The 53,710-nt window shown below is 42.1% G+C and overlaps 1 protein-coding gene across 3 annotated transcripts; it reads left to right on the forward strand.

The window, feature by feature from the left end:
* Nucleotides 1–293: 293 nt before the first annotated feature.
* LOC143989078 (NACHT, LRR and PYD domains-containing protein 3-like) lies at nucleotides 294–40,750 on the forward strand. Of its 3 annotated transcripts, XM_077489089.1 has the most exons (10): nucleotides 297–522; nucleotides 1,926–1,993; nucleotides 5,757–6,059; nucleotides 9,612–9,650; nucleotides 9,892–11,635; nucleotides 30,954–31,100; nucleotides 32,277–32,447; nucleotides 37,083–37,271; nucleotides 39,970–40,038; nucleotides 40,114–40,750. In XM_077489089.1, exons 2-9 carry the CDS (start codon nucleotides 1,957–1,959, stop codon nucleotides 40,016–40,018), a joined length of 2,679 nt encoding a protein of 892 aa, XP_077345215.1. In that variant the 5' UTR covers nucleotides 297–522; nucleotides 1,926–1,956; the 3' UTR covers nucleotides 40,019–40,038; nucleotides 40,114–40,750. The 3 variants fall into 3 exon arrangements, with proteins under 3 accessions (XP_077345216.1, XP_077345215.1, XP_077345217.1); XM_077489090.1 differs by lacking the exon at nucleotides 30,954–31,100 and having other exon boundaries at nucleotides 294–522; XM_077489091.1 differs by lacking the exons at nucleotides 297–522; nucleotides 1,926–1,993; nucleotides 5,757–6,059 and adding an exon at nucleotides 9,069–9,148.
* Nucleotides 40,751–53,710: the final 12,960 nt, after the last annotated feature.

A 53,710-nucleotide genomic window follows, 5' to 3' on the forward strand; every position in this document is an offset into this window, starting at 1 on the left:
TCTATTTGTGGGAAAAAAATGATAAAAATTTCATTTGGGTACAGTGTTGTATGCCCGCGCAATTGTCATTCAAAGTGCATCAGCGCTGAAAGCTGAAAATTGGTCTGGGACTGAGGGGGGTTTAAGTGCCCAGTAAGCAAGTGGTTAAGGAAGGATTAGACTTGTTCTGCTCTCTATATACAAAGAGGAAGTTGGGCCCTGCCAGTGCAGTGTTGTGTAAGAAGTGAGAAGAGCAGAATCCGATAGAGGAAGTATAAAAAACCCCCTCCTCCCCTCTTCCTCCTTTTGAGTCAGAAACATCATAATTTGCAAAAAAAGTGCAGATTCATTATTTGTTCACTCACAAACATCCCATCTTCTCATGGGAAAAGATGTTGGAGGCACCCAGTCCCATGTGTCTAGTTTTATCTTCCAGAAGTCTCCTGCATTTGGACTCTTCATCTCTAAAAAACTTTTCAGGTCTTTCCGTTGATGGGAAGTGCGAACAACCTGATTGGAGGATGTATGGGCAGATCTAACAAGGTGAGACCCGACCAATCATTCTTCTGATTGCTCTAAACAAAGTGAAGTTTTATATTCTGGCAGGCAATGAGAAATCCACTCAATGCTCACAGCACTGTAATTACAAATTGACCAGAAGTCTGTATATTGTGTAGGCTCCGTATAGATAGTGTATAAATAGATTATGCATACTGTATAGAGAGCAGAGTCTGTACCTTTCTATATATCCCTGTGTCCAACATCCCTCCACTGATGATCTCATGGGGGAATTAGAAGTCCCACCACCTATCCATGGATATCATGGGGAAATTACAAGCCACATCATCCCTCTCCTGATATCCCCTGTGTGTTCAGCTACGAGGGAACTACAAGTCCCAGTATCCCTCCCCTAATGTCACCTGAGTGTCCAACTGCAGGTTCCTGAGTACCCTTGCATATTCTATCCAAACTTTAACACAATTACTGGTGGGACATGATTTAGAATGGAAGGGATGTGTGTGTCCATATGAATATGTGTACTCTATAGAAAATGTTGGGAATAAAATAGAAAAGACAACTTTATACTTAACACCCTTACCATATCTGTTCCTTAACCATTACATCCTTCCCCTAGCAAACTCCCCAACTTGAATTATCACATGACCTATCTGGTAGACATCTTATGCCGTGTACACACAAGTGGACTTTTCGACGGACTAGGTCCGGCGGTCTTCCCAACGGATTTTCGGCAGAGTTCCGATGGACTTTCCGAGTGAACTGACTTTGCCACACACAAGCACACTAAAATCCAACAGATTCGAATGTGATGATGTACCACTGGACTAGAATAAGGAAGTTCATATCCAATAGCTGCCCTAGCATCGGTTTTGTCCATCAGGACTAGCATATAGACGAACAGATTTTTCGACCAGACTCGAGTCTGTCAGAAAGATTTGAAACATGTTTTAAATATAAAGTCCGTCAGATTTTTCGACAGCAAAGGTCCAATGAAGCCCACACACGATTGAATTGTCCGGCAGATTCCTTCGTCGGACCTAGCCCGTCGAAAAGTTCGCTCGTGAGTATGCAGCATTACTTGCTGAGACTTTAGTGCTGGTTAGTGTGAGTCTTGGCTATAAATGGCACAGATTTGTGGAGGTGGCAATAAAAAAGCACATAAATTGTGACCCTAAACAGGGTAAAATGATACACCAATTATATGAATGATGGGATGAAGGTACGGATTTACCTCCATAGTTATGGGTTGTAAATGACAGAAGTTCATCCAGTTTTGATCTCCTTTAAATGTAGAACCAAGAAGCCAATTGTTATTCACTTAAGGGAACACAATCCTCCTTATTGATTTAATTTATCACACTACAAATAAGGTTACCATTGTTTGTTTGTTTTTTTTTTTCATATACCATTGTTTGTGCTCCTTCCAGGTGATGCCATCTTGGGTCATCTCCAGATGACATGGCGACCTCTCTCTCCTCATCCTCTTCCTTACAAGGTATGATTTATGATACTTTCCAATGTTTTCCTCCATCTCACATCTCCAGAGATTGGAATTAGATTACACGAAATGTACAGAATATGGATACGTAAGATGTCCTATAGACATCTGGTCAGTCCACCCATTAGAAGACTTCAGGAGCATTCATAAACTCCACCATCACATTGTGTCTTCATATTTTATTTAGCATGGATGGAAATGATCTACTAAGATGGTCCAGTCATTCATAATGACTGGATTACCCCCAAATTGGATGATTTGTGAGGTGGTTGAGGCAATCCTTTGTCAATAATCCTAAAGAGAACACAGGCCCATGTTACATGACACATACTGCTAGGAAATTTGGGTTTAATCATAGTTGTTAGCTTACAGTGATCAGACTCCTCTGTAATTTTTTTTTTAAGGATTTCAATTTTTTTATGAAATGATCACTAAACATGATATTTGAAAATGGTCATTTCTATATATACATTATATTAGAAGGTATATATATGGAAAATTTGCTTTTGCGTCAGCATTTGCAAAGCTGTCGTGAATAATCGCCATAATATGTCTAATAGGTTCATTTCTTATGATCATCAACTTTATTTATTGGCCACAATACAGCATTTCCTTAAAGAATAAGTTCACCTTTCATAACATGTTACACCCATATTTGGGGATTATCACAGGGAAGCCAATCCCTCCTTAGGATAATGTACATAATACATATTGAGGGATAATTTCCTTGCCCTTCTATATGATCTTTATAGCATTGACAAAAACATCAGCTCAACATGTATAAAATCAGTTTTATTATCAAAATATTCAAATACAACATAAATACTAAATACCAAGATAAACTCATAATTGGGCAATTATAAAAACCAGCAGCTGTAAAAAAAAATTACAGGTTACAGTACACATCATAGGAATATATTATAGATTCTAATTAGGTGTCTAATTAGGTGTATTACTCAAAATGATTCTAATTAGGTGTGACGCCCAAAACAAGCACATAATCTATAATAACATTGCACATGGTTTTAACTTGTGCAATATGTGTGATTCCAAACTGTAGTTAAGCAGGGAACAGACCACTCATAGAAGACCTGTGCATTGGACTCTCATTGAGATAACAAGCCAGTCCCAAATAGAGGCCTCACTCATACCTCTTATTAGTCCCAAAAGCTCTGTGTCATATACAGGTAAATAAGGCTGGAAGACTCCAAAGTAAGAACTCTCTAAATCCTCCTAGCAAGGATATATTTACAAGAATCATGCAAAACTTCAAAACTGTAGAACTTGTAGTTTCCCAGAGAGGGAGACACAAGCTTGCATATGGAAGTCACTTGCACTAATAGTCCCAGCAGAGTAAGAAGATACTTAAACATCCACTTTGATCATGGGAGGTCCAGTCCACCCAATAGTATCTCAGGTCCTTAGTGTCATATGTGTAGAACAGTGGCGGCTGGTAAAGTTTTAGGACGGGGGGGCGCCAGACCCCGCCCTTCCTTTTTGATCCCTCCCACTTGGCGAAAATGGGTGTGGTTTGAGCGAAATAGTGGGCGTGACTCTAAGGTGGTGTGGCTAGCGTCTGAGATGAACGAGGGATGGAGGGAGAGGGACGAGAGGAATGAAGGGACAGCAGGCCCAGATCCTACACAACAATAGAAATGTGTATTGCAGAAAGTTTAACAATCAGCAGATAAAGATACCCCAAACACCTGGTGTTAGCACTTCAATCATCCCGGCACTATGGTTGTTGTGGTGTCAGGATGAGTGAAGCGCATTATTTCTATTATTACATTGTAATCTAAAATTAAATCATTCAACTCACCATAATGCAGAATCAGTGGGAGCCCTGAGCGTGTCACTAGCCATGTCATCTACAACCAGATGCCATCAGGCATCCCCAGCAGAGTCCGTCCTTACATCATGTGCCCCCAGCGGAGTCCCTCCTTACATGCAACCTCTGTCACATCAAATGCAGCCTCTGCCCCCCCCCCAAATACAGCCTCTGCCCCCCAATGCAGCCTCTGCCCCCCCAAATGCAGCCTGCCTGTGTCCCATTAAATGCAGCCTCTGCCCCCCCAAATGCAGCCTATGTCCCCCCCAAATGCAGCCTGTGTTGTCCCCCATAAATGCAGCCTGCCTGTGTCCCATTAAATGCAGCCTGTGCCCCCCCAAATGCAGCCTGTGCCCCCCCAAATTCAGCCTGTGTCCCCCCCAAATGCAGCCTGCCTGTGTCCCATTAAATGCAGCGTGTGCCCCTCCCCAAATGCCGCCTGCCTGTGTCCCATTAAATGCAGCATGTGCCCCCCCAAATGCAGCCTGCCTGTGTCCCATTAAATGCAGCCTGTGCCCCCCCAAATGCAGCCTGCCTGTGTCCCATTAAATGCAGCCTGTGCCCCCCCCCCCAAATGCAGCCTGCTTGTGTCCCATTAAATGCAGCCTGTGCCCTCCCCAATTAAAGCCTGCCTGTGTCCCATTAAATGCAGCCTGTGCCCACCCCCCAAATGCAGCCTGCCTGTGTCCCATTAAATGCAGCCTGTGCCCACCCCCCCCAAATGCAGCCTGCCTGTGTCCCATTAAATGCAGCCTGTGCCTCCCCCCCCCCAATGCAGCCTGCCTGTGTCCCATTGAATGCAGCCTGTACCCCCCCCCCCCAAATGCAGCCTGCCTGTGTCCCATTAAATGCAGCCTGTGTCGTCGTCCCCAATGCAGCTGGCTTTGTCCTATTAAATGCAGCCTGTGCCCCACCAAATGCGACCTGTGCCCCCCCAATGCAGCCTGCCTGTGTCCCATTAAATGCAGCCTGTGCCCCCCCCAAATGCAGCCTGCCTGTGTCGCATTAAATGCAGCCTGTGTCGTCCCGCCCCCCCCAATGCAGTTGGCTTTGTCCCATTAAATGCAGCCTGTGCCCCCCCAAAATGCAGCCTGTGCCCCCCAATGCAGCCGGCCTGTGTCCCATTAAATGCAGCCTGTGCCCCCCAAATGCAGCCTGTGTCCCCCCCAATGCAGCCTGCCTGCGTCCCATTAAATGCAGCCTGTGCCCCCCCAAATGCAGCCTGCCTGTGCCCCACCCCAAGTGCAGCCTGTGTACTTACCTTGCTGTTGTCCTCTCCAGCTGTGTCTCCTTCTACTGGCAGCGCTGATGGAGCAGCATACTTCCTGGTTCCTCTCCCGGGAACAATGGGAGAGAGAGACCAGAAGTGACATCTAACTGAGGTCAGATGTCAATCAAATCTGAAGCACCGAAGTAGTATATGTTACTATGGCTGGGCGGATGCTACTCAGCGCTTCAGAAAACGCCCGCAAATGCAGCGCCACGTCTGCAATCTCGTGATTGCATAGACGTGGCGCTTCCCATAAGGGCACTGTATCCGGCGTCAGACTGTGTCTGGCGTCCGAACACAGTGCACTTAAGGAACTTTTTTTGTATTTTTTTTTAAAGGGCCAGTAATAAAAATATATATATTTTTTATTTATTTTTTTGTGGCTGCCTGGAGGGGGGGGGGGGGATGCGGCGCCCAGGCACCCCCTATGGACGGGCCGCCACTGGTGTAGAATATACTTGGTCTAATCCATGTATCTCTGGGAGAGCCACCCTAAAAGTTGAAAATGAAGGGGAAATAAGGATGGAAACCTGACCAGTTTGGTCTGTCACGCCGGCTGCATCAGAGGAAACCAGCTCACAGTACAGACATATATTCTGTCATGCATTAGAAACTGTCCAATCAGGATTAATGTTTATGGTTACTGAATGTCCTCTCTGCAGGGTTGGATCCAAGTGTTCTGGGAAAGGGCACACAAACCCCAGGAGATCTTATGATATATTCTCTGGAGGATCTCAAAGGATGTGACTTCAAGAAATTTAAGAACAAATTGTCTGATTTTCCCTTTGGAAATAAACTTCCCATTCCCAGAGGAAGATTAGAAAATGCGGACTGGATCACCACCAAGGATGTCCTGATAAGCACATATGGAGAAGAAGGGGCTCTGGATGTCATGATTAAAGTCTTTACACTGACTGATTTGATAGGACCTGCAAAAGACCTCCAGGAGAGAAGAGCACAAAATGGTGAGTTCTTGTTTATAATGACCATTTCCTAACAATTCCTGATAAATATCTGTGTGAGCATATTGCGCAGGACTGCCGACTCTCTGGACGGGCATAATAACATCACCACTAAACTCTGCCCTACATTTGTTTGATGGGATGTCTTCCATGGGACAACAGAGACTTTTGGGGCATGCCATTCATGAGAAAGTGAGGCTTGAGGCTTGCTGAGGTGTGAGAGAGAGAGAGCTGGTGCCATCCATCCATCTATGCAGGATCTGTCATCTTTTAACCACTTCCAGTCTGGGTGTGATTCTGGTATTCCTCTCCTACATGTAAAAAACATATTTATTTTGCCGCGACTGTCACCAAAAATTGCAGAAAAAAATTGTGCTGCGATTTGGATGCCATTGAAAGTAACAAGGATTGCAAGCGTGTGCCATGTTTTGCGGCAATTTGGAATTGTGCTGCGATTTGGGTGCCATTGAAAGTAACAAGGATTGTAAGCGTGTCCCATGTTTTTGCGGCGATTTGGAATCGCTGCTAGAATCGCAGCACCATGTTGGGAATGGAGCCTCAGGCTTAATTCACATCTATGCATGTGGCTTTTGAGCGTTTCTTCAGTGCTTTTTTCTGTGCTTTCCATGTTTTTTTTTACTGCAATTTTGCTGTAATTTGCGTTTTTTTATGCTTTTTTTTTTCTTTTGAAAAATGTGTTGTTGAGAAGTTTTAAAAACACAAGGTGCACAAATTGCAGCAAAATCATTTTAAAAACGCACTACATGCATTTCTGCATCTCCTCCATTAAAGTCTATTGAACCAAAAACAGCAAAAAAGTCTTGTTTTGCATTTAAAAAAGCCCCTGACCCCTTTCAAAAACACAGAGGCACAAAAATACATTAATGAAAATGTGTTCCATAGGAACCCATGTTAAAAAATGTCCTGCGTTTCTGCAAAAAGTATGAAAAAACGCTTTCCTATAAATGGCACCTAAAGTTTTGATAAGAAGTATTATAATCACTTGGTGGTTGGTCCACAGCAGCTGCATGCATAGTTACATACAGTTAAATAGTTGCTAAGGTTGAAAAAAGACACCAGTCCATCCAGTTCAATCTGTGTAGGTGTGTGTGTGCACTTGTGTTTATGTCAAAAGCACAATGTATACCCCTGTATGTTGTGGTTGTTAAGGTGCCCATCTAATAGTTTTTTGAAACTATCGAGGCTCCCTGCTGATACTACTGCTTGTGGAAGAGAAATCCACATCCTCACTGCTCTAACAGTAAAGAACCCTCTAAGCAATTTAAGGTAAAACCGCTTCTCTCCCAATTTCAGTGAATTACCACATGCCTTTTTAAATTCCGTTTCACATTAACAAAAAATTCCCTATGCTAGGGTCACCAGTACGTTATTTGTACATCGCTATCATATCTCTCTCAAGTGTCTCCTCTCCAGAGAGAATAAGTTCAATGCTTGTAGTCTTTTCCCATAGCTGAGATCCTCTAGTCCAGTGATGCTGAACCTTGGCACCCCAGATGTTTTGGAACTACATTTCCCATGATGCTCATGCACTCTGCATTGTAGTTGAGCATCATGGGAAATGTAGTTCCAAAACATCTGGGGTGCCAAGGTTCGCCATCACTGCTCTAGTCTCTTTATTAGCTTTGTTGCCCTTCTCTGGACTCTCTCCAGTTCCAGCACATCCCTCCTGAGGACTGGTGCCCAGAACTGGACAGCATACTCAAGATATGGCCAGATCATAGTCTTGTAGAGTGGGAGAATTATCATTTTATCTCTGGAGTGAATCCTCTCTTTAATGCATGTCAATATTCTGTTGGCTTTGCTTGCAGTAGCTTGGCATTGCATGCCATTGTTGAGCCTATCATCTACTAGGACTTCCAGGTCCTTTTCCATCCTAGATTCCCCCAGAGGTTCTCCCCCTAGCGAGTAACTTGACTTCATATTTTTAGCACCCAAATGCCTTACTTTACATTTTTCACCATTAACCTCCCTGGCGGTATGGTTATTTTGGATATTAGCTGCTAAAAGCGGTACAATAATTTTGCATGAAAATTTGGCGTTTTATATTGTAGTCCTGTAATTCTTAGCAATAACTCACTTAAATCTGTCCAAATCAGAGTCTAGCAGACATCCCGGGTATGATAAAGTTTGAAAAATGAAATCATAAATTATAATATAATAAATAATTATAAATAATTGTACCCAATAATAATATAACAATAATAAAAATTATTCAATAATGTAATCAAATCAAAAACACTGAAATTTGCTCAGTTGCAGAATTGTCACTGTCATTACTTTTCAATATTTGATGACGGATCTCCCCACAAATCATTATCTCTCAATTCTGCGAGTGATTATAATTTATTATCACTGTTTTCTAGCTGGTCTAAAACCATTTTTGATGTAAAGGGACAGTTTTGGTTGCTATGGACAATCTCCAGTTTCCTGGCATAAAGAACAGTTTTTATTATATAAAACTGCATGCAGGACACTGGGCAGACCACTAGGGACAAAGGGGATGTGAAATTATTACATACAGCAATGTAATCTGTAAGATTACATTATACTGTATGTAATGTGTGTGTTTCACCTTTTGAATTTGGCGCCGATCTCCGTCCCCGTGCGTCGCAACGCTCGCAGGGAAAGGAGATCGGCGATGTGATGAATCGAGCGGAGGACGAGCCGCTCGTACAGCAGGGGGACATCGCTGGATCCAGCGATGCGGTCCCGAGTCTGGCTCGGGGTTACCGCTTTTGGCATAAAAATTCCACCCCGAGCCAGACTCGGGAATACTGTCAGAGGGGTTAAACCTCCTTTACCAGGTAGTTGCCCACCCCATTATTTTATTTAGGTCTTGTAAGGTTTCCACATCCTGTGCAGACGTTATTGGTCTGCTTAACTTTGTATCATACACAAATATTGAGGTTGAGCTGTTTATCCCAATCTTTATATCGTTTATGAATATATTAAACAGAATTGGTCCCAGGACAGATCCTTGAGGGACCCCACTTACCACACCAGACCATTTTAAGTACTCCCCATTTATCACCACCCTTTAGACCTGCTACTGTAGCCAGTTTTCAATCCAGGTAATCACCCTTTGGTCCATGCCAAGAGACCTTAGTTTATACAGTAAACATTTGTAGGGAACGATATCAAATGCCTTTGCAATATTCAGATAAACCACATCAACTGGCCTTCCTTTATATAGATGGCAGCTCACTTCTGGTGGACTTTAATATTTTGTTCCTATTTTATTCATAGGACTTTATTATTATTTTTTGATTTGTTTGTTATACACAATATATTGAATTCAAAGTTTTCCTGACAGCCCAACACTGTTTTTTTCAGAAGACAAAGACCCTACCCATCACCTGTAGGGGTAAATAGGATTTTACAACATTTTGTATAAATCTTCAATCTTCATAGGGTTGTTGGGATTATGGTGTCTGGGAGTATCTGCTACACTCATATCTATTTTTGTTATTAATTTACACATTTCAAAGTTTTGTCAGAACTAAACAGTTACCTATTTATTTATTTATTTTTTAGCTAAAATGAAGAATATGACACAGAACAACAAATTATCAGGCGAGTAGGAAATCTATGTTTGATATGAAAACTCTTCTGGATGATCATTTTGTTCTCTTTCAACTTATATGATGTGTATATAGTTTGGATGCTTCTACAATATCCATGTATTTCATGGAATATTTTCTTTCATGGTGACCTTTCAGGGTTCATGGTTAGAATACAATATTTACATCTCTGTCTTGTACATATTATTTTGTGTGTGCATGAAAAATAAAATATTCTTGTTTCTCTCATAAAGAATTATCAAAAGAATACAAAGAGTCTGTGAAGGGGAAACTTCAGAGGAATAAAGAATATAATTCACGTATGGGAGAGGCTATTAATCTACGGAAAAGATACACCAAGTTATTCATGAGAAATGGATCCCCAAATAAAAAAGAAAAAGAACAAGAAATAAGGAGTACAGGCAGAAGACATCTACAGGTCATGGAGAAAAGACCTTCTGATGAATACTCACCAACCACAATCCAGGCCCTTTTTGACCCCGATGAAGATGGTTGTATCCCCAACATTGTGGTGTTACAAGGACCTGCCGGGATTGGAAAAACAATGACCTCCAAGAAGATCATGCTGGACTGGGCCTTTGGAAATCTCTACCAAGACAAGTTTGACTTTGTGTTTTATTTAAGCTGTAGAGAAATCAACACCATCAATAGAAAAATAAGTCTTGTGGAACTTTTATCCAGAACCTGCAGACTACAGTGTTCAGAGGACCTGGTGTCTATTCTGAAGGATCCTGAAAGTCATAGAAAACTTCTCTTCATAGTTGATGGGTTCGATGAACTGAGGTGGACTGTGGGGGAAGAATCGGAGGTTTGTTATGATGTTTTTGAGGAAACCCACAAAGAAATAATTCTTCAAAGACTGCTCAGGAAACAGATTCTCCAACAATCTTCTTTGATCATCACTACAAGGTCACTGGCTATAAATAAACTTGACACATTCATTGATGATTCTCGCAACGTGGAAATCCAGGGATTTACAAGGGAAGATCGAGAGGAATATGTCCATAAATTCTTTGGAAATAAAGAAGATGCAGACAAGGTTCTCAGTATAATAAAAGACAATGAAGTTTTGTACACTATGTGTGCTGTCCCCATCATATGCTGGATTGCATGCACTGTAATGAAACAAGAAATAAAAAAAGATTTGGGTTTAATTCAATTTAAAACAATGACTTCAATTTACCTTCTCTACCTGGAGGTTTTAATAACCCATCACAGCAAGAAGGACAAGTCTGTACACAGGAAGCCTCATACCACACACACCTGTCTGAAGAAGCTGTGTGCTCTTGCCAATGAGGGCATTTTGAACCAACAGATCTTATTTGAGAACAAAGATCTAGAAAGACATGGACTTTCTCTGTCTGAGGTGGAGTCTGTATTTCTGAATGAGAACATCTTTGACTGGGAAGTCCGCACAACGACTTGCTACAGCTTCATCCATCTGAGTGTACAGGAGTTCCTTGCTGCTCTATTTTATGTGCTGGATGATGGTTTTGGATTGACAAAAGGCACTTTTCTTCCAGAGATTTGTAAGGGGAAATCACTAGATGGCTTTAGTTCAGGTTACCCACATTTAGCTTTAGCAGTACAATTCCTGTTTGGTCTCTTAAATGAAAAGCAGGTTATGACATTCTCAGAGAGCACAGGCATCAACATCTCACTGCGAGCAAGATCTGCAATAAAAGAATGGACTGTGAAGGACATTAAGAAGGTTTTCCCTACTTATGTTATCTTCTGTCTTTATGAGACTCAGGATGATGACATCATTAGAAGCGTCATGTCTAAATCAAGTTTATTGCTACATGGCTCACGTACTGGTCACTTGTGGATGAATACTAATTATTCCAAGCAGCTGAGCTATTGTTTGAAGACTTTGAAGAGTGAATGTTTTCAGTCTTTATATTTTGGATCGCTCACTGTGGATAAGGAGTGCCAGAAAAATCTATCTCCATTACTACACCAGTGTCAAGAGGTCAGGTAAGTGAGTATGAGGATATCCTAGCTGAATTCATAGAATAGGCAGTGAAATACATAGGGGAGGTTTGGCTTCCCCCTGCTTAAATTATAAATATGTATTACCTTGCCTGTTCCTATAATTAGTCTATCAAAGCTCTGATAACATTAATTATACTGATATAATACCAATATTGGCTATAAAAATAAACAAATAAAAATAAACACAGTGCTCAAAGAAGCAAAGGTCTTAAGAATAGTAATATAGAGCATATAAAGCAAAACAGCAGAGATGATACATTCAACATTGGCCCTCACATTTTAAAGCACTGAGAGACACGACTAATACAAACAACCCCTACCTGTCCTGTCTAGGCCTCTGCCTGAGCGACCATCCATAAATTATAATGCATCTTCCCAAGCACCAGGAAACCTAGGGACGACGCCTAATGCTTCGTACACACGATCAAACAATCCGGTGGAAAAGTCCGGCCGACTCGTGTGTGGGCTCCGGCGGACTTTTTTTACCCAAAAGTCTGGCGGACTAAGAAAGTAGTTTTGCACCAAAATATGTCCGCCGGACAATAAGACCGTGTGTGCTAGTCCGCCGTACTTTTGAAATGAACAGACTTTTCCCACACGGAGAAAAGTCTGTTCATTTTGAGCGTGGCTCCAGGTAGCCGGGACCAGCGAATGAGGCGTCGCTGGCACCATCACCTGGTATGGACTTAAAGGGGAATGCCTCAGGAGGGGGGCCGCTTGCTTGTCCCCACCCCCTTTCCTGGCCGGCCGGGTAGCGTGCTCAGATAAGGGTCTGATATGGACCTAGGGGGGACCCCCGCGCCGTTTTTTCGGCGTAGGGCTTCCCCTTTAAGTCCATACCAGGTGACGGGGCCAGCGGCGCTTCATTCGCTGGTCCCGGCTACCTGGAGCCGTGCTCAAAATTAACTGACTTTCCTCCGTGTGTCTGGGCAAGTCCGTTCATTTCAAAAGTGTGGCAGATAATCCGGCGGTCCGCCGGAAAAATCACTTGTGTGCGCAGGTCCACTCGTTCGGACAGTCCGCCGAATAGTCTGATCGTGTGTACATGGCATAAGAATGTTTAGGACTTATTAATTTAGATTTGTTTAATTTGTGTTTTTTACTTATAAGAAGACTTTGTTCCAAATCAGGGACAGTCCCTTGAAAGAGTTTGGAGCTATGAATTTGTCATTGAACTCTTCTCCTCTTAGTGGCTCTGTTTGTACTGCAGTAGACAACTACTACCTATCTACCTTTGGTGAGAGAATGGTTCTTGATAGCGTCTGCAAATTATCTATATAGTGATTTGGTAATAGATGTGTGTAAACCTTTAAAAGGTGACTCATAGGAATTATTTTTACAATAGAGAAATTTAGAAGGTGATATACAGTATTCACAAAAGTGACTACACCCCTCACATTTTTGTAAATATTTTATTATATCTTTTCATGTGACAACACTGAAGAAATGCCACTTTGATACAATGTAAAGTAGTGAGTGTACAGCTTGTATAACAGTTTCAATTTTCTGTCCCCTCAGAATAACACAGTGAAAATGTCTAAAAGTGTCAATATTTTGTGTGGCCACCATTGTTTTCCTGCACTGCCTTAACACTCTTGGGAATGGAGTTCACCAGAACTTCACAGGTTGCCACTGGAGTCCTCTTCCACTCCTCCACGATGACATTATGGAGTTGGTGGATGTTAGAGACCTTGCACACCTTCACCTTTCATTTGAGGATGCCCCGCAGATGCTCAATAGGGTTTAGGTCTGGAGACATGCCTGCCCAGTCCATCACCTTTACCCTCTTTAGCAAGAGAGTGGTCATCTTAGAGGTGTGTTTGGGGTCATTGTTGGAATACTGCCCTGCGGCCCAGTCACTGAAGGGAGGGGATTAAGCTCTGCTTCAGTATGTCACAGTACACATTGGCATTCATGGTTCCCTCAATGAACTGTAGCTCCTCAGTGCCGGCAGCACTCATGCAGCCCCAGACCATGACACTCCATCCACCATGTTTGACTAGGCAAGACACACTTGTCTTTGTACTCCTCACCTGGTTGCCGGCACGAACGCCTGACACCATCTGAACCAAATAATTTAATCTTGGTCTCATCAGACCACAGGACAGGGTTCCAGTAATCCATATTCTTAGTCTGCTTGTCTTCAGCAAACTTTTTGCTGAAGACATCTTTAGAAGAGGCTTTCTTCTGGGACAATAGCCATGCAGACCAATTTGATGCAGTGTGTGATGCATGGTCTGAGCACTGACAGGCGGACCTCCCACCCCTTCAACCTATGCCACTATGCTGGCAGAACTCATACGCCTATTTCCCAATGACAACCTCTGAATATGACGCTGAGCACGTGCACTCAACTTCTTTGGTTGACCATGACGAGGTCTGTTCTGCGTGAAACCTGTCCTGTTAAACCACTGTATGGTCTTTGCCACCATGCTGCAGCTCCGTTTCAGAGTCTTGGCAATCTTCAATATGTAGAGCAACAATTTTTGTTTCAGATCTTCAGAGAGTTCTTTCCCATGAGGTGCCATGTTAAACTTCCAGTGACCAGTATGAGAGAGTGAGAGTGATAACAACAAATTTAACACACCTGCAACCCGTTTACATCTGAAACCTTGTAACACTAACAAGTCACATAACAACGGGGGGGTGGCTAATTGGGCCCAATTTGGACATTTTCACTTAGGGGGTGTACTCACTTTTGTTGCCAAAGACATTAGACATTAATGGCTGTGTGTTGAGTTATTATGAGGGGGCAGAAAATGTACACTGTTATACAAGCTGTACACTCACTACTTTACATTGCAGCAAAGTGCAATTTCTTCAGTGTTGTCACGTGAAAAGATATAATAAAATATTTACAAAAATGTGAAGGGTGTACTCACTTTTGTGAGATACTGTAAGTGGTAGAAATATAGAATGAGTAAGATGGTGAGAGTGAGAGATTTCTTTTCCCCATTAATCTGTACTAAAATACATTCTTTTTTAAATCCACTAGATGGCTGTGTTGAGAAGTATGTATAAATAGAAGCTATAGACAAGCAGAATCACCATTTGCCGTGTAGTGGTTATTCCACTTTTCATTTTGTTTCCAGTGTTTTTATTCAAATTTTCAAATAGAAATACAAATTCAGTATTTGTCATTGTTAATGAAAAACGTATTATACATGTACAAAACATTGAAGGTAGTTATTAAAGCACAATATACGAGTGACTGTATTTTGTCTCTTTCACTATTAGGGTCAAAACTACATCAAACTTGCGCCCCATTAACTGACCTTCTACTTAGGCTCCAGGGTCATAATTGGTACAAGGAAAAAACACATAGTGTCAGGAGCAATCGGAAAGAAAGAAAAAAAGAGAAGTAGTGATAGTAAAATCAGTAAGAAGAACAGAAAATACACGGTAGAGGGAGGGATGCACTCCAGCTCCGGAGGAAAGTCCTCTAGTGCCAGGTTAACCCATTATGTAGTTGTGAGGTTCTACATCCATGGCTCCGATACTTTGTTAAACCAAGCAACCTTATAGTTTAAAATTTCCGATAGGTGTTCATTCACCATTATCAAGGAAAGTTTTGTTTTCAATAGGTAAAAAGGGATCGTAGGTGACCTCCATGATTTGGCTAAGGATATCCTTGCTGCCACAAATATAAAAGCTATACCTTTTTGCATTGGTTTTGACGCCTTCTCCACGTGGCGTCCCAGCAGTGCGTGCAGAGATTATTTACGAAGGTTCACTTGGTTAAAAGAGTATATAAAGTTATACGTGCATATCCAGAACCGTCTCACTTTTGGACACGTCCATCAAGTATGATACATGGTGCCGTCTGCGTTACAGCCTCTAAAGCACCACGGGGATGCCCCCGAAACAAAGGTTGGTATTCATGCTGGAACCATATACCACATCATCAGCACCTTATAATTTGCCTCTATCAGAGAGGTGTTGATAAAAGATTTAGATGCGTACTGTATTATTTTGATCCACTCCTCTATTTCTAAGTTGTTGTCTATATCTTGCTCCCATTTATACATATAAAGTAACTTTTGAGAGGCTGAGGATAAAACGCTATAAATCTGAGATATATGGCCAGTGTATTTGTCAAACATCTTACAAAGATTTTCCATTGAGGTGAATGTAGTGAGGTCAGATGTGCGGCTCAGTGTCACCAGGAAATGCGCTATCTGGGTGTAGCGAAAGAATTCTGAACTTGGAAGCTGGTATTTTTCTTGTAGGTTTGATCGTGACAAAGCCCCTTTGTGATTGCAGAGGTCAGCTATTCGCAGCAAACCCTTGTTAGTCCACCATGAGAATTCCTGGGGGTGAAGACCCGGGGCGAACAAGGGATTATTAAACAATGAGGCCAGAGGGGTGTGCTGGGATCTAAATTTATAAGTAGTTGTCAGCCGATCCCATAAGTTTAGAGAAAAGGATAAGGTCGGGCACATTACTATCGGTCTATCCTTTGCTTTCATCCACATTAAGTGGCTAATCTCACTATCTGGGAATTGGGAGGACTCCAACGACATCCAGAGTGGTCTGGGTTGTCGCGTGTGGAATCGAATCAGTTGTCATATTTGTGCCACGTGGTAATATTTAAGCAAATCCGGCATTCCCAGGCCTCCTCTTAATTTTGGCGTATACAGTGTTCGTCTGTTCACCCTGGGCCTTTTGTGTTAATAAGCAATAATGGGGACAGGGGGCAAACCTGGCAGATTCCTTTGCGTATATTTATGCTTGGTGACTGACAGCCCTTAACTACTAGATTAGCTGTGGGAGTGTTGTATATCATTTTAAGCTTTGTCAGGAAGCTTAAACAAAACACGTATTTTTCTAAAATAAAGAACAGGTAGTCCCAGGATAGGGAGTTGAACACTTTATGTAGGTCAAGAGAGACCAGCAATGCACTTCTCCGTCCTACCCCATCCCAGCCTGAATTTAGTGCGGATATAATATCAATGATGCGTCTGGTCTGGTCTGGCGATTGTCTATTGGGAACAAACCCTGTCTGATCTGGATGTATATATTTTTATAAGAATGCGTTCATGCGTGTGGCCAGTATCTTTGTCAATAATTTGAGGTCAACATTTATTAGTGAAATGGAGCGGTAATTCGTGCAGTCTCCGTGGTCTTTGTTTGGCTTGGGTATCACGTGTATGAAAGCTCTATTCTCGTGTGGAGGTATAGAAGAAACTTTTCGCAGTTCATTGTAAAAAGAGCAAAGATGCGGAGCCAGAATTTCACTGTATTTGCGGTAGTAGTGGCCTGAGAAGCCATCCAGGCCCGGAGATTTTGACGGGTTTATAGATTTAATAGCCGCCACTATTTCGCTCGCTGTAAACTCTGCCTCCATCATCTCTGCATGGTCTCTAGATAGTGTGGGGAGCGGTATGTCTTGCAAAAATGTCTCCGTCTCGTGCACACTGAAGTCTTTAGGGGAGTCATAGAGCTTGGAGTAGAATGCGAAGAATTCTTGTAATATAAGGTGGGTATTTTGGGAAGTATGGCCATTCTGTAATCTCAATTTAGGGGGTGTTGGGTTAAAGGGTCTAGGAGTGAGTTTCCTTGCTAGTAGTTTGTTAGGTTTATCTCCCAATGTATAATATCGGTGTCTATTCCATCTAACGTATTTTTCCGCTTTTGTTGTGAGGTTCAAATTCAGGGCCATTCTTACTGCGTCGATCTGGTTACTAAAGCCTATCTGTGTTTTTTTTTTTTTTGTTCCTGTGTGAGATTAAGTAGCTCTTTCTCCTGCTGTTGGATCGCTTGTTCATATTCCCGTTTGACTCTAGAGGCTAGTTGTATTGATTTACCACGTATGGTGGCCTTATGGGCTGCCCAAATCATAGAAGGAGAGGTGGCCGAAGAGGAGTCGTCCTGGAAATTTTGTTGTAACGTTGTTTCTATTTCTTTAGCAATGATAGGGTCGCTTAATAAGGACTCGTTTAGTCACCAAACCGACGAGCGTGGTTTAGTCCATAAGCCTGTTAGAACAACTTGAACCGAGGAATGGTCTGACCATGCCATGGGGATTATTTTAGTCAACGAAACGTACGGGAACAGAGGGGACAATGTGAACAAATGATCAATGAGCGAGTAAGTTTTATTTACCTGAGAATAAAACGTGTAGTCCCTGGTGGTGGGGTGAGCATCTCGCCAGAGATCAATAAGGTCATAGCTATGTAGTAAACGTGCCATTTCACAGCTTTGTTTTGGGGTATGTTTCAGAATCGACTTCCCCGGAGTAGATCTATTCAGGATCCAATCCAGGGAGGTGTTGCTATCTCCCCCAAACACCACATGACCAACTATTTGGGGCATTATTACTTTTAGCATCTCGTGGAATAAGGATAATTTGCCCACATTGGGGACATTGTAGGAAAGAAAGGTGACTACATTATCATTGATCTTCCCGGCTACCATGATATAGCGGCCTTCTTTATCTTTTATTACATTAGTGGGTCTAAAAGGGACCTGTTTGACAATGCATATAGCTACTCCCCGTTTCTTTTCTGGTCCGTTGGACAAGTATACTGTCAGGTATATGGCATTTAAGGATTTAGGGACTGAGGTCCATGAAAAGTGTGTCTCCTGTAAAAGTAATATGTCCTTCCCCATTTTGTAGTATTGTTGAAAAGCCTTTGCTCTTTTGGCCAGAGAATTTAAGCCCTGTATGTTATGCCTTACGATAGAGTAGGTTGGTTGGAGTCTACTGGTCATAACTATTCGGCAGATTGTACTCACATTGTGGCAGCTTGAAGAGGTCCTTTCGGGGGCCTTCAGGGTCCTTTGTTTGGACCTTTACCTGGCGTGGGAGTGCATCCAAAGGGAAAGAAATTTGAGAGGGAGGAAAAGAAATTGAGTTAGAAATGTAGAAACAGAGATAAGACTGTGCATTCTTTGTCACTCCAGGGGTGTCAACTGTAAACAATATCGTCAAACAAAATAAACATGTACACTGTGTCGCAGTGTGACTGCTGTGCCAAGCCCCCATTTTTTGTTGTGAAGTTGTCAACACTCTCATCGTAGTGACAAGTTCACCGCAAGTGGCATGCGATTCCCCTCCAGCCCCACATATTCATCAACTGGGAGGGTCGGGCAGGACCCACCCCACGGACCTTAAGCTTCGTTGGATAGTGGGGGGTATACAAGAAAAATTAAACTCTTAAAAGTTTCGAAAAAAAAATAAAACAAGCAAAAAAAAACCCAAGCAGGTGTGAGGCCTGATCTGTAGTCGGGGACAGATCTTCTTCCTGAGAAACTGCTGTCTCTGAAAATTGAGCCATTAACATTAACCTTTCCAAAATCAAAGTGCTACAGGAACAGTCAAGGAAGAGCATCTGAGTCTTCAAGGCGGACCAAGTCCGTTTGTGGGAGGAACAGTCCCTAGGACTTAATCTGGATATGGTGTCTTCATGAGTGTTCAAGTGACTGATGGAGATTTCCTGGCTCTGGGTCTTCCTCGTTGGGACCACAAGGGGGATATCGGTTGACCTTCGCCAACGGGGTTGTTGGGAGCTTTTGGTTCCATAGAGAGTAGGCCCAGGTCCTGGAGCAGCGCCTCGCCGGACTGGAAGTTGGTGAAAGAATGGGGTTTACCCTTATAGGTAAATGATAGTCTGAATGGAAATAACCATCGATACTTGATGTGATGATTGATAAGTAGCGGTTTCAGCGCTCTTCTCTTCTGAATTGTCCTCTGGGCTATGTCTGCAAAAATCTGGAACGGGTGTCCTGAAATAGATACTTCTCCTTGATGTCTTGTCTACATCATAATTTTTTTCTTAATTCGATAAAAATGTGGTTTGACCATCACATTGCACGGTAGTCCATCTGGTCTTGGGAGCTGTCAGGGCCTGGTGCACCCTGTCCAGCTCCAATTGGTGAGGAGAGATGTCTGGTAGACATGTGCATTCGTTTTCGTCCGAATGCATTTTCGTCCGAATTTCAGCTATTTTCGTTTTCGTTTTGACAAACGATAACGAAAGCACAAAATCCGAAAAACGAAAGATCCGACATAAATAAATGCTTTATTTTCGTTTTCATTGTTACAACAGTTCGATATAGAATAGGAGATTTGACATGACTCTGACAACAATCTGTGGCTATAGAACCTGTGTTCGAATGTGCCTAACCTTACCTCTATTAGTCCAAGATTATATAGAGAAAATATTCGACAGAGAAAAAAGATTTGACAGAGAGAAAAGATTCTGCAAGTACTGTCCTAAAAAGTGTTTGGGGACCTGGGTCCTGCCCCAGGGGACATGTATCAATGCAAAAAAAAGTTTTAAAACGGCCGTTTTTTCGGGAGCAGTGATTTTAATAATGATTAAAGTGAAACAATAAAAGTGTAATATTCCTTTAAATTTCGTAGGGGGGGGGTTGTCTATAGTATGCCTGTGAAGGGGCGCATGTTTCCCGTGCTTAGAATTGTCCCTGCACAAAGTGTCATTTATGCAGGAAAAAAAGTCCTTTAAAATCACTCGCAGCTATAATGAATTGTCGGCTCCGTAATACAGAGAACACTCATTGAAAGTCATTGATAAAAAAATAAATAAATAAATTTAAAAAAAAAAGCGTGGGGTCCCCCAAATTCAATTACCAGGCCCTTCAGGTCTGGTATGGATATTAAGGGGAACCCTGCCTCAAATTTAAGAAAAAATTTAACGTGGGGTTCCCCCTAAATATCCATAACCAGACCCTTCAGGTCTGGTATGGATATTAAGGGGAACCCCGCGTCAAATTTAAAAAAAATTGACGTGGGGTTCCCCCTAAAAATCCATACCAGACCCTTTATCCGAGCACGCAACCTGGCAGGCCGCAGGAAAAGAGGGGGGGACGAGAGAGCGGCCCCCCCTCCCTCCTGAACCGTACCAGGCCACATGCCCTCAACATTGGGAGGATGCTTTGGGGGTCTGTGACCCCTCAAAGCACCTTGTCCCCATGTTGATGAAGACAAGGGCCTCATCCCCACAACCCTGGCCGGTGGTTGTGGAGGTCTGCGGGCGGGGGGCTTATCAGAATCTGGAAGCCCCCTTTAACAAGGGGACCCCCAGATCCCGGCCCCCCCCCTGTTTGAAATGGTAAGGGGGTACAAAAGTACCCCTACCATTTCACAAAGAAAGTGTAAAAAATGTTTAAATAAAACAAACACACTTTTGAAAAATTCCTTTATTAAAAATAAAAAAATAAAAAAAAGATTCCAGCGGCGGTAATCCACTCTTGCTATCCAGCGACGGACGGTCATATCTCCAGCGATGTCTCATGTCATCCAGCGCAGCGCAGCATCCTTCTTCTGTCTCCGTGTAGGAGACACTTCAAGGATTCCGGCGGCTGACGTTTGTTATATACGGAGGGCGGGGCCACCCGTCACCTGACCCCGCCCCCCTCTGACGCAAGGGGAAACCCGGGGTTCCCTGTGACGTAGGGGTGACCCGCACCCCTCTGATGTAACACAGGCAGGTTTCCGTTACATCAGAGGGGGGCGGGGTCACCTATACGTCACGGGGAACCCCGGGTTTCCCCTTGCGTCAGAGGGGGGCGGGGTCAGGTGACGGGTGGCCCCGCCCTCCGTATATAACAAACGTCAGCCGCCGGAATGCCTGCAGTGTCTCCTACACGGAGACAGAAGAAGGATGCTGCGCTGCGCTGGATGACATGAGACATCGCTGGAGATATGACCGTCCGTCGCTGGATAGCAAGAGTGGATTACCGCCGCTGGAATCTTTTTTTTATTTTTTTATTTTTAATAAAGGAATTTTTCAAAAGTGTGTTTGTTTTATTTAAACATTTTTTACACTTTCTTTGTGAAATGGTAGGGGTACTTTTGTACCCCCTTACCATTTCAAACAGGGGGGGGGCCGGGATCTGGGGGTCCCCTTGTTAAAGGGGGCTTCCAGATTCTGATAAGCCCCCCGCCCGCAGACCTCCACAACCACCGGCCAGGGTTGTGGGGATGAGGCCCTTGTCCTCATCAACATGGGGACAAGGTGCTTTGAGGGGTCACAGACCCCCAAAGCATCCTCCCAATGTTGAGGGCATGTGGCCTGGTACGGTTCAGGGGGGAGGGGGGGCCGCTCTCTCGTCCCCCCCTCTTTTCCTGCGGCCTGCCAGGTTGCGTGCTCGGATAAAGGGTCTGGTATGGATTTTTAGGGGGAACCCCACGTCAATTTTTTTTTAAATTTGACGCGGGGTTCCCCTTAATATCCATACCAGACCTGAAGGGTCTGGTTATGGATATTTAGGGGGAACCCCACGTCAAATTTTTTCTTAAATTTGAGGCAGGGTTCCCCTTAATATCCATACCAGACCTGAAGGGCCTGGTAATTGAATTTGGGGGACCCCCACGCTTTTTTATTTATTTATTTATTTATTTTTTTATCAATGACTTTCAATGAGTGTTCTCTGTATTACGGGAGCCGACAATTCATAATAGCTGCGAGTGATTTTAAAGGACTTTTTTTCCTGCATAAATGACACTTTGTGCAGGGACAATTCTAAGCACGGGAAACATGCGCCCCTTCACAGGCATACTATAGACAACCCCCCCCTACGAAATTTAAAGGAATATTACACTTTTATTGTTTCACTTTAATCATTATTAAAATCACTGCTCCCGAAAAAACGGCCGTTTTTAAAACTTTTTTTTGCATTGATCCATGTCCCCTGGGGCAGGACCCCGGTCCCCAAACACTTTTTAGGACAGTAACTTGCAAATTAGCCTTTAAAATGAGCACTTTAGATTTTGAACGTTGGAGTCCCATAGACTTTAATAGGGTTCTAAAGTATGCTATATACTAGCTCCGTCGAATCTTCTTTATACATTCGACAGACACCATAAGCCTTCAAAGACAGATTCGACCGTGATTCATGTGGATTTTCGGACGAATGCAATTTTTGAACGAAAAACTAAATAAATAAAAACGAATTTCGGGAGTAACTAAATAAATTAAGTTTTCAGACGAAAACGAAATTCCGAAACGAAATATTTTACTCTGCACATGTCTAATGTCTGGTATTAATTGCGTCATTAGGGCATGTATGGATTCCTATAGGTTCACTTCTGTCTCTGGGAGGCCCTCAAAAATTATACCTCCTAGACCTGTTTTCTAAATCTTCGATCTTTGCATTCGCTTGGTCTAGTTGGTCCTGGAGAGACGTGATAATTTTGGAGTTTTGGTCTTAAGTCTTTGGACTTAATGATGTCCAGCCTCTCTCCTATGTTTTGGAAGTCATCTCTCATGCCAGTAGTAATGATATTGCAGGCTTTGGACAGTTCTTGTTGTAGGAGGGCAGAGAATCTAGCTAAGAGAACTGTATCTCCTGAGTATGTGATGGCAGGGGCAGGTGGCTGAGAAGATACATTGCTGTTTTGACTCAGAGCAATTTCTGCAAGTTCAGCCATCTGTCTATCTGTAGAGGAGGCTGGAGAGTCTGTGAAGATTAGGGCCCTGTCTGGGGAACCCGATGAGGGAGACAACTGTGGGTGTTCACTCGAGGGGGAGAAGAGCCCTTCCTGGGACTTGGATGAGAAGGGGTCCCTGTGGACTTCTGCATGAGTTATGATACCTGTGCAGGGTGGTGCTGTCCCCTGATCCTGACCTCCTCCTCATGCTGTGTCTCCCCTCTCAGTCAATATGTAGCAGAATACATATTGACCTAAACTGATGAAGAAATTTGATTTTTTACATTTTTTTATTGGATATGTTTTATAGCAGAAAGTATAAAATATTGTGGTTTTTGTTTTCAAAATTGTTGGTCTTTTATAGCGCAAAAAATAAAAACTGCATACATTTTATTTGGGTATATTTTCGCATGTCCACACATCTGTCAGTTAAAATAATGCCGCGCCATATCACAAAAAATGGCCTGGTCCTGAAGAGGGTAAATCTTCCGTAGCTGAAGTGGTTTTTAACCACTTCACCCGGGTAGGCATCAAATGACATACTTCCATTGGTTATATCAGGATGATGCCGCTTCCTATGGGGGCACTCGTGTGTGCTTGTTTCTGAGCCCCCTTGCTCTGTCCATTGACACAGACAGCGGGACCTTGCTCCCTCATCACTGGACCCGGAAGTGAGGGGAGAGAAGAGCTGAAGACTTGCACAACGCTGGATCGAATGAGGGCTCAGGTAAGTGAAAGGGTGCTAAGGGGGTCAAAACGCCTAAACATTTTTTAGTTAGGGATTGAAATACATATTACACACACAATAAATGTATTAATTAGGACATTTGCACAAATGTTGAGACATTCACACAGCATTTTTTTTTTAAATAGACATGTAAAATCATTTTTAGTGCACACAAAAACAATATAATCTTCAAACTCCCCATTAAATATAAAAGATAACACTGTGCTAATAAACAACAAATATGTCTAGCATCCAAAGTGTGAAACGGTGACAAACTATGATGGGTATGGGTGAAGCCAGTTGTCAATTGTATAGATACGTTTATGGCTGCCATTGGGTCAATGTCTTTGTTTACTGCCTCTTACTGCTCCACCATAATAGTTACAGCTGTAGTGTCAATAAAAGGAGATTTTTTTTTTCATAGGCCCTTTTCACACCAGCAGATCGATTGGGTCCGCTTTTCAGGCGGAACCAATCATACCACCTATTGTTCTCTATAGGGAGGCAGATGTCAGCGACATGTGTCTGCTGACACCTGCTGGAATCCGATTCGATAAAATCCACTAAAAACAGACTGATAGGGATACATTTGCTATTCCTCCGGTGGATTGGATGACAATCGGATGGAAACTGACAATATTTGATTCCTGGAAAAATGTTCCCCCAATATTTAAGAGACACAAGCTGGAAGGTCATCTTTTCATTTCTACCATTTCCTATCTTCCAATGTACAGTACAGACCCCCAAAATGAAAGGATTATACTCGGGATCTTGTTCATATCAGTGTACATCTAGAGGAGTCCCCTAAAACTGTATGAGAGTGAGATTAACAGTGTGGTGAAAGGACTGCAATCCCTCACATTTCACTTACTAGGCCCCAAAATATTGTGATAGCATGTACCATCAATAGAAAATATTACTTTACTTATCTAACTTCCCACTGTGTCTGCATCATATAGAGTTTCTCCAGTTTTCAGCAGTGGTGCAACCATCTTGCATATTGCCCTCCTGCATGTTATATTTGGAACCAAAGTGGTTTTCCAGGATTTTCAAGAAATGGAACCCCTGTGTAGGTAGGCTGGAGATCGTATGTGTGTGTGTATATATATATATATATATATATATATATATATATATATATATATATATATATATATATTTATATATATATATATATATATATATATATATATATATATATATATATATATATATATATATATACAGTTGTACTCATAAGTTTACATACCCTGGCAGAATTTATGATTTCCATTGTTCAGAGAATATGGATGATAACACAAAAACATTTCTTTCGCTCATGATTAGTGAATCATTTGATGAAGCCATTGATTTATCACTCAACTGTGTTTACTCTTTTTAAATAATAATAACAGAAACCACCCAAATGACCCTGATCAAAAGCTTACATACCCTGGTGATTTTGGCCTGATCACATGCACACAAGTTGACACAAAGGGGTTTGAATGGCTGTTAAAGGTAACCATCCTCACCTGTGGTCTGTTTTCTTGTAATTAGTGTGTGTGTGTATAAAAGGTCAATGAGTTTCTGGAATCCTGACAGACCCTTGCATCTTTCATTCAGTGCTGCACTGATTGCACTGATGTTTCTGGATTCTGAGTCATGGGGAAAGAAAAAGATCAAAGGATCTGTGGGAAAAGGCAGTTGAACTGTATAAAACAGGAAAGGAATATAAAAAGATATCAAAAGAACTGAGAATGCCAATCAGCAGTGTTCAAACTGTAATTTGTTGAAACCAAACCACGGTCAGGTAGACAAACTAAAATTTCATCCACAACTGCCAGGAAAATTGTTCGGGATGCAATGAAAAACCCACAAATAACTTCAGGTGAAATACAGGACTCTCTAAAAACATGTGGTGTGGCTGTTTCAAGATGCACAATAAGGAGGCACTTGAAGAAAGATGGGCTGCATGGTTGAGTTGCCAGAAGAAAGCCATTACTACACAAATGCCACAAAGTATCCCGCTTACAATACGACAAACAGCACAAAGACAAGCCTCAAATGTTCTGGCACAAAGTGATTTGGAATGCTGAGACCAAAATTTAGCTTTTTGGTCACAACCAGAAATGCTACATTTGGAGAGGAGTCCACAAGGCTTATGATGAAAGGTACACCATTCCTACTGTGAAACACGGAGGTGGATTTCTGATGTTTAAAGGATGTGTGAGCTACAAAGGCACAGGAAATTTGGTTAAAATTGATGGCAAGATGAATGCAGTATGTTTTCAAAAACTACTGGAGGAACATTTGTTTATATCAGCCAGGAAGCTGCGTATGGGATGTACTTGTACATTCCAACATGACACTGATCCAAAACACAAGGCCAAGTCCACCTGTCATTGGCTACAGCAGAATAAAGTGAAGGTCCTGGAGTGGCCATCTTATGCCGCGTACACACGATCAAACAAGCGGGTGGAAAAGTCTGGCAAACTCAAGTCCGCCAAACAATCCCCCCGTGTGTAGCCTCCGGCATACTTTTTTGACCCGAAAGTACGGCGGACTTAGAATGTAGTTTTACACTCCAATCTTCCCGCCGGACTCGCATTTCGGCGGACAATCCGGCCGTGTGTGTGCCAGTCCACCGTACTTTTGAAATGAACGGACTTTTCCCGTCCCGGAGAAAAGTCCGCTCATTTCGAGCCGGTCTCCAGGTAGGCGGGGCCCGCGAAGGAGACGTCGCTGGCCCCGCCGCCTGGTATGGACTTAAAGGGGAACCCCAACGCCCAAAAAAATCGGCGTGGGGGTCCCCCCAAAGTTCACAACAGACCCTTGTCCGAGCACGCTACCCGGCCGGCCAGGAAAGGAGGGGCGAGCGAGCGCCCCCCCTCCTGAGCCATACCAGGACGCGTGCCCTCAATATGGGGGGTGCCTTGGGGAGGGGGGGCGCGCGGCCCCCCCACCCCAAAGCACCTTGTCCCCATGTTGATGAGGATAAGGGCTTCTTCCCGACAACCCTGGCCGTTGGTTGTCGGGGTCTGCGGGCGGGGGGCTTATCGGAATCCGGGAGCCCCCTTTAATAAGGGGGCCCCCGGATACCGGCCCCCCACCCTATGTGAATAAGTATGGGGTACAATGTACCCCTACCCATTCACCTGTAAAATGAAGTACAAAAAAAACACAACACACAAGATAAAATAATTTATTGCACAGCTCCGGGGGTCTTCCGTCTTCGGGGGTCTTCTCGCCCGGACTCCTCCGCTATCTTCTTGTAGCTCTTTTACTAGCGGAGGAGCCCGGCATTCTTCTTCATCGCCGCGGCCTCTTCTTCTGACTTCGGGGGTCTTGTCCCCCTCTTCGGTTCTTCTGCCGGGCCACCGCGCCTTCTTATAGCTCTTTTACAGGCGGTGGCCCGGTCTTCTGTCGCCGCCGCCGCCTTCCGTTCTTTTTCTTCTCCTGGAGATGTTGACTCGACGTTCTCTCCGGCCGCAATGCCAGGGACGCACTGCGCTGCCACTTATATAGGGACAAGGGGCGGTGTCACATGGGTTGATGTCACATGGGTTGGTGTCACATGGTGACCCCGCCCCCTTACGATGTCACAGTCCCGAAGGATGCTGGGACTGTCGCCATGTGACATCAACCCATGTGACCAACCCATGTGACATCAACCCATGTGACACCGCCCCTTGTCCCTATATAAGTGGCAGCGCAGTGCGTCCCTGGCATTGCGGCCGGAGAGAACGTCGAGTCAACATCTCCAGGAGAAGAAGAAGAACGGAAGGCGGCGGTGGCGGTGGCGTCAGAAGACCGGGCCACCGCCTGTAAAAGAGCTATAAGAAGGCGCGGTGGCCCGGCAGAAGAACCGAAGAGGGGGACAAGACCCCCGAAGTCGGAAGAAGAGGCCGCGGTGACGAAGAAGAATGCCGGGCTCCTCCGCTAGCAAAAGAGCTACAAGAAGATAGCGGAGGAGTCCGGCGAGAAGACCCCCGAAGATGGAAGACCCCCGGAGCTGTGCAATAAATTATTTTATCTTGTGTGTTGTGTTTTTTTTTGTACTTTATTTTACAGGTGAATGGGTAGGGGTACATTGTACCCCATACATACTCATTCACATAGGGTGGGGGGCCGGTATCCGTGGGTCCCCTTATTAAAGGGGGCTCCCGGATTCCAATAAGAAGTATCCTTTGCGGGCCCCGCCTACCTGGAGATGCGCTCGAAATGAGCGGACTTTCCTCCGCGTGTGTGGGCGAGTCCGCAGAAAAAGTGCCGCATGTGGGCAAGTAGCCCGTTCGGAAAGTCCAATGGACAGTCTGGCGGGAAGTCCGCCAGACTAAGTACGTCGGACAGACGGCTACGTGTGTACGCGGCTTTAGTCTCCTGACCTCAATATCATTGAGCCACTCTGGGGAGATCTGAAACTTGCAGTTCATGCAAGACAGCCCAAGAATTTACAGGAACTGGAGGCTTTTTGCCAAGAGGAATGGACAGCTTTACCATCTGAGAAGAGAAAAAGCCACATCCACAAATACCACAAAAGACTTCAAGCTGTCATTGATGTCAAAGGGGGCAATACACGTTATTAAGAACTGGGGTATGTAAACTTTTGATTGGGGTCATTTGGGTAGTTTCTGTTGTCATTATGATTTAAAAAAAGTAAACAAAGTTGGCTTCAGCCAAACACTAAGGCCCCTTTCACACTGGGGCAGTGGTATTTGGTCACTAGCGGCTGAAAAAAAGTTAAAACCGCCTGCAAATCACCACTGCAGCGTCGCTTTGCCGGCGGTATAGCCGCGGTGCCCCATTGATTTCACCGCTCCAAAGATGCTGGTAGCAGTAGTTTTTTTTAACGTCCTACAAGCGCACCGCTAAAGTGTGAAAGCCCTCCGGCTTTCACACTGGAGACATAGCAGTGGCTGTTTGCAGGGCGCTTTTACAGGCGCTATTTTTAGCGATGTAACGCCTGCAGAGCGCCCCAGTGTGAAAGGGGCCTAACAATGAGTGAAAAAAGTTTTTGTGTTATCATTCATATTCTCTGAAAAATGGCCACAAAATCTGATTCTGCCAGGATATGTAAACTTATCAGTATATATATATATATATATATATATATATATATATATATATATATATACTGTAGATGTATGTATGTGTGTGTGTGTGTGTGTGTATATGTGTGTATATATATACACCACACTGTGAAAAGTATTGGGACACTTGATAACGAAAAACCAATACTGCGCTAATCTGTAGAAAGAAAAAAGAAAAAGCTGCTACATACGAATTTGACAAGTATTCATGTGAAAACAGATAGTGAAAATGTAGAGCTAGTGTCACAAAACCATATGTTAGTACCATATGGTAAAGTGAACCAAAAACAAAAATGCTAATTAGTGACTAAATAAATAAGTCCAAACAGTGTCCATCAAAGTAATAGAAGAATCCGCCACAAGAAACAACCAGCTTCTAGAGGAATGAGCTCAGCAGATGCATAAACTTCTTTACGTTGATAACATCAGAAGGATAATATACATGGATACTCTTACCAGAGTTGATGGATCTGCGTGTCGTCAACACCAGATCATATATGCATATAAGGCTCTCGGTGATGAGGAAACGATATACTGGATCGTGGATGATCCTCCGACACTACGGGCCAAACAGTGATGTCCTCAGGAGGCCTCTGGATGATGGAATCCAGGAAGGAAAGAAGATACCAGCAGGAGATATTCCACCCAAAGGTGGTCACTGGATGCTTGGAGCAGGTGGTATGTAAAACAAAAAACACAAACTCCCAATGGTATAGATCGAAAAGCAAAAATGGCTATTTATTTCCATAAAAATGATCAGAAGTTATACAAAAATAGAATAAAAGTCATCACAAGATTTTTAAAAAGCAATATGGGGAGCGGAGAAACCGGGCCCTGCGCGTTTTGTCTGAATGGATTTCTACTCTCTATTGGGGCACTTGCCTTTACATGCACATGAACTTTAATGGCATCTCGGTCTTAGTCCATAGGGTTAAATTATCCGTTGGCTCACACTTTGCAGCTATAATAAGAAATGCGCTTCTGGAAGAATGGTCAAACATTCCCATAGACACACTTCTAAACCTTGTGGACAGCCTTCCCAGATGAGTTGAAGCTGTTATAGCTGCAAAGGGTGGCCCAACTCAATATTGAACCCTATGGACTGAGACTGGGATTTCATTAAAGTTCATGTGCGTGTAAAGTCAGGAGTCCCAATACTTTTGAAAATATAGTGTATAGATCGATAGACAGATAGATAGTGTGACAGACCTAGCCGGGACAGAGGCTTTTGGAGGGGACAGAATGCGAGCCTCTTGCCTTGTGATTATGGGCCCTGGCATTTGGGGGAACGGTGCTCTTTGTGAGCTGTATGCCTGGGGACCCCTGAGGTGGTGTTACTTGGATTCAGATCCATGTCCCCCCCCCCCCCCAAAGACACACAGACTCTGGATATGTATTTGCCATATTACCAATAGTGACTGAATCACACTGTTGGGACACAAACTGTTAGATGCTAATGTCATCAACTCCAGCCACCTGTCTGTTGTGTAACAGTTAGTCTGGCTTGTAAGAGTATTCCACACATTGTTGTCTGTGCTAATTAACCCTGTGTTTATGGTAATGTGTATTGAATAGTCAATCAGTGAGCTAGGAGACAAAGTCTTACCCTAAAAAGTCCTATCTCTCAGACAACTAGTCTGGGTCAATGATTAGATAATTAGCTCATGCTAATTAGGTTAGGTTTTAGTCTTCTACTGTATTATAAATACCAGTCATTTTGGTTCTAATAAATCAGTCCATGTTGAGCAGCTAAGCAAGTGTCGTCTTGTTTTGTGCTTGTGAGCGGTTGGAATATCTGATATCTATATTCAGACTTAGGAAGCGGTATACTGACGGAAGCACTCAATCGCAGTGTGGGATCGGTTCCCTCACAGATAGATAGCTAGATAGATAGATATCAGAGGCTTACTTTAAGTGTTGGATGGAGTGTGAATTCAAAAACTGTTCATACCTATCAATGAAAAGTCATCATTAGGTACAGTATGAGATTGCAGACTCAGAGGGAAGGCATCCATGTTGAAATTAAATGTTAATTTTACAATTTACTCTTTGTGTCAGACATAATACAATCTTGGTGGTAATTATTATGTAATTAATGTATTTTAGATTTCAGGATTGTATTATTTCCAGTAAAAATTGTATGGGAGAAGACAAAGCAGAATATGAAGAAGTTTCCTCCTCTTCAGAAGATGAAATTAAGCCTTCTACTATTTCCTGGCTGATTAACCCCGAGAGTAAAATTCGGAAGTTATGGTAGGAGAAATCTAGGATGATCAGGAAATGTGACATCTTGTGAATGCTTTTCTCTTTGTGTGTTTCCTTTTAGCTCTGGGTGTCTTCCATCCTCACTGATATAGAAGTTTCCATCAATCCAGGAAAAAGTCTTTATTGATTGTGCTATAGGTGCTTTTCAGCTACATGTCTGTCTGTGCTATTAGTTCTATCTGCATATGTTTGACTTCACCAAAGCCATCTGAATAATTTCCTAACCAAGTTTTGCCTGAGTTTCACCTATGTAAGGCTTTGTTTGCTCCTGTTCAATATGCACTTATTATTTCTCTTTGTGGAACTCAATAATGATATGGGTCATATTTTATTCATATGGAAAGCGTTCTACAGTCAATTGACTGCTTAAAGTGGAATGCCAGCTTAACCCTACTACTCTAAAAAAATGTCCCCTTCCTAACACCTATGCTTACTTACTTGTGTAAGAAAGATGCATATACTTTCCTATTTTCAGCCAACTCCTGTTTAGTCACATAATCTTACCTGTGGCTAGTAAAGCCTGAAGTGGTGACATCACCTGTAACGAAACATCCCACACTCCGCTTGAGTGCTCCTCATATACCGCTTCCTCCTAGTCTGAATACAGATATCAGATATTCCAACCGCTCACAAGCATAAAACAAAGCGCATCGTTCACCCAAATGCCAGGGCCCAAAATCGGTAGGCTAGAGGTTAGCATTAAGTCCCCTCCAAAAGCCCCTGTCTCAGGTGAGTCTGTCACATCACCCATAGGATTTAATTGCCCATCCGTTGTTGGCTCTCACTCCTCTCCCCTTCATCTAGTGCTGGCTGACACGGGAGCAGGATCATGTCACCAGACTGGAGCAACCTTAAAATATGTTAAGTATGCACATCTTTCTTACACAAGATATGGTAGTAACCATAGATGTTATGAGGGCAGAGTGGACAGTTTTAAGAGTTATTAGGGTTAATCTGGAACTCCACTTTAAGATATTTACATTCACCCTTCCTTGGAATATCATCGGTATGTTTTGATGACTTTTCTGCCCCTTGATGATGAGATACTGTTGCTGTGTTCTTCCTTTTTTTTTTTTTTCTGTATTAGTTTTGTGATGGTACTGCCCTAAGCTTTTTTGGTAATTTCTCTGGTGTACTATCATGTGTCTCTATTTGTCTCTGCAGTTTCAATGGATGTGATTTGGCCCCCTTGCTCTGTGATGATCTCTATTCCATGCTTATCACTAACCGATCCCTCGTCAAACTGGATTTAACACACATTAATCTACAAGACTCTGGAATTAAATGTCTGTGTGAGGGACTTAAACATTCAGGCTGTATCCTACGGGAGCTGAGGTGAGCATTGTACTACAATTTATATACGGCATATATAAACCATCAGATTCAGGTATAAACTTTCTGTGTGAGGGACTCAGAGATCCTATACCCTGCAGGGGTATGGAATTTGGCTCAAGCTGTCTTGCCTACACATGGTCACATCAAATTCCGATCGTTTATAACGTGGTGACATACAACACGTGTATGCTCCATCGGAATTTAGCTGTCCGAATTTCCGCCAGCCAAAAATTGATAGCATGTTCTCAATTTTCCTGACGGAAAAACTTTCTATCGGTAATTCCGATCGTGTGTACATACATACATGTTATAATAATTTCAAGAACTCTGGAACAATCCTTCTGTGTAAGGGACTTCAAGATCTACTGTATGTTGTACCCTGAGGAGATGAGGTGGCACTTATACTAATGATATAATATTATGCTGAATTTTAGAATAAAGCTAGATGTTATGTAGCTGAAAGCTAAACAAAGACAGACTGCAGTTTGGCACATTGCACTGGGAGTTGTCATCATAGTCCTTCAGGTCACTTGCTATTATTGGAAACCCCCTCCACTGACTATCTATGTTGTGTTGGATTGTTGCTTTGATGATCTAAAAAAAAAAAATCAAGTTTTTTTTTTGGCCCAAAGTGATAACATTTATCTTCCAATAAAACAAAATCTAAATCTATCCATCGACCAACCAAATGTTGAAGCAGAAGTTTATTGACTACTAGAGTGGAGTGAATCTGCCTGGGCTCAATTTCCTGCAGTTTTAGAATACCTTGTTTGATTTTTTCCTCATTTTTTTCTTATAGGTAATTTTAAACAATAACACATATTTTTCATCAAGTATTAATCTGCTTTCTTTTATGGTGGAGAGTAATTAGACAGTGTTTTTTTTTTAATGTCCTTGTTCTGCCTTATTGCTATGCTTGTTCTGCCTGATGAAAAATTGCCCTAGCACTGGACCAGTGGCGTAGCGCGGTTTGTCAGCTCCCGGGCGAGACAAGTAATGTGCGCCCCCTTGACCCACAGACTTACCCATTTTCAGCTAGCTCCAGTCTGGTCACATGATCCCCTGTGTGAGACAGTGGTGGCTGTAGGGGAGAGGAGAGCGTGCTTGACAATGACTGGTAAAGCCTGGAGTGGTGACATCATGCACAGATTTCTATGTCTCATGTGTTGTTGGCGCTCCCTCCTTTCTTCTGCATACACCACTGGCTCACACAGGAGATAACATGACTGGACAGCCTGAAAATAGGTGTTTACATCTTTTCTACACATTTTAGCCATCACAGGCATTAGGTGGGGGGATTTTATAATATTTCAGTTAATGGGATCTACATATGTCATGTTCACACTATAATACTTGTTGCAGCACCGTGCTGTTGGGGTCAATACCCCAACAGCATGATGCTCCAACAAGTATTATAGTGTGAATATGACATAATATATGTAAAAAAAAAAATCCTACTGGGTAGTGAGTCCTAATCACCAGTGCTGCAAGAAACCTCAACCTAATTTTACAAATAAAGCACAGAAAATGTCATATAACAATTCATCAAATACATTAATTCTAAGATAACCCTACTAGGTAGTGAATCCAAATCACCAGTGCTAGAAAGAACACACACTATTGTGCAAATATATAAATAAATAAACAAATTTCATATAATAGTCAATAAAAGCATCCAAAAAATATCACTGTGAATGGACTTTATGGCAATGGATGAACTTTTTATTGATTATTATATAAAATGAGTTTGTTTATTCATTTATATATTTGCACAATTGTGTGTTTTTGCAGCACTGGTGATTTGAATTCACTGAGAGAAAGGCAGAGAGAGACATTGGGATCAGAGATGGTGGAGCTGAGGGAAAGGGGGGATGAGAGAGGGAGAGGGGTCTGAGGGGGAGATGAGAGAGACTGCTAGCCCTACCTTCCATGCCAGTCTGTCTCCTTGATCCAGGGGTGCTTTGTTCCTTATAGCAGCTCCCTGGCAACGTGGGCCTCCTTGCAAGTCCTCTGGGTCCTCAGTCAGCCTGTTCTCCAGGCCTCAAGTTAGAGCAGACTGCAGAGAGGAAATTCGATCAATCCATGCCCTGGAGGCACGGGAGATGCTGCATCCGCCGCTTCTCATCTCTTGGGGGGGGGGGGGGGGGCAGGGTCAACAGGGCTAGGTCAAGGAGAAGGTAGCCGTGGTGGAACCATTCTCCCCATTCCCGAGCTCTCAGGCGGCCAGCCTATCTAGGCTCGGCTCTGCCCCCTCGCTGATCACCACCATGATATGGATCCCCCAGCTGCCGCCCGCACCACAAGAATGGCTGCTGTTGCTGAACAACATGGATTCTCCAGCATCATAAGTTTAAAGCGGGAGTCCGCGTTTTTTTTTTTTTTTAAAGCCAGCAGCTACAAATACTGCAGCTGCTGACTTTTAAAATAGTGACACTTACCTGTCCAGCGCGCCCGCGATGTCGGCACCCGAAGCCGATCTCTAGATCGTCTCTCGGGTGCTGCCGCCGCCATCTTGGGTATGGGAATCAGGAAATGGAGCCTTTCGGCTTCATTTCCCGGTTCCCTACTGCGCATGCGCGAGTCGCGCTGCGCAATAAGGACGGTCCCCGCTGCCTCTGGGATCTGTGTGTTTCCCAGCAGGCAGCGGGGCACTTGCGGAAAGGGGCATAATCTACGCCCCTTTCCGCAGAAAGCTATCCCGGAAGTGGGTGCAGATTTAGGGTGGACCTCCGCTTTAACAAGGGGCTTTTATCCCCATGCTAGACTGTTCACACTCGTGACAGCGCCCCTCTAAATTTTGCACCCAGGTGTTGGCCTCCATCACTCCCCCCATGCTACGGCACTTCACTGGACAGGTTCTAATGCTCAGTAAGAATAAGGAGACTGCATATGATAGGGCAGTGAAAAATTGTCCAGCGGCAGTACAGGTTTAATAAACAAGACTAAGCCAAAATGTACCAGAGACAAACGACACAAGCAGATGTTTTACTGAAACCTTTAAAAGACTACAGATGGTAAAGTAATATAACATTTACCAGCACCAGTGCATTTTAAGTAAGCAAGAAGAGTCTGAAATGTACTAGAGACACAAGGCTTAGTCAAGTATTTACAGTAACTGCAGGAATTAGGAGACCAGTAATGATACAGCAGTGTAAGTTGACCAGTGGCAGGACAGTTTTAATAATGGAGAATAGGACTAACTGGTGTATGCCTAACTATTTTTACTATGGGAAAGCTAAGTCATATTATGTGAGGTCTTTTAGGTAAACACTTTTTCCGTGCCTAGTTTTCTTTATTTTTTCTTCCACATAAAATGCATCTTCAGGCACAGATGGCCAGCTCCAACAGAATGCTGTGTGTTGAGCAACCCAAACATAAAAAGTCACATTTAATATAAAACAGATGCCAATATACCTGAAAAAGAGATCACCACATCTTAAAATACCACCATCAAAACAAGCCCTCTGTTTTTTAAAGAAAAGCCTTACAGCAAAGAAGGGATTATGCCCCTTAAACAATCACAAACTAAAATTAAAGACAATAGACAATGCCCAACATTACGGTAAAAAGGTTCTATATGGTTTGCTTCCACAAATTGCAATGAGAGGTAAAATACCGTTTTCTAGATTGCCATAATCTCTCCCTGAGAAGTGAATCATCTTTCCCCATCTTACCCTAAAGAAGCTTCCCCAAAAAAAAACTTTTATGGCTGATTTGTGACCCTTCTTTTATTTATGAGGGGGCTGGTTTATCCAAAAGACCCCTTATTAACCCTTCTAAGCCTACTAGCAATGGTTCAAATGTCACACATTGATTTATGGTTCAAAAAACTGAATTTTGCATGAAAAGTTTACACCACCTGGCTAAAACTGCCAACCCACAACGTTTAATATTAAAGTGGAGCTAAACCCACCAAAAACCCAAGTGTGGTTATCAAATCAGTTTTAAGGTTAAGGAGTTCATTATTGGTTATATGAGGAAATCTACAGTATATGGTCCCATAACATTTATTACCATGTATGCTGCAATGTACTGTACATGTAACAGTGTGAATCCAGACTTTGACTTTTCAGGTGGATGAAAACTCATCTACATTTCAGGGGGAGATTTCATAGTTTCATAGTTAGTAAGGTTGAATAAAGACACCAGTCCATCCAGTTCAACCTGAGTGTCTACAATTGTCCCTATCCCTGTACATTGCACACTCACATTGGTCCCTACCCTCAATGAGCCCACAATCCAAGGTCCCCACTCATATAGTAGGGCCAATTTTGGACAGAAGCCAATCAACCTACCTGCCTGTCTTTGTATTGTGGGAGGAAACCAGAGTACCCGGAGGAAACCCACGCAGGCACAGGGAGAACATGCAAACTCCAGGCAGGTAGTGTCATGGTTGGGATTTGAACCAGCGACCCTTCTTACTGCTAGGTGAGAGTGCTTAACCACTACACCACTGTGCTCATAACCAATTTAACCAATTTAACCAATTTAACCAATTTAACCAATTTAACCAATATTCCATGAAATTATTCATCCAAATGTCCAAACATCTCATTTAATAATAATCCAAATGCTGATTTTTCTTTGTAATCACTGGAAAAACATTTTAGGTCTGTCTCCTGTTTTTCCCACCAGAGTCTGTGACAGTAAAGCAACATTATTGTGCTGTGATGATCTTTGCTCAGCTATCACCACAAACCGAACTCTGACCAGACTGGAGGCAACATTGGATGTTAATGAGAAGATGTCAGACTCAGAAGTAGATCATTGTTGTGAGGTCCTACGACAAGCGGGCTTCACTGTGTATAGAGACATATATTGGGGGTAAAACACAGTTTTACACAGACTAAGTCTTAAGCCTCGTACACACACTTTGATTTTCGGATGACATAACGTCCGATTTTTGTGGCATGCTAGCCTCATGTTGAAAGTGAAGAGGTTACTAACAATACGAGAATTTTCGTTTGACAGAATACAACATCAGAAGAGATGTAATATGTTGAATAGTTTTGTGTGTATTCTTTCATTTCTGAGCATGCATAGTCCTGCTCTTATGATTTTTTTTCATAAGAAAACCATACTAATGAAACAAAAATCAGACATTGAGCTCACATTCGCCAAAAATTTTATAGTCTGCACATCCAGCATTTGTCTGATGAAAAAGTGAAATTGGCTTTCGAAAAGCACTGTGCTAACGGTAAGATTTGTGGACGGTCGGTCGTTGTAACACAATTGACGTCCGAAAATCAAAGCGTGTGTATTCTATTAGTATCTGAATAGAAAAATGTACACAATTTTCAATGTTGATGAGATGTTTTAGGTGGGATATTGTGCGATCTTCTGAAACCTGGGCTTCACTGTAATGAAAAATCAAAGGACTGGGTGAGAAACATTCTATACAATTTCTGCTAGAACTCATTGGAGGTTTATGCAGTTATAAAGATAACAAAAGAGACCATTGAGATTTCCTGTGCCAGTCAAAGATTTCCTAGATGATGGTGAATTTATTGCTGATCCCAATAGTCAGATCTCACAATTTTCCACAAAGTTTTACATTTAATTTCAATGATTTTTTATGAAAGTTTTCATAGAACAATAACAAAGATCTTGACTTTACATATAACACAATAACCGCAGTACTTCATACAGTATATACAACATGTACTAGGAGTCCACTTCTCCTGTTTTCAATACCAATAATCCTGTATTGATATAGACTGTACCTTATTTGTTATAGTGCTTATGGTGTACAGAACCTTTCCTACTGTGGTTATTCCACTGTAGACCTCATGCTATAGCCTTTGGCGATGTGTATGCTCCATATCTTGGAGAGTACAGCCCCTCCCCCAGGAAACACCAGCTCCCCCTCCATCACTTGGGGAAGTCTGGCCTCCCAAGTCTTGGGGCCCCCCTCCAGACCTCATTAGGTTAGTGCCTTGCCGAGAAAAGAAAGGGGGTAAATGTCCTGTATCATTGCTGTTAGCCGTTCGTTTAACATAAGCCATGACATTTTGTGTTTAAGTTGGTCAAATGGTAAGGCCGCAGACCTCCAGTTCCTTGCTACAGTGATTCTAGCTGATATGAATATAAATGTAAGAAGTCTTCTTGGAGGCTTTGATGCTTCCACTATCCTGACACCCAGAAGTGCATGCTTCATAGACTTCGCCGGGTTAATTTTGGTGAGGGTATATATAAAGTTTGTAGACCCTGATCCAAAATCTCCTGACCTTGGGGCATGTCCACCATATATGGTATGCTGTACCCACCTGGCCGCATCCCGAAGGCATTCTGGGGGGGCTCCAGGCACAAAAGTGGCCAGTCTGGCCGGTACCATATACCATCTTAATAAAACCTTATAGTTAGCCTCTATAATGGAGGTATTGGTAAGCGATCGAGCATCTGACATTGTTATCGAGTGCCATTCTTCAAGATCCAAAGTTTCCTGAAGATCTTGTTCCTATAAAGTCATATAGTTCAGTTTAGTCCAGACATATGTTAGTATTGTGTATATAGCGGATATATAACCCCTGAGTTTGTCATATTGTTTACACATATGTTTCATGGGAGCCATGGTTGCTAGATCACTTTTACGAGCTGGGGTTTGCATATAGTGGTGTACTGGAGTGAACCTATAGTGTTCAGTATTTGGCATTTGATATTTTTCTATCAGTGTTCTTTTGGCTAGCATACCTTTGTGATTGCAGAGGTCTGCTATCCATATAAGGCCCTTGTTGTTCCATCATTCAAATCAAATGTAGGGGGGGGGGGGGTGAGGCCTGAATGAAATCTCTATTTCTCAATAGCGGCTCTAGCGGATTGTGTGGTGACTTGAATTTCTGGGTCCTTGAGAATCTATCCCAGATCTCTAGCAAGAAGGAGAGAGTAGGGCATAATATGATCAGTCCTTTCTTTCATTGGTAGCCACATAATGTGTGAAATTGGGTTAGGGTGAAGGTTTTACCTTTGACAAAATATAACTTTACTTCAATTTAACAAAAATCCTCATCCCCAGCTGTCTTTCCAATTTATGATTATAACTGAGAAAATCAGATGTGGGTTCTCTGTCTGTACACATGACAGTCTAGCATACTAGGCATACAATCTGGTATCCCAATGGTTAGACAACCATGAGTGTGTGGGCCCCTGCCATAGTGACAGATCCTTGGTATTAGGTACTATAAATTGGGGACACTTTTCAAACCCCTAAAATGTAAGGACAGAGGGGATGATTTAGTGTATTTGCATACTGGGGTTATGATGAGATGAAATCACACATCCCGCCATCTACATACAAATTACTTCTGATCTACACCCAGCAAAGGAGACCACTGACGTACATTGTACAGCTAAAGATCTGTACATTACACATTGCATACATTTTCAGGAAGACATACAAATAGTTTCCATTAGTGTGTATAAAAATGACCATCATTTCTTACAGACCACAGTACAAGATCCCTCTTTTCCATCCATAACAGGAATATTTCCTGATCTAACACTCTCATTTTATTCTTCTATGAAGGGGTAGACACTGGGTCGATTTTTTTTACAAAAGAAGATGGTCCTTGTGAAGCCGTCTCCTCCTCTGCAGGTAATATGAAGAAAATGTCCAGAATGTATTTATATCAGAATTAATATTCATAATTTTCCTTTTCTTCACATTCAGATGGCGAGTTATTCTACTGAGAGATGTCTACTGAATGTTATTCTGGAAGGATCTGAGCAGTGATCTGTAATTTCTCCAATTCCACCATTTTAAATTGTATTGTTACTTCTTAATGTACTCATTACTACAAAATAAAATGTGATGTTGATGTGGATCTTGACACTACCACTGATGAGACTTCACATTGGGAAATTCCTGTTCATGACGTAAAGCTTCATCATATATGTGTCTCACTCAAGTCAATGGGTGGTCACACTCGATGCATATCACTAATGCACTGATCAAATACTTAGGGAATTAAGCAAATGTACAGTATATTGGTATTATAAAGACCCAAGTAAAAAAATATACCGGTATATATATTTACATTATTGAGATTTTAAACATTTAGGATTGGTTAGACATGGTGAAGAGATACAGTAAAGGAAAAAAAAGCTGCGCTAAAACCTACAAGATATGTGTGAATATTAAATGCCTATTTCATAAATTAGATCCATACTAAAAAATCAAAGTACGCTGGGTTAGAACAATGATCCTAATGTGCAGTTCAATGTCAACCTTAGGCAAATTTATGCTGTATATTATAAAATCAATGTCCAGCACGATTTTTTGAATATAATAAACAGATGGTGAAAAATATATATATATATACATATATAAAATTACTTACCAGCTGGCCAGATCTCTTTTTTAAGGAGATCCAACATGCCTGTGGCTTATCCCCCAGCCAGGATCTCTATGCAAGGATAGCAAGATGTATCCCAATGCTCTACTTAAATCAGCAAGATGCTCCTGACTGCTCAAAGTAACTAGATGGTGCCAAACTTTCCAACCTTTCACCACAGCTGCCCACAGCATAACTGATAAGTACGACCAGCTTGTCCGTGGGATATATATAAGGTTAGTCTGAGTTAAGGAATGTATAAAATTATAAACCCGGATCCAAAACCTCTTAACTTTTGGGCATGTTCAGTGGAATGGCCTTACTAGGGTTGCCACCACATTCCTTTAAACCTAAACAAAACAAAAACAAAAAAGAGATACAGTACATGAAATTCAAGGAGAAATAAATATATTCTATCATGTAAGTAAATAAATAGATAATTAAATAATATCATCAAATGTAGGATACATTTAATGTGATCTATTTATAATTACGTGTACTTGTTGTTTTGGGAAGATCAAACCATGATTGCTGGATATTGGATATTGGAAAATAAATCACATATAATTGATGATTGCCGCATAAAATAAAAATGTATATTTTATGTGATTACTGATATTAAAATAGATTAATATACTATGTAATAAATATGTGTAAAAATATTTATTTTATGTAATAAATATATATATATGTATTTGTATATAAATACTTTATGGTGTTTGTTAGTTATGTTTTATTACTGACTAGATCTGGACTTCTGAAAAGAAACCGATTCTAACTTCTAGTGAATGGTAAGGAGCCACCAGTGCATGTGCCATATTAAGCCAGTGACATGTGCTAGTTGATTCACTTTAATACTGGGCACGCTCAACCCCTTCCTGCCAAGGCCAATTTACAGATTTAAGAGCTGTCACAATTTGGATTACAATCACTTAGTCATGCAACGCTGTACCCAAATTAAAATGTTGTCATTTATTTTGAGACAGATAAAACTTTTGTTTGGTGGTATTTAATCACCGCTGTTTTTTTTTTTTTGGTCAATAAACTAAAATAAAGACCAACAATTTTGAAAATAAACGCTTTTCTTAGGTTCTATTTTACAATTTGCAAATGCAAATAAGTAATTTTTCTTCTTCATTCATGTATGCTAATGAGGTTGCACTGATGGGCACTGATGAGGCAGCACTGATGGGCACTGATATGCTGCACTGATGAAGCTACACTGATAAGGTGGCACTGATGGGCACCAGGGCCAGATTAAGAGTATCATGGAACTGGTGCTGAGGATTTTGATGGGCATTTTTATGGAAATAAATAGAATGAAAACATTTTTTTTTGTTAAAGTAAATTAAATATTTTAAACAAACCACTTATTCACACTGTATGCACAAGAGAACCCATGTGAATGAGCCCTTAATTTTTTTAATTATTTATGACATTTTTGAATTATTGTCTTCATTTATTATTATTTGTTGGAGTTTTTTTTATTTTTTACATTTTTTTTCACAATACTTATTTGGGAGAATGGAGCAGTGGAAGGTGTCAGTACTGCATACACAGGGAGGGGCCCAGAGCAGGTGGAATCTAATGGACAGCCTGGGGTAATCAGTATGGGGGGGGCGCAATTACAAGCACCGATCTCCCTCTAGAGGAGAGTGGCTTTCAGCTGCTTCATGGAGAGCCATAGAGGGAGGCTGTCATGGTGATGGTGCTTGTGATTGCCCACCGCACCGATCACCCCCCACTTTGAGATTCCCCCTGTTGCAGGAGATACGAGTGTCTCATGCAGTGCAGTATACAAATAGTCAGTCCGTCCCTGCCGGGCCTATATTAAGGTAGGGGCCTGGAGCTGCAGCTCCAATAGCCCCTACGTTAATCTGGCCCTGATGGGCACTAATAAGCTACTCTGCTGGGCACTGATTAGCTGCATTGATAATCAGGACACTGATGAGGCTGCACTGATAATCAGGGCACTGATAATATATATGGGCGGTGAGAGCAGCGGTTGGAGCTGATGTGGCCATCTTCCAGCATGGTGGGCTCGGTGAAAGCTTTTGCGATGCGTCTCCTCTCTGATCCTCCCGGCTTGTGTTTACTCTTTTTAAAACATAATGGCAACAGAAACTACCTAAATTACCCTGAACAAAAGTATACATACCCCAGTTCTTAATGCCGCGTATTGCCCCCTTTAACATCAATGACAGCTTGAAGTCTTTTGTGGTATTTGTGGATGAGGCTCTTTATCTTCTCAGATGGTAAAGCTGCCCATTCCTCCTGGCAAAAAGCCTCCAGTTCCTGTAAATTCTTGGGCTGTCTTGCATGAACTGCACCTTTCAGATCTCCCCAGAATGGCTCAATGATATTGAGGTCAGGAGACTGAGATGGCCACTCCACAAACTTCACTTTATTCTGCTGTAGCCAATGATAGGTCGACTTGACCTTGTGTTTTGCATCATTGCCATGCTGGAATGTCCAAGTACGTCCAATGCGCAGCTTCCTGGCTGATAAATGCAAATGTTCCTCCAGTATTTTTTGATAATATACTGCATTCATCTTGCCAACAATTTCATGTGCCTTTGTAGCTCACACATCCCCACAACATCATTGATCCACCTCCTTACCTTTCATCATAGGCTTTGTTGACTCTCTCCAAATGTAGCATTTATGGCTTTGGCCAAAAAGCTTAATTTTGGTCTCATCACTCCAAATGACCTTGTGCCAGAAGGTTTGAGGCTTGTCTCTATGCTGTTTGGTGTATTGTAAGTGGGATATTTTGTGGCATTTGCATAGTAATGGTTTTCTTCTGGCGAAACAACCATGCAACTCATGTTTCTTCAAGTGCCTCCTTATTGTGCATCTTGAAACAGCCACACCACATGTTTTCAGAGAGTCCAAATCACCTGAAGTTATTTGTGTGTTTTTCTTTGCATTCCAAACAATTTTCCTGGCAGTTGTAGCTGAAATTTTAGTTGGTCTACCTGACCCTGGTTTGGTTTCAACAGAACCCCTCATTTTCCACTTTTTGATTAGAGTTTGAACACTGCTGATTGGCATTCTCAATTCCTTGGATATCTTTCCCCATGACTCAGAATCCAGAAAGGCCAGTGCAGCACTGGATGAAAAAATGCAAGGGTCTGTCAGGAGTCCAAAAATGCATTGACCTTTTATACACACATACTAATTACAAGCAAATAGATCACAGGTGAGGATGGTCATCTTTAATATCCATTCAAACTCGTTTGTGTCAACTTGTGTGCATGTTATCAGGCCAAAATCACCAGAGTATGTAAACTTTTGATCAAAGAAACTGGCTTAGTATGTCTGGGGCTTCATTCAAGTAGAAGGTCTAAATCAAATTTTAGGAGCTTTAGAACAAAAGTAGTTTGGCTCAATAATGACAATATTGAGACTCCATTTACACCTGAATGTATCAATTTACTGGCATTTTTGGCAATTTTTTTAAGCATTTTTGTAGCTTTTTACAACTTTTTTTTTTTAAGTATTTTAGAAGCGTATTACAAGCGTTTTACAGCTTCAGTCATATTTGTTTAGGCAATAGAAAGCACTAGTGGAGGAGAGGGAGAGCTTCTAGATTGTAAGCTCTAACAAGCAGGGCCCTCTGATCCCTCCTGATTGATTTGTATTGTAAGTGTACTGTCTGCCCTCATATTGTAAAGCGCTGTGCAAACTGTTGGCGCTATATAAATCCTGAATAATAATAATAATAATATTAGGGAAAGAGAGCTGCTGTTTAAGCAGAAAATGTTTGTAAAATGCTCGTAAAATGCTCAAGTCAGGTGTTTCCATTGAAGTTCAAGGGACCAAAAAATGCTTGTAATCTACCAAAAAGAAATTCATGTACTTTTTTGAGCTTCAGGTGATAGAATGCTCAACAACAGGGGCCATTGAAATGAATGGGATTTGGCTTGTTGAGCATTTTAGAGCTACAAGCTTCAGGCAGAAAATTGCTCAGGTGTGAACGGGGCTTGAATGTTTTGATGGACTATTTTTCAGAATTTCCATAAGAACATTTGAACAGGATTCTACTGGTACATATCCAGTTTTAAAGTTATTCTTTCTTTCTTTCTTCCTCATTGCTCAACCATCTCTCAGTCTTCAATTGCTTTCTTTATGTCTCTCTTGCATGTCCAACCTTCTCTGATTCTCTTAAAAATGTTCTCTTTCCATATCTGTCTCCCTTGATCTAACTCTCACAATATTGGTTTTCTCTGTATATCTAACTAGTCATTTTCCTTCACTTTTTACAATATTTATCTTAACTATATTTCTTTCTGCCTTTCTTTGAGAGATTCTTTGTTTGAAGTTAAGATAAGAAATTGGTGCCCCAAAAGGTAATACCTATTCCCTAAGATGTTTTTCATGTTTCGATTATTGTCTGTTTTTATCAGAAGTGCAATTTTGTGCCTATGATCAGTGCATTGTGTAAAAAAAAAATATATATATATTTATGAACAAAATGGCCATATTTTTTATTTTTGTACGATATGCGCTGATTACTGGCACCAAAAGACATAGAAAAGAAGAGATAAAGAGATAATAATGACAAAACAGCTATTTTATATTTGTTATATTCTATTCACTTATGACTGGCACCAAATGTAACTTCTCATGATATTAATTGTGTTAAAGCATGTTGAGAATGGGACTTTTCCTTTTTGGAGCTCTGATGTACTCTATTAGCTGCAAGCAGTACATTTGTAAGTTAAATGTAGAAAGAGATATAGTTTATTGATGCTATAATTTTTGCGCAAACCAATAAATATGCGCGTATTGAATTTTTTTTACCCAAGACGTGGCTGAATACATTTTGGCCTAAATGTATGACTAAAATTTTGGTTATTGGATTTTTTTATAACAAAAAAATTAAAAATTTGATTTTTTTTATTTCTGTTTTTGATAATATCACAAAAAATAAAAATCCCAGAGGTGATCAAATACCACCAAAAGAAAGCTATATTTGTGGGGGAAAAAAGTACAAGCAATTCATCACCGCACAATTAACAGATAAAGCAGCACAGTGCCAAATTGTAAAAAGTGCTCTGGTCATTAAAGGGGTAATTCCTTACGGGGCCGAAGTGGTTAACACAAGTACATAGTATAAAAGACACATATGAAGAACATGAAATGGCGTAAAGTATTCTTTAAAGCTGAAGGTAAATTTATGGAACATTACAGTTTTACACTTTAAAAGTGATATAAAAAAATAAAAATAAAAAAAAATGTGAGTTTCTTTCTTTTGGCTCAATGAATTCTATTCTAGTCCTTTCTTTGCTTCCTATATATGATTCTCAGGATTGAGGATATCGTTGATGAAGGTGGAAAGATCGAGTTGAACAGTACTCCCTTATAGTAATATAAGTGCTTGTGACCTCCTCTAGTATAGGGACTTCCTATTTAGAAGGTAACGGGACCCCCCTGTGGTGTGGTGAAGGACACAGACGTGTATGTCGTATCATCACCTTTTATAGCAGATATTCATCAATTTGGAGTTGCACAATCACTGTGTAGTGTATGGGACTTGAAGTCATGACCAAAAGTATTGACACCCCTGCATTTCTGTCAGATAATGCACTACTTCGCCCAGAAAATTGTTGCACTTGCAAATGTTTAGGCATTCTCATGTTTATTTATTTTGCTTGTATTGGTATCACACAAAAAACAAAAAGCTAAATCTGACACATTCCACACAAAACTCGAAAAATGGACTGGACAAAATTATCAGCACCCTCATTCTAATATTTGGTAGCACACCCCTTGGGGAAAAAAAATGAAATCAATCGCTTCCTGTAACCATCAATGAGTTTCTTACACCTATCTACTGGAATTTGGGACCATTCATCTTCTATTCTTCTTTCGCCAACTGCACCAAATTGGAAAGGTTCCTTTTCCCAACTGCTGTTTTGAGATCTCTCCACAGGTGCTCTATGAGATTTAGATCTGGGCTCATTACTGGTCAGTTTAGTACTCTCCAGCACTTCGTCTTAAACCATTTCTGGGTGCTTTTTGACATGGGCTTTGGGTCATTGTCCTGCTGTAAGACCCATGACATCTGACTGAGACCTAACTTTCTGACACTGAACCCTACATTGCACCCCAGATTTCTTTGGTAGTCTTCAGATTTCATAATGTCATACACATAGTCAAGACATCCAGTACCTAAAGCAACAAAGCAACCCGTAAACATCAGTGATCCTCCATTATGTTTGACTGTAAGGATTGTAATCTTTCCTTTAAAAGCCTCATTTCATTTTATGAAAACTGTAGTCTGATGGACTTTACCAAAAAGCTGTAATTTTGTTTCATCTGTCCAAAAGCACATTCTCCCAAAAGGATTTTGGCTTCCTCAGGTAAGTTTTGGCAACCTCATTGGTCAAGTTTTCTCTTTTGTCCAGGGAGATTAGCTACAGTGCCACGGGCTGTAAACTTCTTGACAATTTTGTACACAGTGGACACAGGAACATTGAGATTTCTAGAGATGGACTTGTACGCTTGAGATTGTCCATGCTTTTCCACAATTTTTGTTCTCAAATCCTCAGACAATTCTTTGCTGCTCTTTCTCATCTTCTTGCTCTGTGTGGCACACAGAGACACACAACAGAAAGGTTGAGTCAATTTTACACCATTTTAACTGGCTGCCCAGTGTGATTTCTATATTGTCAAAACCTGTTTATTGATACAGGTGAGTTTAATTTTTCTTTCAGTATTTTTTTAATATTGGTAATATATATTTTGCCACTATATTGGCATATGTTTGCCTATTTATGTATTTGCACTATTATACACTTTATAGCATCTTTTTAATATTAGATTCATGGTTCTTTTGAATGTTAGTATTTATGATTAGGTAGTGCTATGTCACTTTAATAGGTTTGAACTATAGATTATGTTGCTACTTTGATCAAATGAGATACTTTCATCACGCTCACGTTTAATTAACATTTGTGTACTAAATATTGGGGATTATGTTTTGCAAAATCACTTTGTAAAAATCATCATCCAGGAATTTTGATAGCATCTTCCTTTAGTGTGCAGCATACTGTAAGTTTTTACAATCAACACTGCAGTGTTAAGAATGGACTGAAAGAGCTTAATGATTTCAGCCCATCAGCATGGGCATATGAGATACCCCTTCCCGGATAGGCAATTTAAAAAAAGGGGCACGGGGTCATGTGACGCTGCAATACCGCGGGTCCATCACACGACCACCAGGAATGTTCTAGAGGGTCACATGATGTATTAGAACATTCCAGAAAGGGGCTCATTATGCAAAGCTGGCCCCGTGGGAATTTCCTCACCATAAGCTTGACCTTCATCAATTTCTATTAGCCCGAATACCTCAATAATTTTTTCTGAAATAGTTCCAAGGCTGTTATGGCTGCAGGATGCCCAGTTTAAAAATTTGGAGAAAATTAGGCGTCGGGTAAATGGATGTATGCAAAAATGTATGCCATCGGAGATCTGCAAGGGGGTTTTACGGGTTTGTATAGGGTCACCTATCTGACATAGGTTTAGACATTTTTAACATTGGCTTACAAAATAGCATTGAATTGGCCGTGGTTGGGGGGTAGGCCAGCTTTGTTAATACAAGCCCGGCATTTGGGGACTTGTGTTTATAAGATATTCTGTATTGCTCGAGTCCTGTAAGCCCTTGTACACATGGTCGGAGAATCCGTCGGAATGTGTCCTATCGGACTGTGTTGTCGGATAATCCGACTGTGTGTGGTATGCATTGGACTGATTCCGTCGGAATATCCGTCGGACCCAATTTTCCAACTTGTTGGAAATATTTTCTGACAAACTGGTCCAATCGGACATACTCCGATCATGTGTAGAGAATTCTGATCGGACAAAGTTGCACGCATGCTCAGATCAAATTCCTATACCAAAGCTATTGGCTACTAGCCTGAACGTAGTCCCGTTGTAACGAAATAACGTCATCACGTTCTGAATGATCAGATTTTCCGACAACTTGGTCCGACCGTGTGTATGCAACAGTTTCGGACACAATCCGTCGGACAAAATCCAACGGATTTGGTTGGCAGAATGTCCGACCGTGTGTACAGGGGCTAAGACTGAGCTGTTTTGTATTTATTATGTGCAAGTTGAGAATTTTTATGAATTATCAAAACGATTAAAATGATGTTCATTTATTTATTATTGCACCAATAAACGTACTGCAACCAATTATATGCCAAACAAAGTTGTTGAGTGGCTATAATTAATTAGGAGTTATTTTTGAGGTATTCGGGAGAGGAGAGGTGCAGCCTACATTCCCATGTAATGCGCCACCTTTAAAAAGTTTCTCCTTGCTTCACTATCATTTGTTAATGCTAGAAGAATATCTTAAGGACTCAATAAAAGATCCAAAAGTCCCCCAACAACGGCCTCCTTTTCTTATATATTGTTTAGAATGCAGTGTAGGACTTGCAATGTATGTATACCCCCTTTTCTTTTTCTTTTTTTTTCTGTATTATTAAAGCAAAATATTTTCTCTGGCAGGGGTCCATGTGAGTTCAAACCAGTATACAGCAAAATATTAAACCCCTAAGCTAGTTATGAGATATTTTAGGTCAGCTAAGACCTGCAGGATGTTCCAGCATAGCCTACATGCATTCTCATACCACACCTCGCTCATACCAGAGAAATTGTAAATTATACCCCAGGGGAGGAACGTTTGTAGCCAAATGCTTCACCCATTGCATACTGCTACAAGGGCCTACCAGTAACACCAGCCTAATTTCTTTAAATCAGTTTTTATTGTTATTATCATAAGAAGATAAAACACAAGATACAATATAAAAGGTAGCCATGAGGCTATAACAGGTAAGCGGAATACCAAAAGAAGTGAATATTCAAATGATTATGGTGATAAACAATTCAAGATAGGGTCTCTGGTGGACCTAAAATGGGCAAAAGCAACCAAGGAATCACCAAAGGATGGTCCCGCGAGGGTCCATTTTTCACATTTTAACACAACTTATAATGCATTTTGCTATGATCAACATTTTACCAACCCGTCTTGTTGAAGACCGTACTAAGTTCACTTTAGGTATAAAAGATGACAGAGAGATCATTTATTCAGCGGAGATTCCTAACTCCTTTAACAAATTAACCGCACTGTTTAATTTTTCACATTTACATCACACTTCCCACATTGCTGAACTTAATATACCATTAGAAATTTGGGATTTCACCCTTACCTCTTGTCATAGGTGTGTGCAGCCTATTGCTTTGAGGCAGTGATGGCAAACTTTGGCACTCCAGATGTTTTGGAACTACATTTCCCATGAGGCTCTATTATACTGCAGAGTTCATGAGCATCATAAGAAATGTAGTTCAAAAACATCTGGGGTGCCATCACTGCTTTAGGGTTTGCATCCCAAAGATCAAAGATCATGTGTGTGTGTATGTGTATATATATATATGTATATATATATATATTGTAGACATGTCACTGGAGAAGTGATCGAGGGGGTGTACATCTCACCTAGGTTGCTACACAGTGTGAGATGGTAAATCCAGGATGGATCAGTTTCTCAGCAGCGATATGCTGCTGAGTTGTTATTTAATTTTGCCGGGCCTGGGTTTATATGGAATGGCAGGTTGGTTTGGTAGAGGGACCTGTCATTCCACATCCCCCGATCCAGTTCTGGGTTTGGGATCAGGTGAGCTTTGATCCTAATTAGCCTGGGAAGCTAAAGGCTCTGCAGGGTCTGCAGGTGATTGCTCTCAGCCAGGGAAACGAACAATCTGTGTGTTTGAGGAAGCTGCAAGCACAGCCACTGCTGGAGCTAAAACTCACCCTGCGATATCCAGGTGAAAGACGCTGTGTTTGTAAGTGTCAGATAGGTGAGCAGAACCTGTTAGTAAGCGCCCAGCTGGGCTAGGACTTTTATTTTTGTTGTACTTAGAAAGCACGGTGTTGCTGTATATTTTGTTTGCTGGACTGTTTGTACCACGAATAAACGCCAAGATCTGCTTTATAAATTCCAAGTCTGCTGTGAACTGTGTCCAAACACACCCTACCCCGGGAAGATCCCTTACAATTGGTGGAGAATGCGGGCAACACGGTTGCTAGGGGCAACGGTGTGGACAGACTTGGCTACAGCTGCTGATGTCCTGGGTGAAAGCTGCAACTACACTCCAAGAACAGTCCAGCAACATGGAGGAGATGCTGAAGCAGTTTATGCAAGTGAGTTTGCAACAACAGCAGGCTCAGACAGAGGCCAATAGACGACATGAACAGTCCATGGCTGCACAACAACAACTTATCGAGCACCTGATAGCAATTCGAGAGGCGCCTGTGGTTGCTAATCCACCCACAGTGATGGGAGCCGCTCCAGAGATTTTTTTTGGGAGAAGGACTGTGCAGAAAGCGCTGCAAAAGATGACTGCTGAGGACGATGTTGAGGCCTTTCTAACAGTATTTGAGCGCGTGGCTGAGCGAGAGAAGTTACCAGCCGCTGAGTGGGCAGAGGTAATTGCGCCCTATTTAACAGGTGAACCCCAAAAGGCCTACTATGACCTCAGTGAGCAAGAGGTTAAGGACTATACTCGGCTAAAAGAGGAGATACTTGCCCGACTAGGAGTTACTACTGCAGTCCGTGCCCGGAGGGTACGCAACTGGAGCTACAGTCTGGACAAATCAGCGAGGTCCCAGATGTATGACCTAATCCATTTGGCAAGAAAGTGGTTGGAGCCAGACACTTCTACTCCTGCACAAATCCTAGAGAAGGTCGTGATGGATCGCTACCTCCGAGCGCTTCCTACTGACCTGCAACGCTGGGTGGGACAAGGTGATCCTAAGAATGCAAACGAACTTGTCAACCTTGTGGAGAGGTTCCAGGCGACTGAGGACTACCTCCGTGATGTTCCTGCAGCATCTTCACCTCCCCGGAGCGCCAGATCTGTGCCGTCAGCTGGTAAGAGACTTCCATCTATTGGGGGAGTGTGGAGGGGTGCTGATGGAGGGAAAAGGGCTCAAGTGGTGTCTCAGGGACAAAAGACTGGTGATGGTCCCGGGTGGCTAAGGGGCTCTGAAAAGGACTCCTTGCCAAAGAGACCAGGCCCTATCCAGTGTTGGAGATGCCATGAGGCGGGACACGTGTCGGCCCATTGCCCTCTTACCTCTGAACCCATGGAATGTGACGCTAGCCGGCGTCAGTCGCTATTTGCGGAACCATCTTGTGCTGCAGTTCCTGGACTAGAGACTGAACCGCAAATCTGCAACATCACAATCAATGACTTTCCTGTTAAAGCGTTAATGGACTCAGGAAGCCTTGTAACCTTGGTGCATGCTAGCCTGGTGACTGGGGACTTAGAGTCTAAAAAGCATATGAGTGTTGTGTGTATACATGGTGATACACAAGTGTACCCTATAGTGCTGGCTAAAGTCGGGACTGAACAAGGCACAGTACAATATGAAGTGGGTGTGGTTAAAAACCTCATGCATAATGTAATATTGGGGCGCGATTTTCCTTTATTCTGGGCTCTCTGGGAAAAAAGAAAAATCCCCAAAAGGAGTGAGGATACCTCTAAGGTGGTTGCCTTGTCCACTGTGAATGATAAAAGTGTACAGGATGAAAATGATTGTTTTCCTTTGCAGGTCCTGGCTGGGGAGGAGGAGGCTCCTCCCACTGAGCAAAATATACTAGACTTAGAGGTGTCTAGCGATAATTTTGGGGCTGCACAATTACAGGACCCCACTCTCAAAAATGCGAGAGAGCAGGTTGCTGTTATGAATGGGGTACCTCAGGAACCAGATGCTGAAAAAAGATTTCCACATTTTTCGATGACTAATGATCTTTTCTATAGAGTCAATAAGGTTAAGGATGAGATTGTGGAACAGCTTCTGGTACCTAAGCCGTACCGGCGTCAGGTGCTTGACATGGCACATAACCATGTTCTTGGGGGACACTTGGGGACTGACAAAACGCGAGAGAGGGTTCTCCAGAGGTTTTTTTGGCCGGCCATATATGATGACATTAAAAAATACTGTGAGTCGTGCCCCACATGTCAGGTTAGTGCCCCAGTGTCACATTTTCGCAGTCCTTTGGTTTCGCTCCCTATTATAGAGGTGCCTTTTGAGCGTATTGCCATGGATTTAGTGGGTCCCATTGTAAAGTCAGCTAGAGGACACCAGTATATTTTGGTAGTCCTGGATTATGCGACCCGCTATCCTGAGGCTGTACCCTTAAGAAACACTGCATCTAAAACAATTGCACGTGAGTTGTTTTATATGTTCTCTAGGACTGGGATCCCCAAAGAAATCCTAACTGACCAAGGTACGCCATTTATGTCGAAAGTAATGAAGGAATTATGCAGACTATTTAAAATCTCACACATCCGTACCTCTGTATACCACCCCCAGACGGACGGATTGGTGGAGAGATTTAATAAAACTTTGAAACATATGTTGAAGAAAGTGGTGGCAAAAGATGGTCGTGACTGGGATCATTTATTACCCTACCTCATGTTTGCTATTAGGGAGGTGCCCCAAGCGTCCACAGGGTTCTCACCATTCGAGTTGGTCTATGGTCATCACCCTAGGGGTCTACTAGACATTGCAAAAGAGACATGGGAGAATGAGTCCACCCCATACAAGAGTGTTATTGAGCATGTAGCACAAATGCAGGACCGTATAGCCACTGTAATGCCCCTGGTAAGGGAACACCTCCAGAGGGCTCAAGAGGCCCAAAGTAGAATTTACAACCGGTCCGCAAGAATCAGGACATTCAACCCAGGCGATAGGGTCCTTATACTAGTCCCCACTGTTGAGAGTAAATTCTTGGCGAAGTGGCAAGGTCCCTATGAAATTGTTGAAAAGGTCAGTGAGGTGAACTACAAGGTGCACCAACCAGGTAGAAGGAAGCCTTTCCAAGTTTATCACATAAACTTGATCAAGCCCTGGAA

The sequence above is a fragment of the Lithobates pipiens genome, unplaced genomic scaffold (genome assembly GCF_037356315.1).
Source record: "Lithobates pipiens isolate NorthernLeopardFrog02 unplaced genomic scaffold, aLitPip1_a1.2 Scaffold_18, whole genome shotgun sequence".
Classification (NCBI taxonomy): Eukaryota; Metazoa; Chordata; class Amphibia; order Anura; family Ranidae; genus Lithobates; species Lithobates pipiens.

Excerpts from the sequence above, each read along its gene's own strand:
- LOC143989078 (XM_077489089.1), top strand. The coding sequence starts at position 1,957 with ATGGCGACCTCTCTCTCCTCATCCTCTTCCTTACAAG. Across the intron at positions 9,651-9,891 it reads ACAGAACAACAAATTATCAG|AATTATCAAAAGAATACAAA; the intron begins GCGAGTAGGAAA and ends TCTCTCATAAAG. Across the intron at positions 32,448-37,082 it reads TGTATCCTACGGGAGCTGAG|AGTCTGTGACAGTAAAGCAA; the intron begins GTGAGCATTGTA and ends TTTTCCCACCAG.